The sequence below is a fragment of the Solanum lycopersicum genome, chromosome 6, assembly GCF_036512215.1.
Source record: "Solanum lycopersicum chromosome 6, SLM_r2.1".
Lineage (NCBI taxonomy): Eukaryota > Viridiplantae > Streptophyta > Magnoliopsida > Solanales > Solanaceae > Solanum > Solanum lycopersicum.
Window position 1 is genome coordinate 45489766 of NC_090805.1, and position 71030 is coordinate 45560795.

The window sequence follows — 71030 nt, forward strand, 5'->3', positions numbered from 1 at the left end:
CCTGAGGACCCAACTAATCCTGGCCAATAATTAGGCACAGCAGGCCCACTGATATTTACAGGCGGAGGAGGAAGTGATGAACCCCAAAGGTTAGAACTTGGTAGCAACGGATTTGGAGGCAGATTCAATAAGAAAGGTGCAACAGGGAGCATGGACGGTGCACTGGTACTAACATCTGCTACTTGTACAGCACCAGGAGATGTCATGCCAATGGTTGGTGGTGTTGGATTAGGGAAATGAGTCTGAATAATTAATATTCACAAAGTTAATTAAATTTATATGATGCAACAATAGGATAATCTACCATATTAAAATCAACATACCTGTATTATGGCAGGATCATCAGGAACAACTGCTGTACTTTGAGGGGTTGCTGAAGATATAACCTGCAGATCCTGTGAGAAGAAGGAAAAGAAAAGGAGATAATCCAGAATGAGTCTATATTTACAACAGAAACAATACCCTCAGATGAATGGGTCTAACATTATTTTAGCTGTACTTCATCAGACATACGCTAAAGTCTATACAACATTTCAGGAGAATTCAAATGTAAGACCACTTCTCCAACTGAAAATAGCAATTCCCCTTTTCCCTCCGCATGGCTTCTTCCTTGTTACAAGCATAAAATTGATACTGCTTCAATTAAGGCACCAGGATCCATCTAAACATTCTTAGAATTTGATGCCAACCCTTTAATACCACTCTCTAAACCACTAAATCTGATAACCTAGAAGAGTTCTACATTGTCTAGTATATTGAGGCTTAAAGGGAAACATAAGTTACCCAGTAGCTTAAGCCTTAAACCTAAAAAGAAAAGAGATGTTGAGAACCTCATGTCTCATTTTTTTAAAGAGAGGTACAGAATCTACTGATGAGCAACCATGGATACAAAATAGTAGAAAAGAAATTAACTCCTGTCCCAAAGCAGTGGCATTTAAACTCCTAAATAAAATTCTACAAGCTAACAAAATCTATAAACTCTCGTGCCAACTTTTCCAATAAGAGGAAATAATAACTGCTGCAGTATGAGCTTAGCAGTAAGTAAAAGTAATCTTATTGGTCAGAAAATACTTTATGGGTATTGGCATTCACTTTGAGGTCTCTTTTCAGAGGGGAAAAAAAACTAAAAGTATACCTTGTACATACGAGGATAACAGTAGAACTAATATGTTTTTAGCAGTGGAAGACTCTTATCAAATTAGCCAGCTAGTCTTGGACATAGGCTGAACAAGAACCTACTGGACTGGGCATCCTCTCTGACACTATTTAGTCTGTCGGGATAAGAATTCTCACTATTGAATCTATCGATCCAACCTCATCCTACCCATGGTCGTAGAAGTTTTAAGCAACTAGAAACAGTTGGACGCGAAGATACAAGTAGAATCAGCATGTTTAGTAGTTATTGATATCACATGCACTCTAATGATTAACCTCCAAACTGATTCTGGAAGAGTACAATCTTAAATATATAACAGGAATGACCATGTAAGACACTAATCAAGAAATAGTTCAACTACTCTTGCATGGTCGCTATCTGTAGGTGTCGTGAAGATGCAAGCAGAGTCTGCATGTTACTAGTTGCATGGTCGCTATCTGACGGTGTCGTGAAGATGCAAGCATAGTCTGCATGTTACGTAGTTATTCACTATTATTACATGCACTCTAATGATAAACTGCCAAATTGACTCTGGAGGAGTACAATTTTTTTTAAAAGGTAACAGGAACGGTCATGTAAGACACTGAACAAGTTATAATTCAACTACTCTTGCATGCTAGGTGGTAGCTATCTGTAGATTTCAGGAAAAGGTTATGAACTATGAAGAAAACAAAAATGACGGAATGAAAAGTTAGTTCCTGTCTTACTATGAGCTGGTGGTTGGTTTCTGTCTAACTGTGAGCTGGTGTTACTTTGGCATATGATTTCTATCGTCAATGGACACTCCTCACGAAAGCATGCATGAGAAAATGTACTTCTTCCAGAAAAGTAGAAGGATAGGAGACATGGAAGAAGAATGAATATGAAATAGTCATCTTCAATTATTAGTACACTAAAACCAAGATCCTAGTTGCTTAACCAAACTTCAAAAGCATCTGAAGAGCTGGATGGGAAAAACTAGAGTACTAGCTTTTGACCATATTCGCAAAGACAAACAGGCTAAAGTATTACATAAAAGGTACAGCGGCAAAATTTGTTGGAATAGCCAAAGTAATATTTCTGCATCTCCGCTGCCCCTCTAAAGGACCCTGACCACTTGGTGACTGATGGGGAAAAAAGTTTCTTGAAGTTTTAATTACAATAATCCAGTTCCGATAAAACTACCAAGCACACAAAGTAAGCAGTTAAAGACAGAAATAGATCTTACCTTTATATCACTACCACGGAAGAAAATGTACTCGTATATTTTGTCACTAGGAGATATCTGAGGTCCATCCTTCTTTCGTCCTTCTGACCCATAAGATTTCACTGGACCAGAAACAGATGACTCAGTCACTAAATGTACACGATATGTAGCTAAGAGTTCAAGATAAAACAAGTAAACTATACCGCCAAATATCTAAACATAAAACATTATTATTAATTTAGCCAAACAACTCAATAATACAAAAGGGTAATAAGAGAAAGCCATAAACTTCAGGAACTAGAAAAGTCCATCACATTTGTTATGACACGAGGAGACACTAACCATAGTATTCTCTAGATTATCCATGATAAAAAAGGAAGAGCTTAATCTTAAAATAATTGTTAGAGAAGTAATTATCTGCTTTTGAACAAATTCGTCTTGAAATTCAAATCGAGCCTTTATTATTATTTTTTTTTATATAAAATAAATTCAAGTCTAGCCTTTATTTTTTATAAAAGAATTATTTTGATAACCTTGGTGTCCGGAACAGCATCCTTGCACCTCGGCTAATTCCGCTGGATACCTCCCACCTCCCATCAAGGTAAAACTGTCCAGTAAGGCTAAGACAAATGAGAAGAAAGGTGTTTTTGTCTCTACTGGTATTTGAACCTAAGATATCGTAGTTCTTAACCCACTTCATTGACCACGACGCCACACCTTGGTTGCAATTCAATTCTAGCCTCTATATAAACAGGAAGGTTGAAAAATTGGACTCAAATATGTTTCCTTCTGCGCACTTACTCAAGAGACCAGCCATATTACAATGATAAAAATTTACGAGGATTCAGCATCTACATAATATATGCACCAAAAATAGGATGTATGATTCAGCAACACACTTAGACATCAATTCATACAACAAATCTATCTTTTTTATAAACCATTTCCTCACACGTGGCATGTGCATGCATGGATCACTCAGAACTTCAGGGTGAACAAAAAAATAAGAATTTTCAGATGGTTACACAAGGACCTCAGTTGTTCACATTTTCCATTCAAAGTGTAGCTATCAACTGGTTCGCTTTAAGTTTAAAAAAAAATTGGGTCCTTTTTTCGAATAAATCAGAAGAGTTCATTTATTATTATAAAATCCTTTGCACATTGAAACCCTTACACAATCACAAACCAAAAAACAAAAAACAAAAGGATGCATGTCTTTTCTGTGCTACATTCATGAATTAAACTTTAACAAGCAACGACCTAAACAAGAAACTAATGGATGACACAAACCGGAAACAGCATTACAAAAGATCAAAACAAAAGGAACAACAACAGCAACAACCACATTTATGCATCAGTTCCTAGCAAGTTAAGACGGAAAACAAATGAAACACATCCTCTAACTTCCCTTGTGCTCACTCTCTCCTTCGTCACATTTTCTTTCCCTTTCCAAATTTATTAACCCTAACACATTCCTTCAAAAACTCCTTCAAACAGATCTATATCTATTTCGCCTTTCAAGTATTAAACACCAAACATTAGAAATTAATAACAACATAAACAAGCATGATCACACTGTATAATTCAATTCTCAGTTCATACAACATGCAAACAGTTCCTTTTTCTTTGCTTCATTCATCTACAACTCAGATAACACAAAGCCATACAACAAAACTCTTAACACATTCACAAACTAACAATTACTACATAATAATCAAAAAATAAAAAAACAGAGTGTGAGTGAGTGTGTATACCGTTACGAAGACCGATTGTTGATTCCGCAGCATCAAGATGAAATAGGAATCCTTCATAGCGTATATCAGACTTTGTGATCAAGCAAATAAGACTCCCAATGTAGGAGTCGGCTGCCTTAGAGGCCGCCGTTGCCATTGCGGAATCTGTTTGTGCTGAAACTGAAACCCTAATGAATCAGTGAGAATGAATTTATAGTGACGAGAAACCAAAAAAAAAGGAAAAAAAGATAATGTGAAGGAGGAAGAATCCATAAGAAACCGCTTGATGTCACCTGGCAAAGAGTGGAGGTTGGACGCTTCTTCTTCCTTATGCCCAGTGTTAAAAGAAACAGTAGAGCTAATCACACGAGAATTCTATTTCCTCTTCCCTTTAATACTTTTTTTTTCTGCCTTTTGTCTTTTTCCTAACTTACTTGCTATCTCACTTCGCCTTCTCATTCAATTCTATACCAAAAATATATATTTAGATATTTATTTCTTAAACATTTCATTTAATTATATTCATATTTTATCATAATATCAATTATTGTTTCGTAAAATATTATTCAATTTTATACTAAAAATATATTTTTTTTTCTAGAAATTCATTCAATTTTATACTATAAATACATTTTATCATATTATTGATTATTATTTCTAAAAATATGCAACAGTCCAAATTAAACAAGTAAAAGTAATAAGCTGAGAGTATATATAACTAAGATTATCAGGAAAGTACTAATATTTCTTTTTTAGTAAATTGTAGGTATAACAAATATAAAAAATCATAATAGCATTCTATAACTATAATTTTGCCATTTGCATCTAATTTGTATAAATCACAGCAATTTGTGTAAATTGGGTGTCCGACTATGAAAATTATGCTTGTATATGTATATGTTCTTTGTGTTAGGCTAGAGTTGCGAGCAAGATTAGGAGAGAAGCGAGAGAGTAGAGAGAGGTAAATTGTATACGTAGATCGATTAGATAATTGTATATATGTAACTACTATGTATATGTATCAATGATTGTGTTTATATGTTCGCTTAAAATTTGAATTTGTATACAATTGAGTTGGGTTAAAACGTTTGTATTTACATGTATCAAAAATATCTCTCTCGGTTTAGACAAATACAAATTGTACATTGTATTTATATAAAGCGAGAAAAAAAGACAGAAGAGAATTGGGCAGACGAAGATTTGCATTGATATAATTATAAGTGTATAAGACAGAGAGATATGTATTTATATTTGTATATACAGTCTCTCTCGCTTTATACAAAGAAAAACACAATTTGTACTTTTGTGTTTGTATAAAAGTGAGGGAAGCGAGAGAGAGAATTGAGAGTGGCGGACAAGATTCAAGGGAGAGAGGCGAGAATGGCAATGTGTGCTACAAATTAGAATTAAATGAAGGAAAAATTGTATATGATAGCAAACAATTAATTTAAATTATTAAATTCTATAAACATAGTTAGAATTTAAATTGTACCCTATAGCAAACTATTGTTATTTTTGTCTTTCTCTCTTGTGGAATCTCGCTCACCACTCTCGTTTTGGTGGTAATCTCGCTCGCCTCTCTCACTTTTATACAAATACAAATGTACAAAATGGTTTTGTGTTTGTATAAAGCAAGTGAAAATTGTACATATACATATATTTTCGTTCTTCCCTCTCTCCTCTCCCATATTTCACTCGCCACTCTCCAGATCTCACTCGCCACTCTCCAGATCTCGCTCGTCACTCTCACTAGCCCCTCTCACTTTATACTAACACAAATGTATACATTGTGTTTGTGTTTGTATAACGCTAGAAAAAATTATATATACAAATACAAATGCATATGTTTTCGTCCTATACATTTATGATTATATAAATACAATTTTCTCCTGCTCAGTTTTCTTTTGTTTTTATCATTTTATACGAACACAGACTATATGATTGATCTTTGTATATATATGGCGAATAATATAACTTTTTTTTTTATATATATGTATAGCGAAATATACATTTATGTTGGATATGGAGTGCAATTATGCAAAATAAACCTATAACATACAAATATTATTTTTATGTTTGTTATGTGTGAAAATTACTTTTAAGTGAAACTGTAGTTATAACATTTATTTTGAATTAATAATTTGCTATAATGCACAATTATTATTTCTTAAAGAATTATCAATTCTATATTAAAGATATATTTTCATATTTTATCATAATATTAATTATTATTTTCTTAATTTTATACTCAAAATGGATTTTTCCATTTTATCATAATATTAATATTATTTCTTAAAAACGTGCACAATCCAAGCTGAACAAGTAAAAAGCAAGCCGTGAGAGTACAAACAAGAATTTTAGGGAAGTACGAATATTTCTTTTTTCATATTGCATTTGATATCTATTTGGAAATTTACTTGGTCCAATTACCGCAAGAAACATTTTTGAATGTAAAGTACATATAAAATGTGGTTTCGTTCTTATAGCTAACCAATTATCAATCTTTTATTAAAATTGGGATGAGACTCAATTTTTCACTACATTTGATAATTAAATTCTGACTTTCTAAGTAATACTTGAACGTCTAATGTTTAGTCAAATGCCAAAAATTACAGAATTTAAAACTAGTGTGATTTTGTTTGTGAATAAGTTGCAAAAGTGAAAAGATCATTTAAAATTGACTCAATTTGGAATCAAGTTATATGAAATTCTATTATAAGAAAGATATATAATAATAAGCATGGAATAATTTGGATTTGTTATTGAATGTTCGGATTTTTATTGTAGAATGCATAATAGGTAAAATTATTGAATAATAAAGTAAATCTTTTAGGAACATACTAAGTTCAAAATCAATGAGTAAAAGTGGACAAAGTAAATAAGTTATTTTATTATATAAATGTTTTTTTTTTATGTACATTCCATTTAACTTGATGAATCGAATATATACCTTAAAATTTCACTAAATTAATTAATAATCTCTCTAAGATAATATTTTCTTTGGATTTCAATTTGGACCAATGAAAAAATTATTTATTTGGATAAAATAATAAGATAGTATATTTTTAGTAGATCTCTATACAAATATATTGTCTAATTAATATTATAAATTAATAATTCTTTAAAAGTATAAATATATCTAAGATAATTTAATAAAATATAATTCTACTATATTTTTTTGGCTAAAATTTAAATCTAGTTAGAGCTCATATGCGTCCAAAAGTTGTCACGACTCCAAATCTTTTTGAGTGCATGTTGAATGATCTCTTTTGTACTCATATAATATTTTACGTATCTAATATGTTATTATTGATTTTTTAGAGTCTTTTAAATGAGAAGTCATTTTTGAGTATGGTTTCAAGAAATTTCCTATGTTTATTATAGCGTTTATTTCTTTCAGTATCATACACTGAATATTTTTAGTAAATATACAATGAATGATATTTGATTATTAAAAAACAATGAACATTATATATGATGAATTTATTTTTACTACGAGTCCTTGAATTCTTGAATTTAATTTACAATTAGTCATTTAACAAAAATACATAATACAATGGACCATATATATATATATATATATACACACACATTGTACTTTATATATAATGAATTTGTTTTTTTTATATAAATTCAATAAATATGATACATAATTTAGTAAGATACGATTATTTGATATATTCATAATACTTTATATATAATAAATTTATTCTTGAAGTAAATTCCATAATTATGATACATAAATTATAGTATGATACGATTATTTTGATGTAACTAAAACTATCCTTCATCGTATCTCAAAATATTCTTTAAATTAATAATATTAATTTATCGATTAAATAATATTTCTATAAAATAATAATATTTTATAGTGTCATCTATATTAATTTAGTGAGATTTTACTGTAATTAATAATTTTTTAAGAATTTCAGTACTCCCCCGTTTGTTTGTGTAAAAAGATATGCACAACGTAAGGAAAACAACAAAGGTGTCGATATGTTGATAATAGACTCTAACTATATGGAGTATCACCAAAAATATAATTGTGGCGGAATGACTATAGCATCTTTGATATCAATTATAGATATATGATAGGAAATAGTGGTCTCTTTTAATAAATCTTATGAAATATAAAATCTAGATTAAATGAAATTTCAATACGAATATCGAATATTGATTTGCTAATTTGATTCGGACGAAGAACTAAACTTGTCCCGTTAATGAAGCTATTTTTGTTACATGAAAATTATATTATAGAAGTGCAAATACATAACATGTTGTGTTTTAATTTCTTTCTCATTACCAGTAGTTTGATGAGTGACAATATTTTAACAACATATGTTCATAATAACTTTTAACATGAAATTAAAAAAAGATTCTCATAACTCTTTAACCATCACTTCAATTTACCTTATTTTTAAACAAATGACAACTAGAAGCGAGAAAAATAGTTATTTAAAAGTTATTCAACACGTACCCATAAGATTGCTAGTATTAAACTTAAATTACCATTTGAATTATGACCTCTTAATTATTGAATTGCTCTTTTTAGTAACAAACTAATAAAAAAAAATTAGATCACTGGAGATTAAGAAATTTTACTTTCTTCCTCCATATTCCTCTAAAAAAATTTAGAACAAGACGAAAAAACGATATACACAAGTATATGTAGCATCAATTTAAGTTATGTTACTTGCACAATTGCCTTTCTAGCTACTTTATTTTCCCTATTTGGTCCCAAGTGTTCGATTTTATTGTTTAGTTGACCTACTAGATGTACTGATCGACGGATTTAAGATATTATAGAGAATAATTTAATCAACATGGCTAATTAACATTATATTAAAAATAAATTTTAGTGGCAATTAAATAACAATTAGCACTCTTTGTATATGTCCTCAAAGGCTTTAGCAACATCGGATCTAGTTACACTTAACTAATGCCGATAAAGACTTTAAACACTCTTTATTAATGTGTCGCTTTATTGCCGCTAAAAAATGTTTTTGTTGTATTGAAAAGAGTGTACAGAATAATTTAATCAATTTGATGTTTGTTGATTAACTAAGACATGATTTTCTTCAAATGCTTTATCTACTTCTGGTGAATTTTGATGTATTTTTAGCCTTGGTGTATGTAATTCAACCTTTTTTCGTTGTCGTTATTATTGGGTTTAAGTTGTTATGAATGGAAAGTGGAGTAAATGAGAAAACGAAATAAAAAAAAAGTTCATTTTGCATAAAAACTTTGTCCCTCATTGATTAGAAAGGGGAAAGTCTTTTGTGTTTATGAAAAAGAGATGATTTGATTGATCATCTTTCTCAACCAATTAAATCTCATTGATGTTAATTTCACAAAATACAGTTTTTATAACGAAAATCTAATTATGATTTTTCCATCCACGTCACAAATTCAGTTCAAACAACTCCAAATAATACGAGGGTTACAAAAATTCTTCTAATGACTACATATATAATAAGTGTCCTGATTATTTTAGATCATAACAAGTGGTATAAGATCAAATTCAATAATATAGCCACAAATTGGACGATTCAATGATGGAGTCGAATGCAATGGTTCAATGATGGAGCTAGGTTTAGTAGTTCGATAATCAATGATTGAACCACGTTAAAAATTGGGTGTTCATCCTGATAGGTCTAGTTATAGTTCGTAACCTATTTGATACTTATGAAGATTTTGTTGGAGAAATTGTCATAGAGATTCTCTGTTTCGAAAAATAAATTTTGCAGAGGAAATGCAAATTATTGAAGATTATGCGACAAAGGTAGAGGTTTGTTTGAGCGACAAGGGAGAGATTTGTTTGGTATTAATTACCGTGATTTTTTTTTACTATATATATGTTTCCCTTTTAGGAAAATGTTTAGGATTGACTAGTTCTTTTCTTGTAGGAAAATGTTTAGATCTATATAAAAAGAGGCTTGTTTCTTTTAACTATCAACATTACTATGCAGTCCTAGGGTTTTGAGAGATTCAGTTGGGGGTGATGTTGTTTTTCATTATATTTTGTGCGCTTATATTCATAGTGGATTGCTCATCTCTTTTGTGGAGTAGGTCGATTGACTGAACCACACTAAATCTTTGTGTCTTTTAGTATATTTCTCATCTATCTTCTTACTCGTTGTCTTTCGAGATTTGCTATCCACATTACACCTTTATTTTGATCCTAATAATATGACCCCTACTCAAGTCATTTTAGCTATTCAAGGGGGAAAACAGATATAGAGCACACACAAAACCGCTAGAAATGAATAAAATCATTTGACAATTTAGGAATTGGAATAACATGCTATTTAGTAAGTAACTCAATTAGTAAAACAATCAGTAGGCACAAAAGGTAGTAACACTGATTGTTGAAGTATAACAAACGTCTCATACTGATTGTTAATGAGATAAGTGAACTTCTCATAAGATTTGAATAATCCTTCTCTTTTCAGCTTTTGAGCGACAAGTTCAGACATAAAATCTAATTTTACATGATACCAAAGCAGAACTGGTGTCACCAATGTACACTTACTTTAGGGTGATGTAGAAAAGAAGTCCCTGTTTGACATTATATCAGAGATAGAAAAAGAATGCATGGCCCAATAGTTTAAACACAAGAAAGGAAGTGGTAGTTACCATATTGGACTTGCCACTTGTTTGGTTATTTCCTGATATAGTAGCAAAAACATGGGCTCAAAGCCCATATTCTTTTATTGATAGGGCAGTAGTATTCTTAAATTTGATCTATGGGAACCACAAAGCTTTGGCATACACTGCTAGCTTCTTCTCATAGGTGTTGACTTTTGTAGTTCCATTGCAAGCTGATAAATACAACAACTTTACAATTATTTTAAACCAAACAAAGTAGACTTGCAGTACTCATCCTATGATCTACCAAGGCATATTCCAGAACACTAAAACATTTTTAAAATAAAATAAAGAAGAGAATTATAACTTATATAATCCATGCATTTATTTGATTGATGGGGATAAAAATAATAATTTCTAAGATATTTCATAAAAAAAAATTAATGAGTATTTGGTAATGAGTAATTATTGAATTCCAAGACTATTATATTATGTTGTTTTTAGTACAAATGAAGGGATAGTAAAAGGTGCAATAAAATAATCTCATGAAATATTTCAACATATATATTTCAACATGGTTTGGATGGTTGTTATACATTATTTCATAATGTATCGTATTATATTGCATTGTGTATTATTGTATCGTATTGTATTGTTTTACTGAATACAATGTTTGTAGATAATACATCGTCCTCCATCATTACTTAATGTCACTCATCCATAATTTGAATGAATGATAAACCTACATGAGATTGTAGGGCACGAGGTAGAGTTATACTATGAAAACTAAAAAAGCAGAGCAAATGATGAAATATAATTATTTAATAATAAGTAGAGACAAAATGAGAAGAAAGTATTAAAATAGCAACATACACAAAACGAGTACATTTTTCATTATTACCTAATGATGGATTTAAGTGTTATATTTTAACAGGTGATCTGTCTTATTAATCTTAGTTTTATAGATTGCAAATTTAAATTTACTGTGAATGGTTATTTAAATATTTTAGGTAAATGTAAGTTGAAGAAAAACTTTGTACGTAAACAATAAAGTTGTAGATTGTTTATTATTTAATCCGTATACACTAATTATATATGTATAGCCCAAAACCTCTTTGCTATTATTATATGTAGTAACAGGCTTTTTAGTTCATCAAACCTAATACGCAATAATACTTTACCTAATCAGTATACACTATCGCCCTTCATTTATCAGAGAAGGAGAACTACTTTAAAAAGAGGAAGATATTTACCGTCTTATAGTATTGAAATTTCGTGATTGTTATAATGACGTGTTGTTATATATGTATTTGATTTTTAGATCTTATTTAGCTGTCATAAATAAAAGTATATAAATTTTTTTTCCAAAGTAATGATATATTATACTTACAAAAAGAAGGAAGGTTCATTTTAACCAATTTAACAAATAAACTAAATAGAAAGAGTATTAATGTAAAATAGGCGAATATATTATTAGTCTTTCCTCGTGAGGTTATGTCTATAACTGATAAACATATTTTAGATATTTAAGTTTCAAATTTATAATGCGCATTTATCATATATGTTTTGACGATTTTTATACATAATATATTTCTTATCCAATAATTGAGTAGTTGAGTATGATTATTATTTATAGAGGAGTAATCTTGCTAAGAATGCGCTTTTATAATAAATGTCATTGTTATAAACAGAATGCTGTTGAAGAAAAATAAAATGTGATATCAAAAATTCAAATTAATCAAGATTTAGTATTCGTAACATAGAACGAAAAAAAAAAAAAACACATCATCCTTAATATGCATCATAAGAAAGCAATAGTTCAACTCTGCGATCTGCATGGAAGATGGTCCAGAATCCAATGACGTTATAAGCTGGTCCCCAATAAAACTACCATAACCACATTTCAAAGCACAACTTTTCATTATTTGCCGTAAAATAATTCAAATTGTTGTGAACCTTCACAAAATAAATACACTAACCTATACTCATTAATGCTGTTTATAAACGTTGGCACACTTAGATAGAAAAACCATACAACATATATTAGAAGCAGCAATACTAAATGACTAGTATTATTTATTCATCCCTAGGGTTAAGTTCAAGCTATAAAGGTCGAGAAATTTATAACTTAGATCACTCGTTTGGACTTTTCTAGTAGCTCACAACTTCATCGGATAAGCTTGATATTGTAACGATAATTAATTAACAATTATAATTTAATTGTAACTAAATATGATTTCTTAAAGATAATTACTAGCTAGAGCCTATACCTATTAAAGAACGATAAAATTCCCAGTCGGTGGTTAATGAGATAAGTGGATTCCTTATAAGTTTTTGCTATCTTTTCCATTCGAGCTAAGTTTTGGGGTGTGAGTTAGATGTAATACTCAATTTCACATGGTAGCAGGACCTGTCTCAACATCGGTGTGAGTTAATCGTAAGACCTAATATCACAATGTCAGATAATGACAATTAACTATTTATTAATAAACACATTTATTATCGCTAAAAATGATTTTTGGTAAGCGTTTGATCCTAACATTCTCGACCATAAAAAAAAAAGCTTTTTAAATTTGTTCATATCTCGTTTTCACTACTGACTGGTAGCGCTGCTATTATAGTTCTTAATTACCACTGTGCTTATTACTCATCTATGCCTTTTTAGCCTCGAGCCACATTTCTTATTGTACTTGGCTGCAAGTTTTTGTAGATCCTCTGTCTTTTGTTGTTATTCTACAACTCTTTTTTTTTCTCACTCTGCTTTACTGCTGTAGCAATAAATAAAGCAAAAAAAAAAAAGGACAAATTTATATGCTCTGTGCTCCATTCTCTCCTTATATTTATTATACCAGTTTTTGAGAATCCCAAATTGAATTATTAATTATAATTTTTTTTTAATCAAAATTTGCTACTGCGCTCTTGTGTTTGTTGTTTACCAAAAAAAAATCACATTATGTTACTTCAGCTTGTTCTTGTTGGGGTATATATTGTTATGTACAAAGGTGTAGCAGATGCTTCTATATCTCCAATGGAGAAACATGAAAAAGAGGCATTGTACTCTGCTATTCAAGGTTTTGTTGGAAATGAGTGGAATGGTTCATTTCTTTATCCCGATCCTTGTGGCTGGACAACAATTCAGGTACTAATCTTTTGTTCCCCATGTTCTTTTTACTAATTTTCAAAGCTAAATTAGATTCGATATTTTCAAACTAAAAATTTAAATATTTCAAAACTACATTTACTATATGGATTTGCAAATATTCATCATTTAGGCTTTATCTTGATGTAATTCATTCCTAAAATCAAGTAGTTATATGCATTGAAATCGTTCTTGTATGTTAACTTGACGTAACATAAACTCTAGTCTAAAAACTTTGATCAACTCTATGAACTCTTCTTTTTGCTATAATCCACAGGGAGTATCATGTGATTTCTCCAATGGCTTGTGGCACGTAACAGATTTAACTATTGGAGACCTATATGACAATTCCCTTCGTTGCTCCCAAGCTGCAAAGTTCACAGAACACTTGTTTAAACTCAAGCATCTAAAGAGACTTTTCTTCTCAAATTGCTTCCTCTCAGATCAGCACAAATCAATTCCCATATCAAATTGGGATAGTCTCGCGAACAGCCTTGAATCGTTGGAGTTCCGATCAAATCCTGGTCTTATCGGGACAATTCCCACAAGTTTTGGCTACCTTAAGAATCTTCAATCTTTAGTACTACTGGAAAATGAACTGAAAGGAGAAATACCAGAAGCTTTGGGCAATTTAACTAAGCTAAAGCGCCTCGTTTTGGCAGGCAACAATTTTATTGGTCCTATTCCGACTAGTCTAGGAAGATTGACAAATCTTTTGATACTTGACACAAGCAGGAATTTTCTATCTGGTGCATTACCTGTGACTATTGGTGATTTATCTTCGCTCATAAAGCTCGACTTGAGCAACAATCGATTACATGGAAAATTGCCTCGAGAAATTGGAGGACTAAAGAGTCTGACACTACTTGATCTCAGCCACAATAATTTCTCTGATGGTTTGCCACAGACAATTCAAGAAATGGATTCCTTACAACAACTCGTGTTATCTGACAATCCGATAGGCGATTATGTTACAAGAATTCAATGGAGGAATATGAAAAACTTGGAAATGTTGGATCTTTCAAACATGGGATTGAAAGGGAACATACCAAATTCCATGACAGAAATGAAGAAACTGAGATTCCTCAGCCTCAGTAATAACGTTCTTTCAGGAACTATTCCATCAAAATTCGAGAAAATATCAACGATTAATGCTCTATACTTGGATGGAAATGATTTCACAGGGAAGCTTGAATTTTCACAAAGGTTTTATACAAAACTAAGGAGTCGTTTTCGAGCTTCAGGTAATGTGAAACTCTGTTTGTCCCTCGAGTTAACGTCAACAAGTCATGTTCCAGAAGGAGTAAAACAATGTGAACAAGATAACACAGTAGATAGTAAAGATTCAGATTCCAATTTAAAATACGATCAAAATTCCCAGCATATTATAGTTTCTTTGGGGCATTCAGGACATGTCGTTAGTCGTTTTACATTTTGTTATGTTGCAAGAATAATACTTATGTCTCTTCCATGGGTCGTATTTTTATAAATAAATTTCATGTCTCATTTAACGAGATCGAATTTGTTTATTTCTTGCCTATTTCTAGTACGTATGAATGAGATGGAATTTGTTTTTTGGGCTTTAATAAGGCATATTCAGAATTTCAAGACGAAGAAACTGAAACTTCTCCGGAATCAAGAAACTCAGAGCATTTCTGATGAGCCTATTGTTAGAAACACTTATAATTCATCCAATTACACCCAAATCAAATTCGAAATCCCCACTCTAAACATGCTTTAAATAAATAAAGCAAAAAAGGCTAAGCTTTATCTGCCTCAAATAATTAATGAATCTTTGAGTAATGATAACAAAATGATATCAAAAGAAAACAATATGGATGTAATTTTAATATGATGATTTCTTTAATTTGTTTTAAGTTGTAATCAATGTCACTTACACTAAGATGGACCCTAAAACTTTAACCTTTATTTTTAGGCTTTAAGAAAAGGGAAAGCCAAGATAAACAAAAGAATTAAAAAAGCCTTGAAATTTGGAGAGGGAATGATAGCATATAGCTAAACAACTTTTGTTTGAATTATGGCCAAATCGAGGAAATTTGGTCTTCTTACTTTAATTATTGGTGAGCTGAGAATCTAACGGAAACACCTTCTTTACCATTACAAGATAGGGGTAAAGTGCATGTGCACCACGTTCTTTATACCTAGCTACTTGTGTGATTATCCTAGCCATTAGGTGAATTGTTGTTGTTATGACTTATTTTTCGTCTCTTAGTAGACAGTATTAGATCTAGAGATTTATGATTTATAAATTTTTTCTAGTAAAAGAGAAAGTAAGTGGGCGTTCTGTTAAGAATTTCCACATCATAAATGAGATAAGAATTTTGTCTCCTTATATAAGCTTGAACAATTCTTCTTTCATGAGTTAGCTTTTGGGGTCGAGTAAGATCCAAGATTCATCTTTGCATGGTACCAGACCCAATACATTCCAATTCTTTGTTCACCCATGTTAGACCCCTCCACACTCCAGTTAACGAGATATGGGCGTGTGAGGGGTGTTTAGAATTCTCACATTGGAAAAAGGGTAGAAATTTGAGTTAATATCTCAGATGGTCACTCAACTATGCAATCTTCTCTCAGAAAGTCAATCAATTTTCAATTTTCACTCAAAAGTCACTCAACTATGCGCTTCTTTCTCAGAAAGTCACTCAACTTTGAATTTTAACTCAAAAGTCACTCAACTATCCACTCTTTCCAGAAAGTCACTCAATCTATTAAATTATTTTTTAATTAAAATTTGTTGATATTAATTATTTATATAACAAACCAAAAATTTTAAAAAATAAATTAAACCATTTAGTGATCCACCCACCTAACCCGACCCATTTAAAAAATATGATATGACCCATTTTATTTTGTCTTTAATCCTAATTCAAGGTTTAAAGAGGGAATAATTTAGGATTAAAGAGAAAATAAAATGGGTCATATCATATTTTTTAAATGGGTCGGGTTAAGTGGGTAGATCACTAAATAGTTTAATTTATTTTTAAAAAATTTTGGTTTGTTATATAAATAGTTAATATCAACAAATTTTAATTAAAAAATAATTTAATAGATTGAGTGACTTTCTGAGGAAAGAGCGGATAGTTGAGTGACTTTCTGAGAAAGAAGTGCATAGTTGAGTGACTTTTGAGTGAATTAAAAGTTGAAAGACTTTCTGAGAGAAGAGTGCATAGTTGAGTGACCATCTGAGGAATTAACTCGTAGAAATTTAGTCTGCTTATATGAACTTGGACAATTTTTCCTTAATGGGCTAACTTTTGAGGTTTAGCTAGGCCTAAGATCCATCTTTACACACGTTTGACCATGTTTCTATCTTTAAATGATATTTGAAAATTTGAGTAGAGTAATGTTTGTCTATGAATACAAACTTGAGTTATTTTTGATTTTTTGTGAATAGTTTACGCTTAAAAAAAGTGAAAACATCTATTTTATTTTTTTTCAAATTCTTGAAAATTCGATATTCTGAAGTTTTAGTGTTAAATGTGTTTTTTGGGTATCAAAAAAATGAAAAAAATTCATGATCAAACGCCCCGAAAAATACTGCTGAGTAAGATGTATGTCAGGCAAAGAAATCTTTGGTTGGCGCTGCTTTTGATGGACTTGTGTGATTAAGCTATAATAGTTTAATTTCTTGGGATTTTCATGCTTATATCGATAAAGCGCAGACCAAAATTACGCACCAAAACATGTGACAATTATACACTTTTTAAATGAGATGCCAAAAAAAAGTAGGTGGCAAATCTTTCAAAATTAGAGGAAAGCAGTCAAGAAAAGAACTAAAAAGAAAAGCATTAAGCATTATCTGTTTGGATGTTTTATACATGACCATGGTTCACATCTACACAAGAAAAAAGGTTGCCCCATATTACACTTTTCGCACATATAGCAGATTCAGAATTCGAAGTTTATGACTGACGATATTGATTTTAAATAAATATTGCAATTACAACTTGAGTTTACAACCAAATATTTATACAGAAATTATTGAGTTCACTTGAAACTCATAAATCGACCTCTAGACATATCACACTTTTTTTTTCTTTTCTTATAAGAGCAGTTTTTCGATCTCAACTATACCACCATGTATCTACTAATAACCTCTAAGCGATACAAATATTATCAAGTTGTTCGAAACATTCATCAATTTTTATGGTGTGTAGTGACTAAAAACATGGGGAGATTTGGTTTTGTAACCTAGACAAACTTGTTTTTAGTTTTATGTCTTTTTAACAAATTTTTCATTTTTACACGTAACAGAACTGAAAAGGACATTTTTTTTTTCAATCCCATGATAATTGGTCATAAGAGATCATTTCCACGAAAACAACATTTTCGAGTAATGATGTGCTGCAAAGGACTTGCCACAATCCACAAATTTGGGAAGATAACTTCAAAATTGGTGAATATACAAGTTCATGAAGTTGATATCAACTGAGAATCAAGAATACAAACACAATGAACAAGTGAAACTGCAAGTATAATTTGGTTGTATCAGTAATATATATCTCCCATTTCACCCAAGAAAGAAAAAACTAAAGAAATACATTAACCAGTTTCCATTCTCCTACTGGATTCTCTTCTGAAAACCGAAAACAAAAAAAGTAAACACATAACATGACTATATTAACAAACATACGTCTCACTCAATCTCAGACAAGTTGGAGTCAGCTACATGAATCGAGTCTACTTAACTAGACTCGGAGCAAGTAAATACTAAGTTCAGCAGCTCCATCACAATCAGGATTCATCATGTAAAATGCCTCTGAATCTCTAGACCCCACAACTCTTTCAAATTTAGCCCTCATGTACATCACATCCCCTGAATCACATTCATCGCTCTCATCTTCATTCCGCGGTAAAACACCAACTCCCATAGAGATAGGCTCCACAGCTTTCAGAATCTGCAGTTCCTTTGGACCACATTCCCTTGTTGTTGCAAAACCACATTTCTTCCCATTACAATAAGTCCTCCACAAAGGCTCATCGATGAGCCTAGTTGATTTCTTCTCGTCTGTCTTATCACATTCCAATGCAATCCTAACCAACCCCGATGACATTTCGTGGACTAGTCCACTTATGGGAGTCGCCAGTTCTACCAAGAAGGCTGGTTGTGAATTGGCATCCTTCTGAAATGCAAAATGTACATGCCCGTTTTTGTGCCCGAAAAGTGTACCTACAACTTTGGTTCCCAAGCCTGGTTGGAGATTTCCTCTGTTTTTACCAAGTGATGTTAGTACTGATTTCAGCTTGGCTACTACTGCTTTTCTCCTTGTTGATGCAGATGCTGAAGCTGATGTTTCTGATTCCTGAATTAACTTTGCATCGTCTGTCTTCTCTTCATGGATGGTGTTTAAAGAAGGAGATTTGGTTATTGAGCCTTGTGGGAGTTTCAAAGGAGATATCTTAATGCTATCTGTTTTTCCATCTTTCGTGTTGTTTGTGTTTGATGCGATTTTAAGAGATGCATCTTCTTCAACTACTTCATGTTGTTCTTCTTCATTGCTCACTTTAGTTGTCCAGTTGAACTGTTTCTTAGAGGACAAATCTTGGGAACTCTTTGCCATGATTGTCTTCATTTGAGAAAGTAGGCTGCACCTTTAAAGTGTTGTTTGGCTAGGAAAATGATTTATTTTTCTTTTTTTGGTTTGTTAATTTGTTCTGCTTCTAGTACATATAGTCAGAGTATAAAGAATCTGAAAAAAAAAAAAGTGAAAAACATAAGCTACCCCACAACCTGTCATGGGAATTGGCAGTGACATACAGGAAAAGGACAGGTTTGAGGTAAGGAATTACCCCAAAAACAGAATACTTTCTCTTTTTCAATTTGTTTATCCTTGAAATGAAATTTTCTTAAGAAAGTAAATGTTATATAGAATGTACCAAAACATTATTTAATCTTGTGGTGTAAAACATGTAAACGTTCTCGTAGGATGAACAAATTAAACGAGGGAATAATATTTTGAATTAAAGGAATGTAAGTGAAACAGAGTACAGTGTTATTTCACTTTCTTGAAAAAGAGTGGCTTTGACTGTCTATTTCTTGTCTTCAACCAAAACATAGACGAATAAAGGGAGATGTGGTCACAAAGTAACTGAGAATCAAAGTACACCATTGCTATTTATTACAGTAAACATCTCCCAACATAACATTCTGTATGATGTTTTTTTTTTCTGATAACACTGCAAATTATACCTAGAGGACAAAGATCCAGTGATGATGTTGGGCTTAGCTAAGAAATCACTTAGATTCTCTACTAAAGACACAATTATTTGCAATAAACAACAGAGCCACAAATTAAAAAAAAGTGATTGTGGGCCTAAAGGGTTCAGAGGAGTCATTTTTATGTTCAAATTTCCGGAAAGAGAAAAAAAAAAAAAAGGAATTGCACTAGCAACAAATAGTGGTGATTTGGTGGATCCAAGTAAACAAGGAATGCCCATTTAAGCAACTTAAAATGACCCCTAGAGTTGTAGCTATTGAGCACTAACGGGTCGTATGGAACGATAAGATAAACAAGGATATACCATCTTCTGTACGAGATAGTAATCCCATCATTTTGATATAATAACATATCCAATTGAATCTCATAAGTGGGATTTAGGAAGGGCAAAGTGTACGCAAACCTCATCACTATCTTGTGGAGGTAAAGAGGTTATTTTCGAATGACCCTTGGCTCAATTATAGCAAATTCATATTAATAAAGGAAGCAGTGCAAATAATACAAGAAAGGATCAAGAACAGCAAAACAGTGCTACAACCGGAACATAATAATGGTTATCAAAGGAAAAAACTAGAGTATTAGAGCTAGTAATACTCTTGGAAAACAACACAAACATTCCATTGCTTACTGACCTTCCTTCTACCTTAATACACATCTAAGATTAGGTCCAAACTCCTTTTGAACCAAATACGCGATAAAGTTAATCTCACATCTTATCCCGAAAATTATTATACTTTTCACACAACCAAACGACCATCACAGTCATAATTCTTTCCCACTCGTTCAGTTTGTGACAATTTTTTATTTGGGTGGATGTACAATTTTTTCCTCAGTGATTTCAACTTTCAGCGTTAGAGAGAATTTTTTATTAGGACAAATAATAAAGAGGCACATCCAAAGTGGAGGCTGAGAAGTCGGCCAAACGCGTGAGCTAATGGCCAATTCAGTGACAAAGACGCCTTTTTGACAGAAACTACTGACAAGAAACTTTAGGGGACAATCTGAAGCAAATTCTTAATAATTTACAGAATATATGAACATGCATCTGAGTACAAACTGAACTAGAGCCCTCACAAGCGGACACATGCGCCAGGAGCCTTTTTGTACATAATACAAGAGAGGTCCTGCTCTACTAAAACATACTAAAGATGTTTTTTTCCTACACAACAACGAAAAAGTAAAGTTAGCTATTCAAGGTTTGCTCTGCTTCTGAATCTTGCTGCTTGGGGGGACCTGTAACACCACCATTCATCCTTGCACGCGCCTCAGCAAACATCCTCTGTTGCTCAGCTAATGCTTCTTCTTCAGTCATTTCAGCTCCATTACTGCACTTTCCAGCTCTCACAGTGTCCTATGGTAGAAAAAATACATCATGCGGCAATACAAATGATAAAAACTACTGCACTTTGAAATCACTTCAGATGGTTTAGCTACAGTTGTGGAGTCGAGAGGAGGAGAGACTGACTAGGGGGGGAAACGACAAATGAAAAGAAACCGATAAGACGAAACATTTATGAAAAATAGTAAGAGAAAGTAGCTCAATAGATGAGAGAGCTATTCAACAGTGAAGCTGCAATAACAGGTCATCCGTATGTCAAAACTAACCAAGACAACAGAGAAAAGAGAACTTACCATGGTCTCTAGCTTGTGTTGTTCATATGCAGCATAGACTTCTTCAATATATTCCCCAAAACCAAGAACCTGAGAGATCATCACTTAATATAAGCTGCCACTGGCAAACACAATTCAAGCAAATTATATCAATAATTTAAAATGGAAAGGACACTACATGATTTCAATTCCTGGCCAGTGTTTTTAAGGTTCAAAAAAAATGATTTCTGGATGGTCAGTGATCAAAATAAAATGTAACTATTACACCATAGATTGAAACTGGTTCCATTGGTTTCTGTTGTGAATATAGTCTTCAGACTCAGAGAGAACTTGATTCATACATTAAGCAGACATCAGTTAAGATCATGAATAGTATTTGCATTGGTCATTGATATCACTTCTAGGGCATAAGGAACAGACTCCGAAGTCAAGAAGCAAATAGTTTGTCATCCTTATTCACATAACTTTAGCTTTAGAGGAAAACTAGGTGTGAACTTACCTTTCTCGTCTTGGAATAAAACTGATAAATCACAGAGTAAAAAGTGCCAGCAGGGAATTGGAAAACAAAACTAACTTGAAGCAGATACACATAGAACTATAGAAGCAGAACTACAAGGTCAGGACAAGCACCTGTAAAGCCTTGAGTACATGTTCGGGTGCGATTGTTCGTTTCTCTTCTCTATTACAAACTTCATTGGATTCTGATGAGATAAGATTAATGAACTCTGCACAACATAGAAAAAAGTCACACATACTTGACTAATGAGAAAGAGGGAAACGACTTTATGAAATTAAATTAAATAATAATCTGAAGTTAATGCAAGTACTAATAGAAGCAGATTTATTATATGCTTAACATAATTAAGAGGTGATATCAATCATACATAGAGGAAGAACAGGGAGGAAATAGTTTAACCATGTTAAAGTAACAAAAGACACATCACCAGCCAGAACATCTATGGGAACAACAGTTCAGCACCAAAAATATTTCACCAGGTACTTGCATCCTTGCACTACTGCAAGTTCCAGGTATATTTTGAACCACAACTCATGAAAATTGGGAGAATCACCTATCCTTTTTGCCTCTGCCTGAATTCCATCATTGATCTGTTTGAGTTGTATGTATTATCTTAGAATAAAACACATGATCTGTCAAAAATTAGGACTTCAAATTCCTTTTAAAAGTGTCCACGGTGACCTACTTGATGTCTTAAACCATGCTCAGTCACTACCATGTTCTTCCATCATACTTTTCTTGCTATGTCTGGTCAGACTGGAATTTGAGGAGTAACAGGCCTTTATGGCACAGTTCCCCTTCAATCCATAAACTTCCCATGTGAAACAGATTATACACCAACATATTCCCATTAAAATCAACTGGTCCGTAATTGTAGCCTAGTGATAAATAAAGTGAGAAGGATCATGAGGGCCCAAGTTCAAATCCCAGCGGAGGCAACTAATACTAGGTGATTTCTCCCAATTTTAAGTTGGCCCAGGCATCATCATTACAAAAAAAAATCAGCTTGATAAAAGTTCCCATTAAAATCAGAGAGAAGCAGAGTTGTGGTCATTAACAAACAGTAGTAAACAAGAATCATACTTATTGTGATAAGTAAGCAGAATATCAAGAATAAAACTAGACAAATTAAAATCAACTCACCTACACAACATTCAATCAAAAGATCTTGAGTATCTCGGGCAACACGAACATCTGGGGGCAACATTTCTTTGATAATTTTTGTCATAGTTGCTGATAAGAGATACAATGGTTAGAGCAGCCAAGGAAAAGTAAACCATTAACAAAACTAAGCCATTAATATCAAATTTGCAAAAGTTAAATGAGGTAACCAAAGTTTCAATATCATTGTTCACAAGTGAATCACTTTAACACAATGATAACGATGTTTTCACAATATTAACATACTGATCGTGCCTTTTTTTTTACTCAGCTTATGAGAAAGATCGACTTTACTCTGGCTATCGAAACATAATGCAGCGGGAAATTAAGAAATTTCACACAAACATCCTACTTACCATGTCGAGGTAGAACCAAAACAAAGAGCTTTAAACAACACAAAGAATCAAGCTTTTAGCTAGCAGGAACTGATTTTAGAATCTAAGAGGTTGGGCACAACCCTATTTTCCACTTAAAACTCAACACTGAGACCAAAATGCTACATCTTTTGCTGACCATCCACTAACTACCTTATCCTTTGAATAACTAACGAGTTTAAAGGATCAAAAACCCTAAACTCCACCCTGCAGATGAAGCCACATCAGGATGGTGATAACTTACAAAAGCTCTAATATTTTAGACAGGACAGTCATAAGTTAAGCTAATATAAAACTTTCCTCACCAAATAACATGAGAAACTCGTTCAATTAGGTTCAAAGCAATCCAGGTAACAGTAATCAAATATATATATGCTGGCTACAAATTAATACTTCCATTACTTCAATCACTCACTATGTGTTCATCCACTCAAAAATATGGCAGTTAGGTCAACCAAACATGACAGGAGTAACAAGAGGAACAAAAAAAAGTTGCAACCAGAGAAAACTAAATTTAATCCGTACAAGAACTGCAACAAATAAATCGGATAAAGTAAAACGAAGGAAGATAAGAAGAAACCTTTTGGAAGTGAAGCGTCTTCCTTTGTTTTACCAACGATATCCATAGGTTCCATCTTTTAGCCCTTCAAAACGACAAATCAAAAATCCAGAATCCAAATTCAACAATCACAAACTCATATCAGCATATAAAACGAAAATAAACAAAGATCTACAGCTTCAAAAACTCAAAACTAACAAACCCTTCAAAAAGTCGAAAACGAAAAAGATCTACAGATGCGAAGATCAAATCAACAAATTAAATTTACCTTGCGAAGGGAAAATCGAGAATTGAGAAAACGAGATCTGAATTACTACAAAAAATTAATGGCAATTCAGCCGTGGTCGGAGTGGTTGACGGTGGTTGTTCATGGTGGATATAGAGAAGGGAAGTGGTCTAGGGCAAATTTTTCTGCAAAGCGCGTTGAACAAAGAGATCTCCACGCGCGAGCGATGACGTGTGGCTCAGGAAGCAAGGGGTTGTGAATGGTAATTGAGGTGTGGGTTGCACGTAGAAGTAGTGAAGGTGTGGGAATATGTGAGAAGACATGAAATAATAATATAATATATAGTCCTAGAATTGGTAGGGGATGATGTAATTTTGGTGAATTGCAAATGGAAGCGAAAGGAGTGGAGGGAAGATTACCGATTCTAATGGATCTGCTAAACCGTCCAGAGGGGAATTTGTGCACGAATTTCAAAAAATTGTCAAACATTAATTTCAACTAAATTAAAAATAAGTTGTTTTATACTTTTTTTTAATGAAATAATTATATAATGGCAAATTAATAAATCAAATTAAATGTTATGATCACACTTTGATTTTAATTGTGCTCTATAACAAACTATTTATCACTTTATCAGTCGCTTCTCTCCCTCAAACTCTCGCTCGCCACTCTCCCTCTCTCGCTCTCGCTTTTATACAAACACAAATGTATAAAATGCGTTTGTGTTTGTATAAAACGAGATAAAATTGTATATATACATATATTTTTGTTCCCTTCTTCCAGATTTCGCTTGCCACCCTCGCCTCTCTTGCTTATACAAAAGAAACGAACTGTGTAAATTGTGTTTCTGTTTGTATAAAGTGAGAGAAAATTGTATATACACATGCAAATACATATATCCTCAACCTATACACTTAAAATTATACAATACAAATATTCTCCTGCCAAATTTTTTTTGTCTTTCTCTATTTCTTGCTTTATACATACACAAGTTATACAATTAATCTTTTGTATACAACAACTTTCTTTTGTATATGTATAGCGAATTATACAAAAAAAAAATTTACATGTATAACGAAATATACATATATTTGTTATGAAGTGCAATAATGCAAAATATAGTTATAACATATAAATATAAATTTTATGTTTGATATATGCGAAAGCTACTTAATTTTATTTATTTGAATTAGCTTATAATAACAATGTATCAATTATAATCCCACAAAATAGATCCGAAAAATATAGGTGTATGCAAATTATTTAGTTGGTCAATGCATTGCAATACAATATAGTTGGTCTAACCATGATTCGTAAAAGTTAACTTTAAATTTTTGTGACACCTTAATACAATCCTTAATTTCATTTGTTATTCACTAATGTGGTAAAACACATTCTCGTCAATTTCTTTATCCCCTTGGATAATATATCCAAAATATTTGAAATTATCTTTCTTTTGGAAGACATATGTATTGAGTCTCACCCACATCAACTTTATGTGTTACATCATTGAATTTAGTGGATCGAGTTTGATTATCTCATACTTTTAAACTTATCGATATAAAGTTTTATGATAATACCGAACAAAATTATCCAACACTTCAATTTTGATATATCAATTATGGACATTGATAAGATTCGTCTATTTAACAATCATCTCAGAATGGCATAGCGAGATTAACAGAAAAGGCCTACAATTCTTGATGCAACTCCGTCATAAACCGGAAAGGGCTCTAAATCACCTCTTACCATCATTATTCCGATCTTGACTAGATTGTACATATTTTTTATCATCGTTATGTACGTCACATAAATACATTTAGCCTCCACACATTCTGTAAAATCTTTCTAAACACTTTATCATATGACTTTTTTAGGTTGATAAAAATATGTGTAAGTTTTTATGTGTCTCCATATATTGCTTCATCAATCTCCTCAAACGATAAATAACTTATGCAACTAAGCATCATAGCACGAATCAGAACTGATTCTAAAAAATACCTATGTCCCTTCTTACTCTCATCTCACTCCCCAACTCTCAAACGTTCATATATGGCTTAGTAGCTCGATATCTCCTATAGTTATTGCAATTTAAATGTCACATTTGCTCTTGTATAGTTGTTCATGGTACTCAACCTTCATTCTTAAGACATTTTCGCCATCTCAGTAACGATATTAAATTATCTTGTACCCACTTCATATTTATCCCAGGGATAAGAAACAAGTATTCCCTAGATTAGTGGTAGAGTCAGAATTTTTGATAAGGGAGTTAAAAATTTTAAAAAACAGACACATAAAGTAGTCAAAGGGGATTCAACATCTACAATGTATGTCTAAAAAAAATATTTTAAACATGTATAAATCATATATTTTTTCGCCAAAGGAATGAACCCCTCAATGTAAAGTGACTCCACCACTACCCTAGACTATAAGTGAAATCTCACACATACACCTTAATTAAATTAAGGTCATATTATCTCCTTGAACTCAGTGTTCTTTTTTGTAATTTCGTCCTATTTTTTATTTACGCGACAAACTCTAAATCTCAACATAGTTGAGGGCGTGAGAGATGTTTGAATGTCACGTAAGACGAAAAGATGTACAAAATTATAATAAAGAAATTTGAGTTTGAGAGAATAATAAGATAACCTTAGTTTAATTAAAGTGTATATCTAGAATTTGAATTATAGCATAAAGAAGTACTTATACGATATCTCTTTTGCTTATTTGCATTATTTGAAAATTCCAGCAGAATGTCGTTTGACTTGGTTACTCTTCCATACAAATCGTATGAATATTCTTAATCTTTCGATACAATAATCAGTTTTTGAGTAACACGGTGAAAATTTCAAATGGTCAATAGATTCAATTACGAAGATATGATTGATCTTCATTCAATAATGGGATAATGCACAAGTACCCTCTCAACCTATGTCTGAAATCTCAGAGATACACTTATACTATACTAAGGTTCTATTACCCCTATGAACTTATTTTATAAATAATTTTCTACCCCTTTTCGGCCTACGTGGCAGTATCTTGTGGGTGCAACGCTGGTTGACTTTTTTTTTCAAGCTAGTGCTACTAAATCGAAAAGGGGTAGAAAGTTACTTATAAAATAAGTTTAGGGGGTAATATAACTTTAGTATAGTATGAGTATGTCTCTGGATTTCGAGCATAGGTCGAGGAGATACTTATGCATTTTCTCTTCAATTGTCAACATAAATTCACATTTTGCAAATATAAATACGGACTACTAGTGTATATATTTTTTTAAATCATCGTTTTACATTACATTTTTTTTTTAAAAAATATATCAAAGAAGTAATAAAATATTCATGTAATATGAACTTGATAATATATTTATTAATAACATTGATTATCGACAAACGCCTTAATAAACATAGTACATTATAACTCATATGCAGTTTTTTTTGTATTGAGCTAAAGTTCAATAAAAAATATTATGTTTTTTAAGAATAACTTTGTTACGGTGTATTATACTAATGTTACAAATTTTTGCTTATTTGGTGAAATTATATAAAGAATTAGGCAACAAAATAATTTTCTTAGGAGGATTTTATGTTTATTAACAAAACATATATTTTAAAAATTCAAATTATATGTTCCAACAAAATTTTAATTTTATCTCATAATTTTATATCGTAATTTTTCAATCGGTTAAACTATCCTAAAATTACTTTTTGATATTGAGGGCTAAATCATTAAATTTCATATGATTTCATCTCGATCAAACAATCCTAATATTAAAGAGTTTTATAAATAAATAAATTAGTAATGTAACACAAAGTTGCCGCAGGCTTGTCTATATGATTTTATCTTGGTCAAACTATCCTAAAATTATCTTTTGGTATTGGGGGCTAATTCAACACAAGAGAAACTTTCGCAAATAGCTACTATAAGCTTGATCGTACTTTATATCTATAGTTTGCATATTTATGGATTGTAGCTATAATTTAAGTTAATTTATTTGTATAATTTGTGGATTTGTATAATTCACGATTGCATTTGTATAATTCAGTTATTTTTGTATAAACTCAAAATAACGATTTTATATAATCACAAACATTAGAAGTGTAGATAGTTATATAAATTATATTATACGAATTTTAAATTATACAAAAGTTATACAGATTATATTACACAAATTCTGAATTATAGTGCGCGAATTATATAAAACTAAAAAGCTAAATTATGTAATTATAGCTAAAAATAAGTCATGAATTGTAATTAAGTTTAATTATAGCATATTAAGTAATTAACTAGTGTATATTTACTTATACACATAATTTTCTCTTAAATAAATTATTAATATAATCTAAAGTCGCCACAGCCTCCAGGTTCGTCTACATGATTTCTTGATCAAATTAAACTAAAATTATCTTTTGGTATTAAGTACTTAATTAGTAACGTAATCCAAAATCTCCACAAGTCTATCTAATATAATTTCATATCATGATTTTATCTCGATTAAATTATTTTAAAGTGAACATTTTGTATTGAGGCCTAAATAAGTAAATTAGTAATGTAACCTAAATTTTTTTCTCTATATAATTTCTTATCACAATTTCATCCGGTCAACCTATCCTAAAATTTTATCTTTTGGCCATTGAAAAGGCTAAATAAGTAAATTAATAATGCAAACCTAAAGTCGCCTTAGGTTTTGTCTATATTTAAGCGACTGCGGCTCTCCCAAGAATACACCTTCAATATCAAACGGAGAGGCATTTTTCAGAATATTTTTGTTAGATTTTTCTTTATCTATTTTTATTTACTATATATTACCGATCTTCAAAACTTTTTGTTAGTTTGTGAGATCTGTGTTTATGATTTCTGTGCAATGTTCGCCGGATTATATTTTGCATTTGTGGATATCAGATCTGTGATGATATATGTTTAGACCCACTATCTGTTTGAATTTTATATATTACTGAATTCAGATAAATCTAGCCTCTGGATATCGTTTCGAGTATTTGTTTAGTTGGTTGAAGACACTGGAGGCAGCGGTTCATCGATCCGTTCCCTGGAAGCTGAATATATATATACGCAAAAATACAGCAAAAGGAATCGGTCGATAAACCTCTGCATCCAGTGCTTAACCCCTAAGGATTTTTTTTTCTTTTCAAAATTTTAAAGTATTACTGTCAATTTTTTTTAATTCGTGTTTTTTGTTTGTGAATCTGATGCTTTGTGATGAGGATTACAATCGCTTAATTTGTACTCCTGCTATAAACTCTGCTTCACATTAACTAGCGTAAATTGATCAGATGCCCCTTTAGTTCCTATTGATATGGGATTTTCCATGGTTGTCTTGGTATCAGAGTTTGTATCGAGGTCTGCGTACTCTCTATCCTTGTCCGACACCAATTTCACGGAATATAAATAGTTGTCATGGTAGAATTAGAGTTTTGTTTTTTGATTTCTATTTACTTGTATGTGACTTTGCAATAGTTATCATAATTGTTTGGAGTCCTAAATTTTACACTTTTGGGTACAATAGGTAATAATTTTGGGATATGAAGGATATAATGATAATATTGGTATAAATCGTAAGATTATTGTATTTCATGTTTGTTTACTTGTATTAATTAATATGTTTACCTGAAATTAATTACTCTTTAATTGTAATTAGCCCTTTGAACCTGCGAGTCATTGTAGTCAAGTACCAAAATCACCAGAGAATTTATACACACACTTTTAGGCATCTCCTATTATTCCTTTTGCCAAGCTTACTAGCATAGACAACATTTTCACCTACTCTTTTATCCGAGCATTTATACGACCAATTTGGTTGGTAACAAGTTATCTCAGAATTATTTATTTTGAGGTTAGCTATCCTGATGGGAACAAGTTATCTCAGAATTATTTATTTTGAGGTTAGCTATCCTGACAGGGGCGGATCCACAGGTAAGTTAGGGGTTCGAACCCTCGGTAAAAAATTACACATAAATATATATATTTTGAATAGAAAAATGAGATAGCTCAGTGATAAGCTCCTCTAAAGCTATGTGTGATGTCTTGGCTAGCATTTTAATTTATACTTTTTTAGTTTTATTTTTTTAACTTTTTAGTTTCAGTTCCATTTTTTCATTTTTTAAAAAATAATAAAATATGTCAAAAGTGTGGTTTTAAATTTAAAAGAAATCAAGGGTCATTCCTTGAAAAAAAATTTATTGATTTATTTACGCGTTTATACTTTTATATGAAAATCCTAGTTTTGTTGGAAATTATCATTTTAAACTTTAATTTTTTTTATTTTAACTTTTTATGAGGTGATTCGTAGTCAGATTGAAACAATCAGAATGTCTTACTTTAGCGTCAACAGATAAAGGGTCTTGGTCACTTTCAAGATATAGATGAGTGGAAACACAGATTCAACTTACACACGGACAAAGCATTTATATTGTAGTAAAATACTTCTATCATTTTATATTATTTGATCTTTGTTCGTATTAAATTTTAATTATTATTTTATATTATTTGATCTTTAATCGCGTTAAATTTTAATTATTAATAGTAGTACATATTATACCAATATAATTTGATGTCTGGTCCCATAAGTACATCATGAGCCGTTCATGCCATTGATATTGATAAAGATGTGACAATAATAATCACATTGACATTAAGCAATCAATGATTATATTAATTGAATATAGCATATAGTGACAAAATAGTGGCCATCTAATTAACACTTTAGATAATGGCTTACAGATGCTGAGTTACCAGTAGCCATATAGTGACAAAATTGTCCATCTAAACAATGATTCTGCTATCTTTTTTTTTTAATTATTAATAGTTCGATATAATGATATTTTTAAATAATTTTTTTTTGTCTTTTATCAAGCCCCACGTCTTATTCAAAAGTGAAATATTTTGATATAATGACATTTTAATTTTTTTTTTAAAGTTAGGATTCAGAATTTCATGGTGAATTCGGACTTCCACCTTATAATGTCTGATTAATTCGTATAGAAAAATTGTTAGTTGCACTTGTTTAGTCATTGTTTAACACATACAAAATTTAATTAAACATGGGAGAATCTTCAGTGATTATGAAAATGCTGATTGTTAGCATAATAGCTTTATAAATCAAATCGAATATTAAAATAAAACCCTTCATAGTATCAAGTGATCAAGTATATGGTCTTATCTGTATATATTTCTCAACAAAAATGATCTTTGAATTTGAATGAACCAATTGCTTCTTCATTAAATCCGTCTCGAGTCATGATTTTCTTATCTTAAAATAATAATAATTACGGATAAATAAAATTTATTTAGGTCATGTGCTCAAGCCTCATTTGTTAACTTTGATAACTTTCGAGTGAAGGACCAAACACATGCACTATTTTCGAATATTACATCCGAACTATCATCTCGATTAATATTAATACATCAAAATCTAATATAACAATCCAGTGCACGAAATATTTATTGTTTGAGAGAAGACTTGATATCAGTACAAAAGTGGTGATTGTATAAAATTACTAAAATTTTACACGTCAACACAAATAGGAATTTACAGATGGTCCTTCTCACAAACAAAAATGCAGCATTAATATCGCAGTTAGATTAGCCTTAAACCAAATAATTAAGCTCCTTGAAAAATAAAATTATGCGTATGGCCCGTATCCCTTTGATCTGTTATTCCTCAAAGCACAGCAGCCAATTGAGTAAATAATAATTATAAAAACAAATACACAAAAGTTTAATATTGCCATTTTGTTCCAATTTTTCTGAATTGTTTCGAGGAATGATGCTTTGCATGAACGACAGTTGAAACAGAGCTCATTTTGTGCATTGTTCCAAGTTTTGCAGTCACTGTCTGGCACTGCTGGCCCTGTTTTAGGCATCGTCCAGAATGTTGCGTTTTTGAACTCAAAGCCGCAGTAAGTAGGTGGTTTGCAACAACTCGACTACACCCAAAATTAAAAACAATTAGTGATAATAAAACAGAACCTGTCCAATTTGAACGGGTTGAGTTATGACTTATTTGTTGAATATATAGAGTGACACATCAAATAATTGAGTCAAAAGAGACTGAATTCACTCAAATGTCCCTCTCTTAGGTCCTATGTAATGAACTCAATTTGAATGTAACAATAACCAAATTCTCAACTATTATAACAAAGACTAGAATCCGATTACAAATTCAGAAACTAAATGCAACAACTCAATTAATTAAAGCCCAAACAAAAATATAGAAATATTGAACATAAGAACCAGGAATCAATAGACGCTACAAGAGAAATAAGAAATTTAGACTCTAGGAAGAGACAAGAAGAACAAACAACTTCTTTTACTCATTTACCCTTTTAACCAAATGCTAAATGGGCCGATTTTAGCCTTATAGACAAATCTAAGCTAGCGTTTGGCCATAGATTTCCAAATATTCTTGGCAAATATTATTTGAGTGAAAATTTGGGTGAAATTTCACCATGTGTTTGGCCATAAAATTTGGAAAATATATTTCACCTTTTTAGAAAAATATGATTTATACACACAAGTTTTAAAAACTATCAAAACTAACTAAAAGTTTGTATTACAAGTCAATTGAATGTTGGTTACAACAATAACAAATAATGTCCATGACACTGAAGCAATGTGGTAATTTGGAGTGAGTGCAACAAGAATTATTTCATACATCGTGAAGTAGATAAAGTACATGACTTTGTTACCTAAAACCAATTTTTAATAATTTTCATCAACAATCATATCATTATTTAATATTCACTAAATATTTCATCACTATTTTGGTGTTCACGTAAAAAATGATGTAATACAACGCAAGCAAATACTAGAGAGAGTGTTTTTATAAAAGATAAAAGATTGGGGTAAAATTTTAATTTTTAAAATATCCCAAATAATGATATTTGGCCCAAATACTAGAAAAAACTAGTATTTGGAAATTTGGGATATTTGCCAAAAATATTTGTCAAATAATGACAAATTGTATGGACAAACATTATTTGCCAAATTTTTCCCAAATATTATTTGGAAAATTTATGGCCAAACGGCCCTAATGTTTTCACATCTGTAAAATTTTAGACTATGCATTTTCAATCTGTTTAGAAGAGAGAACTACTCTTTTGGACCGTGATCTAAAAAGTTCATAAATTATAAATACGAAATGCGACGAAAGTGAAAAAATTGAAACCTGAGCAGCTGGGAGGTTATATTTGTAGAAATCAGCAGGTTTGCCTCGAGGAATCATTTGACAATATCTGAAAGTTGCCATACAACTCTTAATATCATCCCAATTTTGATCATTCACAACATGTTTCTCCAACCAATTTCCCCAATCTCCAAATTTAGCATCATTTCCACCTTTACCAGACAATGCTTTAGCAACACTTTTATTCGTCACCAAAATAGTGAAAATCGATAAGCAAATCATACCAACGATGAACATAAACAGAAAAAACAAATAAATCCACAGAAAAAACGAAGCTCTGCAACAAGATCCAATTAATCCCATTAATGAAAGCACAAGAAGTGAAGCCCCAAATATAAGCAAAGGCATATATAATGATTTTTGACAAAGGCTTTTAGCTTCATCAGCTTTAAACCAAAGTCCAAATCCTAAAGCCATCATTGCAACCATAAAGGTTAATACGTTAACAAGTGAAATAACGAAATTGCTAACACGAACCATTTTTTTTTTCAATTTTTTTATTTTTGAAAAAAAAATGATAATAATGTGAATTAATATGGAATGATCGGATTTCTCAGGAATCGACCTAAGAAATCTGATCAATTTTTTGTTCTTTGTTACGTAGTGTTTATTTTTCATTTTGTGTATTGTTCGGTAGCTATGGAGGAGAGTGAAATAAATGCGCAGAAAAAGGTGGAAAATGAAAGAAAATCTTGTATGGTTGAAAATGTTTTTATTTTTTACTGTTTCATTAATAAAAAAGAGAGTGCGGTTAAATTTAAAGCTGGTGCATACCTGGGTGGTTTATGAATTATGTTAACTTTAAAGAAAATTCACTATATGTATATAAATATGATTTTTTAACTAATAAATGTCTGATTAAGTTGACTTTGGAAGAAAGTTATTTGAGGTTGTGATTTGTGAAATTTGTGTTTACTTTCCCTCAAATTGAGCAATTAAGATCGACCCAAACCCCTTACCTCGACTTTGACTCTAACTTTTAACTATGACCCCAATTTAAAACTTGGCTCTCAGACCCGAGAACTCACCCTCAACCCAATGTGGGACCCAAGTCGGAGTCAACTCGTGGTCATGGCTCAACAAGTATCCAATTTTGGGTCGAAATCAAGTTCAAGATTAGGACAAGTTGGTATCGTATCCTGAATATGGCTTGAGTTAGTGTTTCGTTCTAGGTTAGGGTTAGGCAACGGCTGAGAACAAAATTAAGAGTTGGGATAAAAAATTGTGTCTCGGGTAGATGTTTGGGATCGTTTGGTTTGAATTCAAAGTTATGATGAGATAATATTTTATTGAGTGTTCGGTTTGTTATATTTAAAATAAAACTTTTAAGAACAATTTATTTGTTTATAAAAATGCTCTTCCTAACTATAAAAAGTGAGTACTTATTTTATCTCAACATATGTTATTCCAAGATTACTATACCACTCCTCTACTAATTATAAATTCTGTAACAAATTATGTCAAATTATCAACCAAACAACAAATTAAATAATTTAATTCCAAAACTATTTGACGTTATTCTTCGCCCCTTAGCGTCGAGATATGTATTTATATAATTTTTCGAGCTTTTAGGACAATCGAGGCAAATAAGTAAAGAAGACAAAAGTTTGGACTGAAACTCCATTTATACGCATACATATTTATGTGTATAGACTATATGTTAAAACTGATAATAAAGAAAACTTGTTTCGAGACAGAGGTGAAAAGAGTGAGATCTAGAGAAGGAGCTGTAGAAGAAAATGGGATGCTCGATCTCAGGGTTGAATGGGTTATACGACGCCGTTAATGGCGGAGGTGATGTTTGGATCAATGAGAACCGGTTCAAGATCATTCGGCAGCTCGGTGAAGGTGGTTTTGCCTATGTCTTCCTTGTTAAAGAAGTCCTTTCTGATCCTTCTAACCCTGGAATTTCCAAGAAATTCAAAGACCCTTCTCACATCTCAGGTACTCAATCCATTGGCTGTTCTATTTATCTAATTTCTTATGATCTCATAATTGTGTGAATATTGGGTTTCTTTCTCTTTTACACATTTTGTTTAGTTGTAGTTATGGGTAAGTTCAATATCATATATTGGAGCACAGGGAACTTTTTTAAATACTGAATCTTTGATGCAGAAGCTGAAAATAAATGATTTTCGCAAAAATTATGAGGGATATTGAACTCCAAAATGTATTTATTCCCTGAGAAATTGGTTGTTTAACTTCTAAAGCTCACTGCAGGTGCTTGAAATCTGTGTTGTGCGGACTCTCCAAAACAGCTGCTGCACCCATGTTGTTTTGGAGGTTCCAACACACACTCATCGACTTTTTTGGAGAGTCCGAGCAACTTAGCTTGAAATACACCATACTTAATAATCAGAAAGTAAAATAACACGAGAAAACGAGAACGTTTGCAGCTTATTTCCTTTATTTTTGTATTTCCTTGTCTCTGGGTGGATGATTTGTAATTACTCAAATGAGTTAGAAAAGGAAAGTTCAGGAATACTTTTTGATGAGTCAGTAAGGCATGTTTTGTTTCCTTATGAGCCTGATTCAATCCGATCATTAATTTGTTCTTTTTGGTTAATAGTGCAAGGTGTAAGCTTTGTCTTGTTGTGTGTAGTTTTCATGTTCTCTTATTCTAAATAAATTATTCAAAGTTTGTCATGTTCCCATGGACTTGGTGATTGCATGATGTTCAAAATTCATTGTCTGAATGTGCAGATGACGGAACTTATGCCATGAAAAAAGTTCTTATTCAGAATAGTGAACAGCTGGAGATGGTGAGGGAGGAGATTCGTGTTTCATCTCTATTTAGTCATCCCAACCTGCTTCCTCTTCTTGATCATGCTATCATTTCGGTCAAGGTAATTGCTGCAAGCGCATTACGTTTGTGTTGATTAGCTTATGGAATGAAAGCGTTGCACTTCTCTCTAATTTCTATGATTATATGTTAGCTATTGGGCTTCCAACAATTAGGTTTTGGAAGTATTAAGCTGAGATTGCACTATCATGCATAGCAGGTGACACATATCACAATTGTTTATCCTTGGTACTGAATCCTATCACAAGAAATTGATACAAAAAGGGGTTATTGGTTCATGGGCGAAGCAATGCACTTCAAAGAAGTGTGCACTTGTTATAATACACAAAATGATCCTAATGAGAGGCGATTTCATTGAATGTCAACTTTGAATTGGATTAATATCAATATTATTGTAAAATGGATGTTAAGATTAGTTCTTTAAATTGCGATTTGATTATTATAATACTAAATTTATAATTATTTGGTAACTTTTTGGAGGTGGCCAGCATTCCATAGTGCTGAAGAAGACAATAGTACTAATTCTCAAAAATAAAGTAATTCTAATCGTTTGGTATATTTTTAATTTTCCGTGACATGTGCTTCAGTTAAAGGAAGCTTGTGGTTCATTTCTAGCCCCATGGACTTTGTTGCTTCTCTGCACTATTTTTGCTTTTAAGAACACTGGGAACATGAAGTAGCTTGGACATCAACGCTAGTTGCCAAAAGAAGTGTTCTCGTGTAGTTCGTTTCTTTTGTCAAAACTGAAAAGTGTAGGAGGGAGGCTATGACTTGAGGAATCCTACATGTTTAGAAGTATTCTCCAACCACTTTATGTTTCTTGGTCATGTACTTATTTTTGACAAGCGTTCATTGGTCATTTACTGAAATACATGCTATTCTTTTCTTTTTTTTGAAACTGGTAATAGAAATACATGCTATTAGTGTTAAATGTGTGAGTATGCTGCTTTGTGTCTTTTAAGTTGCTTTCTCAATACTATATCTTACGCCTTTGGATGTTATCTACTTAATTTATTTGGATAGGTTGCACAAGATCAGTCTTTGAAGCATGAAGCTTATTTGTTATTTCCAGTTCATTTGGATGGGACATTACTGGATAATGCCAAGACGATGAATGCCAAGAAGGAGTTCTTTTCTACTTCAGATGTTCTTCAAATATTTCGCCAGGTGAACAAGAATTAGTGTTCAGAAAATTTGTGCGTTTTCACGGTTTTCTGGGGATAAAAAGGGGAAGGCCAAATACAACTGTGATGTCAATAAATATTTGTTTTTTTAGAACTTGAAAGAAAAGTCTGCTTGCAGCTTTGTGCAGGACTCAAACATATGCATAGCTTGGATCCTTCTTATGCACATAATGATGTCAAACCTGGTAATGTCCTTTTAACCCACAGAAAAGGACAGCCACCACTGGCAATATTAATGGATTTTGGAAGTGCACGTCCTGCAAGAAGGCAAATTCGCTCTCGTTCAGAGGCCCTTCAATTGCAGGTATATCGAGGTGGTTCTTTTATTATGTAGACGTATGTTATGTTCTTCTCTGTTTTTCTTTGATATGCAAATTGCGATTAAGTTGTAACTTGTAACGGGTATATCGTTCATAATTGGCTTCCATTTCTGATATTGTATACATAACCCATTTTGTTGCATTTTCTCTGCTTTCAATTTCGGGTGTTGGTTATGTAGGAATGGGCAGCTGAGCATGTGTCAGCACCTTTCCGAGCACCTGAATTATGGGATTGCCCAAGCCAATGTGACGTTGATGAAAGGACTGATATCTGGTCACTAGGTTGCACTTTATATGCAATAATGTAAGACTTCTGTATACTCTTCTTCAGTTAGTTGTAGCTTTTTCTGTGCAACAGAAAATAAAATTTATTTTTTTGTTTACATAGCTGTTAGTTGCATCAAGACTGTCCAATAGTTTTAGGTTTGATATGAATAAGATTGGTAGGCCTACTCATCTCCACCATGGAATTTCCTGCACTGGACATTCATCTTGTGAATTAAGTGTTTAGGTGCTTGTACTGACGCAAGGTATGGCCTTGTGGTGAGATTCCCACTGTAATAGATGATTTGTTTAATTCCCTGTGCCTAAGCCTTAGTGGATAGAATTACCCGGTACCTGTGCTATGTGGTACTTGGTGGAATAGTTAATGTACATGCAAGTTGGCTTGGACAACACCATCATAAAAACTTATCAGCCCATTTTTTTTTATTGATCTAATTTTTTCAATTCAAAGAAATTGAATTTCTCTTGATCAATGTATGTACTGTTTGGAGGGGAACCTTGGAGTAATGGTAAAGTTGTCCTCGTGTGACCTATAGATCACAAGTTTGAGCTGTGAAATTAGACTGTCTATTACTTCCCCTTGAGTACGGCCCTTCCTCGGACCCTGTGTGAACGTGAGATGCTTTCGTGCACTGGGCTGCCCTTTTTGAATGTATGAACTGTTTGCATGATTTTGAAATTGGTTTTGATGTGGTCACTTACGATAAAAAGTAATCAAATCTTGCATCTATCTTCAGGTATGGGGTATCTCCTTTTGAGTATGCACTTGGAGAATCTGGTGGGAGTTTGCAGCTGGCTATTGTTAATGCACAAATAAAGTGGCCAACTAAGCCTAAGTCTCCATATCCAGAGGGCCTACATCAGTTTGTGACATGGATGCTTCAGCCTCAAGCAACAGTTCGACCTCGGATAGATGATATCCTAATCCATGTCGACAAATTGATCTCGAAGTTTTCACATTAAAAGGATAGAGGAGACACATTGGGTTAGTCTACACATGTGTCTTTCATAGCCTGTTACGTATATATACCATATGTTACTGTTCCTTCTTCACCTTTTTCCAGTCGAAATGTGATTGAAGAAGCAATAGTTCTCTGTTGTTTAGTGATAGAAGAAGGAATATATATGTGATGAGAGGTTTATTTGGGGAGTTCTCTGTTAGTTACATAGTCTGATTGCTGTTGATAGTTTATTTATCCAGCCTTCTTTTCCTATCTTGTAATAACTTGTTTTCGTAGAAAAAAACACAAAAAATTCCATACTTCAAACTTTTAACTGTAATTTGATCCTTATTAATTTTGTATTCTCAATTTCTGCATTAATTAAACGTGAGAATGCAATAATTAGATTCTTTCTCCATCTAATTAAACATGGCCAATAAAATCCCATTTCTTTTCTAAAGTGAAATCTATTAGGCACACCGCTTGAATTTTTAATACAACACTTAATGGATAAGTTAACGAAAGTATAAAGGAAAAGAATATAATTACTGTGTTTAATTAATTGGTTTAATATTCCCCCTAAGTAATCTATACTAAAAAGTTCACACAGAAAACGTTATGGGAAATATATGATTCTCATCAGTCCAGTTAAAATATTCTCACGTTAACAATATTAGTACGTCCTTCGGGATGACTTAGTTGGTTTGAAGGGTGGTTATTTATACGGATGACCCAGGATCGATCACCCTCAATGCCACCTGGGTCGAGCCTGTCGCATAGGTCTTGCCTAATGCGGTTATATCTTTTGTGTGATTTGCAGGTTATTATACATGTGGCAGAGGCAGAGGTTGTAGCGGCGAGTTATCCTGCTTTTCCTAAAAAAATAATATTAGTATATTGTTTAAAAAACTTTTAAAAAGAAAAATTCTTAACGCACCAAGTTTATTATTATGCCTAGTTGGATGGTATGATTCTTTTTCTTTTTTCTTTTTCAATACATATAACAATTTCATGCCTACTTTCGATGGTACGATTCTTTTATATATATAACAAATTTCACAATATTCAATCGTCTATAAAAACATATCATCAATGAGCCAATTTTCATCATAAATCAAACAAACACAAGAAGAAAAAAAAATGCAACCAGGTGCAAAGTGGGAGGCAGTGAAGTATATGAAAACTAATTCAGCTGAATTATGGAAATGGAATTCCCCAATTCCATACTTATATTGTGCTGTTGGGTTCATTTGCGCTGCCGTTGCTTTCGCCATTTTCTATCGATTTCAAAATCGAGAAAATTCAATTTCAATTTCAGATCAATCAGAGTCCGTAATACCGCAAGAAAAGAAAATATATGATGATCAAATAATATGTCCATTAGATCCAGAGCCTAAAATAGTACTAGTCTTTGTTGGTAATGATAAATTACCTTTGTATATTGCAAAACCTACATATACTTTTTCTTCAAATGCTTCCCAACAAGTTTAGTTAATTAAGCTTTTATTTTTTGTAACACATTTTCTGCTAGCTATATATATATATATATATTATATATTGCAACAGATCCGTGTTTATTCAATTTGATTTCTTTTTATAGTCAAATACGTTTATATAATATTTTATATTTTCTCTGGAGGTTGTTAGATTTAAACTCATGACATAAAATCATCTCATTTAAAAGCTTAAACGGTATTCAACTTCCTTTTATGGTAATGAAGAATTGCAATACAAATTGCATTTGACAATATTAGAGGAGAGAAAGTTAAAAAGAAAAAGGCAGAGACTTTGTTAGATCTCTAAATCACATAAAGCTGTTCATATAACTATTTTAAGTTACATGGGAGGAACTATAATTATATAAGGCCCCATCAGATGGTCAGTGGACTATAATTAAATACTAAATATTTTACGTCAAATTGATTTAACTCATGTAAATCAAATAATTTTAATAAAATCAAAATATGTATTGATATAAACACCTGATGTATACGAACTACAAGCTTTTATCGTAAAATTATATATATATACCTACCATTACAATGTGAAAAACGATAGATTTGTCATATCTAAGTTTGACTTGAACTCTTTAAAAACATTATCTTATTGTTTATTCCCTCCCCTTTTTTTATCCTTCAGAACCACACCACATTTAAAATACAAAGTGCAAAAAAGTGATGGACTAACAGGGGCAAAATCACCTTATAGTTAGGGTGTTCGAACTCTATTTGGTAGAAAATTATGTCATTATAAATTTTTAGATATATATTCGATATCGAACCATCTTTAATTACTTCGTGTATTTATTATTTTAAATTTTGAACCACTTTATTGAAATCTTGGCTCCGCTACTAGATTGGAATCTTTCCAGCCTTGGAATATTTGTCTTATAGCCAAAAAGAATTTGTAGGACAATTTTTACTTAAATCACATGGAGCCCAAAAGAAGTTCAATTTAAGATATGATCACCCAAAATGACAAGAAACAAGAATAATACATGCATGGGCCTTAGTTGTCTGGCAATTTAATTTAATTTCCTTATTAATTATAAAACCATTTTCTAGGATTTACAAGTGAGGAACAACTATAAAGGGGTTTTATGATGTCCCATTCTTCACTTTTTATTTTTTGTTATCTGAATTTTTAGTTCCTTTTGTTACTTCTCTTTAATATGAAGAAAAATGACATCCCAAAAAAAGCCAAAAAAGTAGGTCTTCCTACTTATATAACATTAATAGCAACAAAAGATTCATAGCATTAAAGGTACTAATAATATCTTTGGACTTTAGATCTAACTAATTTGCCAGATCCATCAACTAAAATTGCCATTTGCTAATATCACAATTGGAAAAAAAACTATTACTAGTAACATGTAATACTTGTTTATAAAAGGAAAAAGGTTTCAAAAATCATAATTGTGATGCATCGAACAAATCATAATTTTCATTTTTATTTGTCAAAAATCATGTATTGAATAAAAATCACAGTTTCATTTAATTCTAATATGTAGCAAACACCTTTTCATTCCATCTCTCCCAGAAATCGCGTACGCCACTCTGTTATTCTCTCTTGCCTCTCTCACTTTTTACAAAAAACATATATATATAAATTGTGTTTGTTCAAGCGAGAGAAAACTGTATATATAAATATAAATACATATTTTTTTCGTCTTATACACTTATTATTATACAATACGAGTTTTCCCCTGCCAAATTATATGTTGTCTCTCTCTTTCTAGCTTTATATAAACATAAATTATACTAAAAAGAAACACAATGTACTGTATATATCGAAATATACATATTAATAGTTATATCAAACATAAAATTTGATATGGACCGCAATTATGCAAACTATAGCTATGACATACAAATATGATTTTTATGTTTGTTAAACCTGAAATTTACTCAATATACTATTCTCTATATCATTTTCAAGACCTAATAATAAACATTAATTAATAAGGATGTTGTGGTAAAATATCTATATCTAAATATTTTTTTATTAGGTGTATCGAGTCAAACAAAATCAAGTAGAAATAAACAGAGGGAGTAACTGAATAAGCTAGTGTTTGACTATAGATTTTGACTTATTTTTCAATACCGGTTAGATCATAAATTTGGATCAAGTTTCAAAATGTTTCAAGTTGACTAGCTTTCGGAACTTTCACTTACAACACTTCAAATTTTGATTAAAAGAACGTATGTTCAAATACAACTTAACGTTTCCAAAATATAAAATAACTTCAAAAATTTAAATTTTTACATATTTCAAATTTAAAATCTATAGCTATATCGGAATTAGAAATCGAATAAACGAGAGAAATATAGAGAAAGAAGTTAATTAATCAGCAAGGGGTAAGTTTTATTGGATGCTTACGTCAAGTCATAGATGTATAATTTTATGTTTTAGCACTTAACTTTGGTTAATTAACATATATTTTTTTCTATCTCACCAGATTATTTAACCAAAATAAATTTACATAGTTTGGTGTAAAACATCTAATGGTGGGTGGTTGGATGTGGTGCTTCTCCTTCTGATTTGCTGCACACAAAGGCAAAATCAAGATTGATTGAGTCAATCAATTCTCAATACTGAATGATTGTCCCACAAGAGAAAAAAGAAGTTAATTATTCTATTATGTGTTAAAATAATAATAGTTTATTATTTACTTGACATAAAAATTTAAAAGTAGAGTAAATAAATTAAATCATCCTTATTAAATATTAGTAATATTTAAATTGAATAAATATTATTAAAAGAAAATTCCGATTGGAGTAAAGCTCCATTTTCATTTACTCGCATGAACTTTGTTTTATTATTTGACATAACATTAAAAATCACTAAGTTAAAAATAAGTGAGGCTTGGAGATGATTATATTATATACTTTCTTGCATTTTAATTTATTTGAACACATAATTTAAAAAATAAATAGAGATTATTAAATTTTATAATCTTAAATTTAATATGTATATAATGCTTTAAATCGTTTGGTATTAAACTTTCCATCTAAAATGTTTGAACTTTGAAAAACTTATTAAATATATATAAAAAAAAAAAGACATTTAAATTGAAATGAATGAAGCAACGTAGATAATAATACAATATACATTATTCTCAGTAGCATAGCATATAGGCTGTGCACCTCCTCTGTATTTTGCATTCAAAGTAAACAGCTTCTTATTAATGAGTCATGTTCAGTAGTCGAAATAATTAGTAAAGATTTTATATCTTCTCTTCAGACCAGCCCCAATTCTGTCCTTTCACATTTAAAGGTACATTTTGTGCAATTTGCCTTTTAAAACAATATTCATATGAGAAACTTACTCACTTTAATTAATTTGAATCCACTTTTCGTAATCCACGAAAGTAGAAGACACTCCAATCAAGAGTCCGTTTGGATGAGCTTAATAAAAGTAGCTTTAAAAAAATACTTTTAAAAGTGCTAAAATTTATTTTTAAAATAAGCAGTTATGCGTTTGGATAAAAGTGTTAAAGTTGTTATGCCAAAGGAAAAATGGAAGAAAGAGATGTTACGGTTATATGAGTAATTTGAAGATTGTATAAAAATATTAAGAGCAAACAGATAAAAATGTGGTCAACTTAAAACAGCTTATAAGCTAAAAAAAAAAAAACATTCCTACACCAGCTTTTAACTTTTGGCTTAAAATAAGTTTTTTTTAAACTTAAAATAAGTTATTTTGAGTATTGTCAAACAGTTAAATAAGTCAAAAACCAGCTTTTAAATCAGTTTGACCAGCTTTTAAGCTGAGCCAAACAGGCTCTAAGAGTTTTTTTTATTTTTCATTTGTTTAAACTCGATATATAACAGATAAATATATTTTTTTTTAACTTAAACTTCAATTAGTATATGTGTCATCTAATTTCTATTGTGCACAAATAGACATTTTTGTTTGGTTAAGTGTATAAAAATAATATACAATGAGTATATTATTAATGCAAACATTAGTAATACATGTATTAATTATACATGTACTAGTTATGCTTAGATTATTTCTTATCCGTTGTTTGATTAGGTGTATTAGCATAAAAATATTTATTCACAAAAAGTATCCTTCAAAAATTATGGTGAAAAAGATGTAAAAGTACATTTTGTCTTTCACCATATTAATGCATGTATTAAATTCCTTATAGTATTAATATCTAAAAATTCATGATATTAGTAATACACTCTTCAATATACAATAGAATGTATACATGTGCGTCAAATAACTAATTACTAGTACATATAGTTAATACATGCATTATTCTTGCTAATATACTCTACCAAACGACCTCTTAAATTGCATAAAATTGAACAAATAAATATGTGAATCCTACTAATGAATGTCTTACATGGCCAATTTCCTGATATCCTATGTGCATTTTATCACGTACCACACACGGGCATCTATTTGTTAAAAAACTAATTTACTTATGCAAATTCAACATTGAAAAAGACACAGAAGTAGAACCAAGTAACATGACATATTTATGCATTACGCTTTTTTTACTTCCCGGCATTGCACCATTCTCATAACTCGAACCCAAAATGTTGATTAAAAATAGAAAGGGTCTTATTTATTCCACCACCGTTTTTTTCGTAAAAACATGCTTCTCTATGAATATCTTTGACAGCTTCTACCTGTCCCTGTATGTGATGTAAAGTCAGGTTCAATAATGGCTATATGTACATGTTGTCCAGTCCAGGTGTTAAAAGAGAGAACAAAAATTAAATACAGGGGTTTTGCCGTTGCTTTCAAAAAAATATAATAAATCTGCCACGTTCTTCTTATTTCTGTGGTGAATAGCTGTCTTTGTATTACAAAAAAAAAAAACTTTTTCAACTCTTTATCTTTTAGGTCATCTAATCGTTTTTGCACTTACTCTGTTTCTTGCACTTGCTCTGTTTCCATGGATTCTAATTCCCAATTCTTTGGAGAAGAATGTAACAGCAGTGAATCTGGATGGACAATGTACATTGGTTCTCCTTCAACTGGTGATGAAAATATTGGGGATTTTGATGAATTAGAAGAGAGTAATTATAACAAAGAAGGTCGTGTTAATGAAGACGATGAAGATTGTGAGACTGATGATTCAATGGCTTCGGATGCATCTTCAGGACCGATTAGTAATTTTTCAAGGAATGCAAAGAGTGGTGGTGTAGATACTATGGTTAATTTCAAGAATCAAAAGGAAAAGGGGAAGGAAAAAAATTGCAGCTTTATTAGCAACAAAGCAGCTAAAAGTTCAATGAACAATGGTTACAAAAATGGTGATCAAGATAAGGTAAAAGAGCCTATCGTTGCTGCAAAAGGAATTAAAGGTGCATCCAATGATGGTGGTAATAAGGTTAGGAAAACTATTTGTATGGGCAAAGGGAAGTAGAAATTTTAGTAAATTTAGCTAGCGTTTGACTATAAATTTTTTTTTATAGAACTACGAATGAAACTTGAGTTTTAAATATTTTTGAGTTCCCAAAAAATTGATTCACACTACTGAGAAAATTGACTTCCACTCACGAAACTTTTTCCAAGTAAATTTCAAAATTTACAACTTCAAGGATTCAGATTTTAAATTTTAACTTTAAAATTTATAGTCAAACGGAAGCACAAAATCTCATGTACTTTAGATAGTATTAGTACTCTTATGTGTCTTTCTTTTTTCTTTATTTGTTAGTGCATGGAAAACTTATTCAGGATGTTTTGTAGTAGAAACAATTAAATCCACTCTTTTTAATACACAAAGTATTTTGAATATTCTATTTAGTTCCACTTGAAAATGTGCATTAACATTGTCATTCACACATTGTGCCATGTTCTTCGTGTTATTTGTAAAACCGCTTATCTCAAAATGGTTACTCAACTTTGAATAATTAACTTAGAAAGTTTCATAGATAAAAGTCATTCAATTTTACTATGATATTTCACTTAGAATGTCACACAACTATTTATACTATTTCACAAGAGAAAGTCATTTAATCAATTACTACTTTACATTTTTTTTAGAAAAACTATAATTAAATAATTAGAGCGGTTCAATAAGATAATTAAAATAGATATTTTATTATTTTTTAAAAAATAGTTTAAGATAAATTTTTTTAAAAAATTGTTTAAATTGATTGAGTAACTTTCTAATTGAAATATAAATAGTTTAGTGACTTTTTAAGTGAAATATCAATAGTTAATGATTTTTTAGTTATGAATTTTTGAGATTTTCTAATTATTCAACTCAAAGTTAAATGACTTTTGTAGTAAACAATTGAAAATTAAGTAACCATTTGAGATATCAACTCGAATATTGACATAGGCTGATATGTAAAAGAGGATTCAGAAAAAAGAGAACCATCACTCAAAGTGATTAAATATGCGTTAAGACATGAATTTGATATTATTGAGTTGGCAGATGTTAATTTGAAATCGAAATTTTATTTTAACGTGCTATCTAAGTACAAAAGTTATACTCTTTCTCATAAACACGAGTCAATTTCATTTAATCAAAAGAATCACAATATTAGAATATATATATTCTGTAATTATGAACTTATAAGGGACAAATAATAATTTTATCTTAAAAGTATATAATTTGTGTCCAATTAATTCAATTCAAAATTTTAAACAAAAAATACTATTCCAATATAAGTTGCACTTAATTTTAAAAGAAAATGTATACTGCTAGTTTACTCTTGGGAAGGGAAAAGTTGATGCATTAACAAGACTTATGGTTGTTGAACCTTTGCTCAATAATATTCCTTAATATCGAAGCATTATATTGACCCAATTTTAATCACTTTATTTATCTTTTAACTACTTATCCACTTTTAAATTAACATAATTATTAAAAAAATAATTAATGATATAATGAATTTATCACTTTACTTTTATTAATTATGAAATAAATGAATAAAAAGAATTAAGATTTTTAAATTATTTTTTTTAAGAAAAAATTATAAATGTATAATGAGTAAAACTTTTTTTTTATCCTTTATTGATTTATCATAATAATAAATAAGTAATTACAAATTAGAGATCACTAAAAAAAGTGAGCAACTAATTAGAAATAGTACTCTAACACGTTTTTTAAATTCTTAGTAGTCCAACAGACAAGATCTTTGAAAGGTCTTCTTACTAAAGTATAAAGGATTACGTTAAAATCTAGTCAACGACGCATGCAAAAATAGAGAAAAATAAAGGATGACAAATTAAATATTTCATACTATAATTGTAAATTTAATTATTATTATAATATTAAAGAAAAATGTATGAGTATCCCCTAATGTATGATCGAAATCTCAGAGACATACTTATACTATACTAAGGTTCTATTATCCCCTAAATTTATTTTATAAGTAATTTTTACTCCTTTAAGATTTACGTGGTACTAGTTTGAGAAAAAAAATCAATCAGCGTTGGATCTACAAGGTAGTGCAACATAGGCCAAAAAAGGGTAGAAAATTATTAATAAAATAAATTTATAAAGGTAATAAGACCTTAGTATAGTATAAATGTATCTCTGAAATTTTGAGTATAGATTAAGGGATACTTATGCATTATTCCTAATATTAATTTAAAGTTAAATAAAAATATATTAATTTAAATTATGAATTCACTATTCAAATAAAAAGAGAAATACAAAAGAAGGAAATCAATTAATACACATTGCTATATTGCATGTGAAATATTGAATGTAAAAGTAAATTCTAAGGCTTTGTCTCAATTCAAGTTACAGCAAAATGCATGCTCCCAACCTGTCAACAGACTGGACAATAAGGATAAGACACATAGTATTAACTTCCTCATCCGTAAACAAAGTTAAATAATGTTAGGGTAAAATAAGAACAAAGATACATACTTATATTCAATCTATTTTTTAAAGTATTGAATGAATAAAAATAAACTACGGAAACAGTTTTTCACAAAATATATTTAAACGGTTTATTTTTATTTTTTCTAGTTCTTTTCAAGCTAATAACCGGCCTGAAACTAAAATTAAATTGGAGGTTTTTTGAAGTTTTAATTTTTTTGTATTTAAAGTTTATTCTTCTCATTTTCTAAGATGCAAAAAATTGTTAGTATATTTAAAGTTACTTTTGAGATGCAAAATTATTTCCTTTTTCTATAAATAATAGTTTATGTATCTCATTTTTCGTCTGATTTTAACTTGACATAAAATTTTAAAAAATATATATTTTTTTAATTTTTATGATCTTAAGCTAAATTGTTATATTTATATTTTTATTTTATTTTTATCTTGTGAGATGGAAAATTAAACTTAAAATTTGACCAAAAAAATATCGTAATATATTTTTTAATGTTTTGAAACGAACTATAAAAGTAAGACAAATAAATAGAAAGATACAATAATATTTTTAAAAAACGAAATTTAATAATTCTATTATATTGGAAGATGAGATCCCAATTTTTGAGGCTTAAGACGAATATCTTAATTTTAAAAGAATTAAGACATCCGAATTTTATCTAGACATGCAATATCTAAACTAAAAAACTAATTCTATCACTCAAAAGTGTTTTTGGTCACTTGATATATTGCTTAAAAGCTACTTTGATTCAGATGGTTTAGATTTGTGCCTAATTCATATCTCAAAAAATTAGTTTAAAATGATGGATGTTCAAACTTTATAAGAAACTCAAATTTGCATTCATTCATCTATGTAAATTCAATTTAAAATATACAGTATTATTTATTTATATATATAATCTTGTAAATGTTCTTTATAGATAATAACACAGCGACATGTATATAGGGGTGTGTAAAAATTGAACCGATTAATAAATCGAATTGATAAAAGTGTTATTGGTATATTGTTATTGGGTTAATGACTTTTTAATGGTTTTAAAGAAATATTATTGGGTTATCGGTTCAGTATTGATTTTTAATATTGAATTATCGATATTAAGATTAGTGTTTTACTATTTTACTTGTACGTAAATATTACATATTAATCTCAATACATTACTAGTTACTATCTTTGTCCTTTAGCCTTCAATTCACACATCAAAAGTGACTTTGAGTTCATAATTTCACGCTATAAAGAATGGTAAAATTTAAAATAAAAATCTTATTCCTTCTAATTTTTTTTTATGTTACTTTTGTATAGTTCTTTTCATATTGTTATTATTGTATCTATTTTATGATCATTAAAGTTACATTATTGTATCTCGCATCGAGTTTATTAGAATAATTATATAGTTATTTTATAAGTATTTTTTTATTGGTTAAACCAAAAATTAAATCGTTAAAAATCAAAATCGATAAATTGAAAATCAATTAAAAAGAACTTATTAATTTGGTCTTTTAATATTTAATAAATTTAAAAATAAAAAATGAATAAATTAATTTGATAATATATAAAATTGAATCGAACTGTCTATTTGTTTATTCACAATTGGCTACACTTTTAATTAAATGCATATTATTAAGCTGGCAAAAGTGTTTGACATTCATTGTTGCTCATTCACATGAATGCTTCATTTGATACCAGTAGGACAAAAAGGAAGTTTATAATTGAAGGGTGTGTTTGGATATAATGAGGAAAATGCTTTTTAGAATATATATTTAAATATTTTTTGTATTTGTTTGGTAGATACATATTTAAATTAGGGAAAAGGTTCAAATATGTCATCGAATTTTCAAAAAAGACTCATTTATGTCATCCGTTAAAAGTTTGGCTCATCCATGCCACTACCGTTTAAAAAAAGGCCCATTCATGCCATTTTTTTTAACGATGGTTTTACAAAACCACTTTTTACACGTGTCAGATTAAAATTCGTCCACGTTATTTTTTATTTATAATAAAAAATCAAAAATTTGAAAAATTATTAAATAAAAAACCCACCCAAATTAAAAAATCGCTGCCAAGAAAGTGATTTATGTGAATTTCTTTTCTTTTTTCTTTTTAAATCTTGGCAGCTACTTTAGTTAACAAATTTTAATTAAATTATCGCTGCCAATTTTTTTAAGTAAATCATATTAAATGTTGATGAAGTTTTTTTTAAAAATAATTCAACGATTTTTTACAAAAATTGTCACTGATTTTTTATAAAAAAAAAAAATTCCACCAAGTTGCGATCTTTAATTTTAAAAAATCAAGAAAGTAACAGCCAAGAAAAAAAATTCTTAATATACATGTGCTGCAATTGCAGTGATTTTAAATAAAAAAAACACTTAAAATTATAATGCGATTTTTATTTTGATCAAAATATAAAAAATCACCAATATTTAATATGACTTTTTTAAAAAAATAATTGGCGACGATATTTTTATAAAGAAAAATTTTCTAGAAGCAGATTTTTTTATTTAAAAGAAAAAACTTTTTTTTGTAAAAATGTTGATTTTGATTATTTTGGTAAAAAAATCACCTACATTAAATAACTTTTTTTAAAAATAATTAGTAGCTAAATATGTCATCGAACTTTAAAATCTTTATTTATGCCAAATATAATAAAAATAATTTAAAATATAATAATTTGGGTGTACATATAGGGTTTTTTATTTAATAATTTTTCAGATTTTTGATTTTTTATTATAAATAAAAATGACGTGGACGAATTTTAATCTGACACGTGTAAAAAGTGGTTTTGTAAAACCACCTTTAAAAAAAAAGGCATGAATGAGCCTTTTTTAAACGGTACTGGCATGGATGAGCCAAACTTTTAACGGATGGCATAAATGAGCCTTTTTTGAAAGTTCGATGGCATATTTGAGCCTTTTCCCTTTAAAATATTACCTTGAGAAAAACCAATTTCTTAATAATGAAAAAAATATTTCATACGAAAATAAGTTTTAGAAATAATTTTCAAGTTTATTGTCTCTTTTCGAACGTCCTTATTGCCTATTTGTTGACCATTCTACCCCTGACCCCCACTCTTCACCCTATTCACTATCATATATATATATATATATATATATAGCTTTTAGCGATAAAAAATATGTATATTAGCAAAAAATGTTACACTCGAAGCGATATTTAAAAAAAAATTTGTCAGAACCAAATCGCTCTGTCAGGAACGAATTTACCTTTTTGGTTAAACAAAAAATGATATGTCCTTTTAAAATTTTTGACAATTTTTTTTACCCTTTTAACTCCGGACATCACCTTTAGAACCAACACAACAATAAGGCTTCTTGTACAATGGGTGCTAACAAGCTTTTATAACAATTATCCAGAATTTTCTATATGTGTATATAAAGTTTTCGACGGGATTCAGCACCCGAATCTCTTTATGTGGGTTCACCCCTACCTGAAGAAAACAAAGTGTTTTTCCCTCATATTCTGTACATGTAATTATTTATGCTAAATACATAAAAAGATAACTATACATTTGATACACAAAATTATGATAAATCTATATTTAAAAATAGATAAAAATTTGGGTGCGGAGCATAAATTCAGTAATATCGTCGAATATGATGAACTATAGTGTTTTATGTAAAATCTCAAGATTGACTTTAGATGTTAATTCAAAAATAAGAGATTATTTTAGACTTTTTATCTAATTCTTACAAAAATAAATACATAGTAAAGAAATAAAAATTACCGTACATTTTGTTTTGTTGGAATACAACTTGTTTTTAGAGTTTAATTTTAACTTTCTCCTATCTGTGACAAATTTTATTGTTTCGGTTACACCCCCGATTAATTGGTTATTTCTTTTCTGCGCCCTCCCAATTTTCAGTCCTCTGCTTTCCGCTTCAGCTCCCCAAACTCGCCGGCGAATACATCGGAATTATACCTTCCTTACAGTTCTCTTTTGTCTCTACTGTACATCCATGAGCCATTATTCAGTCGGAACACTAAGCTTTAGTCTATCTGTAGTGTTTGATGTAAATTGATGCAGCTCGAGATGACTAAAACTGGCATTTCAATGGTTTCTCCATCTTCTGAATCTGTTTATGTCCTCCGCCGCCCGACGTTCAGCCTTTTCCGCTTCTAGAAGATCAGGTTCCTCTGCTTACCCCAGGAAGGCGTTATTATTAAAACTATGTCGTATCGCTGTGGGTAATTTACTCTTTCCGTATTTGCTTACTGTAGTTGTTTAACTTAACATAGAGAATTTGAGGAAAGTGATTAGGGAGTGTTTGGAGGTTGCGGATTAGGGTAGAATGTTAAATAGTAATCGAGCATTCCCTTGCTTGATAGGCTTAGTGGTCACAGTTGGACCTTTCTCCTCAGTGGTAGTATTAGCTCTATTCTAGTAATTTCTTGTTCTGCCATTCGGCTATTACGGTTCGATCATTGTATTATTTTGTTGTTGTTACTGTATTTCTCCTGCTTGTTGTGTAATGCTTCCCGTTTTGCATTATTTCTTTGTTGTTATTACAAGCATATGTGTATCCCCTTTTACAAAGTATTTGGCATGCTTTATTTAAGCTTAGGGTGTATTGCAAGTAGCCTATCTACCTCTATGAGGTACAGTAAGGTGTGTGTACACTCAACCTGTCCTTGCCTCACTTGTGCGATTTTACTATGTATGTTGTTGTTGTTTGATCGCCGTGAAGAGTTTAATCGGCAGTGTCATGCTCTTAGTATGATCTAGTTTGGTGTTACTTTTACGAGATTGTCTTGCTACTACTTCATTCGGGGTTGTGAAATTAAATTACAGTTAAAACCAAAGTCTGCTTGAGAAATAGAGCAGCTATTAAATAGTATTACTTTTACTTATCAGAAAAATTCCTTCTTTATTATGGAGTCAAATTTTTCGGTACTTGAATATCAGTCTAGTAGTTTAGATCATAAACTACCTGCTCAGACAGAATCTTAACTTTGATAAGCTTAATCAGGAACTAAGAAAGTCTTCAGGAGAGTTATGCATGGCCTCTTAGGTATTCTTTGTGAATTTTTCGGAGTGGTGCAGGAAGAAAACTTTAGCACATTGTTGGCATCACGTGCCACACTCAGACGTAAACAAGTTCTGTTATAGTTAGTAATTCTGCATCTATTGGAAGTGAAATCTTTTGGATCAGTCTACGCAGCAAAATGTTAGTTGATATCCAAATTATATGTGGAAATTTAAGATTTGGGTTACAGCCTAAGTTGCGCGGACTCTTTGCTTTTGAGGCTGCACTCATGTTGGATTCTTCAAGAATACACTACTTTTGGAGAATCTAACACACACACGTTAGACATTTTTGAAGACTCCGAGCAACATAGGTTATAGCTACCCCAAAATCTAAATGATGATGTAAACTTCCTAATCATTTGGGGTTAAATTGCTTGGTGAACCCCCAAAGTAGATTTGCTCAAGACCCAATCACAATTATTTGGTATTTTAGAAATTGCACCGGGGTTGGAGAGGAGAGCTGTGCGTGGATGGAATTTGGGGAAGTGCCTCTTGTAGCAAAGTTGGGAAGCACAATCATATTTCCTCTGGTTTACAATAGAAACAATAAATATAGTCTCCATCAAAAATAATAAATATTGTGTAGAACCATTTCATTTGTCTAACATTTACCTATTTGCTCCATTGGTGTCCTTTATAACTTTTTTATGGAGCTCTTCAACTATCATTATTATACACTATGCCTCATTCAAAGTAATTATGAGCTGGCTTTGAGGCTTTAGGTTCTCAACCACTTGGAAAACTTTGGTTTAAGCTTGTAAGCTAGAATAAACCCAACAAATTTTTCTTGGCTAGTGGATGGTGGCCTCAAGTTTTCATTATGACTGTTAGAATGTGCTTTCAGCCAGAAGTCTAATCCATTGCTCGCTGATTGATGAACTCCTATGATCAGGTCTAACAAGGAAATAAAGGTTTTGACAAGGAATAATGTGATACTGCTCCAATTTTGGAATAGTTACAAAATTTTAAGTACTCTATCAACCTTAGGTTCTTCTACTAACCATAAACTTAAACCTATGTTTGGCGGGAAAACAAAAATCAGCAAGTTGATTGGGCTACTAGCTATAACCAGATTACTTTACTTGATGCTTGTTTATGCAATCTTGTACAAGTTGTTCTATCTACTGGAATTTACTCGTTTGTATGACAATATTTAATAAGTCGCCATTAATGTATCATCATGTAAGTGTTTTTGTTTTATCATCATTATTCATTAGTTGGATTTTGTCGGTCCTAGAAATAATTTAAAAAAAATTATTATTTCTGTGCTGGCAGCTATATCCTTCTTTACTTACTGTAGATAGTTTTTTTTTATGGCTGTGGTGTCTGGGACAACTTTTGTGCACCTCGACTAATTCTGTTGGTACCTCCCCCCTCCCACCAACAACATGTACCAGGTAACTCTATCCACTAAGGCTAGAATCACCTAGTGTTTATTGTCTCCGTTGGGAATGAAATTGAATCTAAGACCTCAGGGTTCTTAACCACTTTATTGACCACTAGGCCACACCCTTGGGTGCTACTGAAGATAGTATGTCATCATTTATAGTTGAATAGTTGATGAAATCCATGATCTTAAGATTGCTTCTTTAAACAGTTTAACAATGGTCCTTCCTGCTCTATCCTATAAAAGTAGAAGATAGTACTATCGGAAATGGGAATGATGAGATTGATGTGTAGGCATAAGAGGAGGGATAGGATTAGAAACAACAATATTTGGGACAAGGTATGAATGACCTCTGTTGTGGAAAAGATGAAAGCGAGATGGTTTGGCCATATGTAAAGGAGATGCATATATGCTCTAGTGATAAGTTCTAATAGAAACCAGTTGTTAGTTTGTAGTGTCAAACTGAAAATTAATCCCATGATGAACATAAACATTCACTTTTGTTGCCACATAATAGCAACACAAACAATGTAGTAGACTCGTCAAATATGTACTAGAAAACTTTATCAATACATGTTGATTCTCATTCAAGAAAAGGTAGCGTTAGGTGATAAATTCATTATTATTGGAAGTCTACAAACAAATCCAAAGTGTCAAACCACAATATTAATCATGGACTTTCTAATGCCCCTTTGTGTACATAAAAATGCTATTATCAATCTGCAGTGCAAAAAGACACAGGAAACCTCAATTCAAGAAAAGAAATTTGGATATACAAATGTAGCAACAAAAAGATACAACAAAAAAATAGAAGAAAATAAGATCTCCATTCAATCAGAAAAGTAAGAGCTTCTTAAACACAAATAATAAAAGACCAAAAAGGAAATCAATTTCTAATTGAAAGTTTAGCATTAACCTTGGTACCTTATAAGAGTACGACGATACGAACATTGAAGTGAAACTTAGTGTCTTAACCTTCATGGATATAAGCAAGTCGAGTTATATTAGTAAATTTCAACCTATAGAAATCATGAAGATAACTTGCAAAAAAATATCATTGTCGGAGCATTTAGAACAACACACATGAGCTTTCTTGTGAATTTTGATTATTGGAGCTAACTTAGCAGTTTTTAGCCTTTCCATCTGAATCAAAACAAAATATTCCTTCTCACTTAGCCCACCGAAAGCCCAGTCCAGAAAAATTGAGACCTTGGGCTACCATAGTATATACGGTATAGCTAGTAGCCCAAAGTCTCTATTTTTCTGGATTGGACTTTTGATGGGCTAAGTGAGAAGAAATATTTTGTATGGTTTCAGGTGAAAAGGTTTAGCTAGCTTCATTAGTCAAAATTCACTAGAAAACCTATATTTGTTGTTCCAAATAGGAAAAATAGGAAAAAAAGTTATCATTCTCAAAAAAGAAAAAGTTCAAACATTGATATTCTTTGTATGTAATTTTCATGATTTCTATAAGTTGGAATTTACTAATATAACCCGACTTGTTTATATCTATTGGTATATATACGTATAACAAGAGTTAAGACACTAGGTTTCACTTCTGTGTTCATATCGCCGAACTCTTGTAAGGTACCTAGATTAATGCTAAAACTTTCAATTCGAAATTTATATCCTTTTTGGTCTTTATTGTGTGTGAGAAGTTCCATTTTTCTGATTGAATGAGTATCTTGTTGTTCTCTATCTTTTTGTTGCTATATTTGTAATTCCGGATTTATTTTCTCTAGTCGAGGGTTTGTTATTATTTATGTGATTTCGTATTTATTTTCTTGAGTTATGGGGGTAAGGACTGTGTACACCCCACCCTTTAAGGGATCACTCTAGGTATGTTGTGATCTCAAATTAGAATTGTGGACTTGTCATCGTTGTGTAGGTTTCCATGTGTTTTATCCCTTTCTGAATACTTCTTTTAGGTCTTTGCCAGGTTTTTTAAGTTAAAGCCTTATGATGTTAATTTTATCACGTATAATAAGAGCCTATTTACAATTCTGGTTTAAAAATATAACATTTTGAACTAATTTCTTCCCCTCTTCCAGTGGGTTGTATTGTTGTAAGCTAATAAGAATGTTGTTAAGAAATGAGATCTTAAATATAAATTAAGATTCTAATTCTTTCCGAAAAGAAAGAATCAATGGTACTACTGATTACACGCAGTTAATTAGAGAATCTTGTGACAGCAATTTCCCTGTTAGGAACATGAAGGTGTATTCAAGTAATAGAGACATTAATTAATTACTTTTTATCGTGCAAATTTTTCTTCAATGGGCCCTATGAGTAGATATAAAATTGATATCGTCTCTCTTAACAAAAAGAAATTTTTGGTACGCATTTATCACCTTTCAATAGTTTCTTATTATGTTACAAATCATTAATATCATGTCACAACACTCCTCTTAAGTTATTCTAGTGCTACCCTTCTACATGTCTAATTGTATTATAAGTTCGACAAAGGTCCTAACTATTTTTATCTCATCATGTAGCCACATGGATAAGGAGCATATTGAGTAGTTCAAGAGGTATGAAATTGAGGTTTCAATAGTGTTCTATTGCGTTACAAGTCTTTAATATCGTGTGCTATAACACTCACCTTAACTTATTCTAATTTTAGTTTCTACATGCCTAATTGTCTTATGAACGCAACAAAAGTCCCAACTATTTTTCGTCTCATCATGTAGCCATTCGGAGAAGAATCATATGGATAAGTTGGAGAGGTATGAAATTGAGGGTTTCAATAATTTTCTGTTACATTACAATTCTTTAATATTCTGCCACGACACTCATTTTAAGTAGTTCTAATGCAGGTCTTTTACATGTCATAACCATATTATAAACTCACTTGAGGTCCTATTGTTTATTTTTTCATCATTTAGCGACATGAAGAAGAAAGATATTGAGAAGTTCAAGAAATATGAGATTGAGGGCAACAAGTATTTGATTCCCACATGCTTCTCAGACAAGACTATATCTGGAGGTAAATAATTCTTTAGAAGACGATAAGGGTGTCTTTTATAGATAATATTAAAATAGACGGCCGAAGGGTCTATATCTCTGTAGATGTGCACTACGGATTGATAATTGCATTTGTTTGTCAATCCCCAGAGTGGTCAAGGGATATTAGAAACTACATGCTAATATTGTGGTTAGACACTCTGAATTTGTTTGCAGGCTTCCAACAATAATGAATTAATCACCGAAGGCTTGTATGGTAAACCTCTCTTCTTAATTGAGAATCAACATTTATCTATAAAGTCATAGTTTTTCCTACTGGTTTGATGATTCTACTACCTTCTTTGTGTTGCTATTATGTGCTTCAAAAGTGACTGTTTAAGTTTGTCATGGGTATAATGTTCAGTTTGGCGTTAATAGGCTAACAATCAGTTTCTGTTAGAATACTCGGTCCTGAATTTCCTTAACTAAAAGCAGCAGTAATTCATAAATGATTGAATTTGCTGTCAATTGTTTACAGGAAACATATTTGATGTAAAAACGACTAAAGATGGAGAAACCTCAAAAGTGAGCAGGTATATCTGAAAATATGCATGTTTATAATATAGCCCATATCTTTTGAAGGAGATTTTGGGAACTTGTCTCCATGTTGACCTATAGGCCACGAGTTTGAGCTGTAAAGGCAGCCGTTGATGCTCGTGTTTGAGTAGGGCTGCCTGAATATGTGGCCCTTCTTTGGACCCTGCCAGAGCTTCATGCACCACCTGCCGTTCTTAAATGTGGCACATTTTGTGTTCTTGCTGTCCTGTTCTTATGTTTTGGTTTCCGCCTCAGGTTTCCTGGTCACCAGTCCTATGCAAACTTTAATGATGGAAGCAGTAGCGCGTCAACACCAAATTCTACGAGTGAAACTCCATCAAATGTTCGTAAGAGGAAGTACTTTCCGATGAGATTCTCATATTTATTTTAGAATTTCATCCCTTTAATTGTGGTGTCCTCTTAATCGGTATTAAAGACATTTTTATTACTGTATAATAAGTACAAATCTAGTCAAACAGGGCTATAAATATAATACACCATTCCACTACAGTAATTGAATTGAGTTGCAGTATTCAAACAACTCCACCAAAATTTGAAATTTTAAAGTCATTCAAAAGGTTTATTGATTTTATGTTTCATAGTTCATGCTTCAACCTCTATCCTTCATCAAATACTAGTTTATTTAGCCATTGTTAAACTAATCAATTTTGTGCCGAAGTAATAGTACATTTGTGGCCCCTTTTTCCCTTTTCTTTTCATCGTGACTTTGACAAAAAATAAACAATCGAATAAGAGCGCTTGGATTGACTTAAAAATTGATAGATTCAAACACGACTAAAGAGAGTTGCTCAATAGGAAACACTCCACATTCAACTCTAGAATTGTGATCAAATATGTGTTTTCTTTTTTGTTAAAAAATAAAACACACACACTGTTATATTGTTATAAAGTAGAGCAATGAGTCATTTGATTGACTATTTTCTTTTCAATTTGTTTTGTTTCATGTGGCTATGTCTAAAAAAAGGCAAACAAGTCTTCTCTTTTTCGAAAACCTAGAAATTGTTTACAGCCCCACCCAGTCTACGGGGGCCAAGACCCAAAACTGGAAGACATCCCAAGTAGAATCTCAAAACTCTCACTATAGTAAGCTTCATTTTCCGTACAATCCAGAGTACACTTCAGCCAAAAATAACAATTTTCGCCATCAAATATTATTGTCACGTCTTTTAGTCTTCAACTAAGTACACATATAATACATGACAACTCGCTCAAATTTTTACAATGACATGACAATAATTTAAATAATTCCACCAAGTTCGAGTCTATAAAAGAACATTCAAAATCAATCGTTATATATAATACTAATAATAAAAAAAAAAAGAAAAAGTGGAAGACCAAGCCCTCGTGTTGTGGACTTGTTTGTTAGTAAATCCTAAAAACTTATATTATCAATTAGTAGCATGATTTATAAAATTGAGTGAATCTAGGCAATTTTACCACTTGCCCATGTTCTTCTCCTTCTCCCTCCTTTTACCAATATCATTGACCCGCTCAAAATTACCTGATTGAAATAAACTGAGTTAATAAATTAACAGCTTAATAATTAATCAAATTTAAACAAATTAAATAGATTATAATTTTACTAGCTAATTTTGTCGTCCGTCTGTGTACACTATTAATTGAATGAATGTATAGACATTAAACTTGTTTTGCTTTTACGTAAACTAAGGTTGTATGCATGACAGAAGATATGATGGAAAACAGTTGTACCTGCCATTCCACTCACTTTAATTTTTAATTTTACCAAATTAAATAAATACATTGTGGGATTTCCAAATTAAATGCTTTAGTTATCTGAAAATATAATTATCAAATGTAATTGAAGAATATGAAAAGAGAGTCAAGTTTATTTAATGGTAATGTTGAAAATTTTAATCAAACTTAAATGTTATATTAATTAGGTTCATTTGACTTTAAGTTATCCTATTTGTACTATGGAATAAGTAAGTACATATGACTTTTTATGATATGATCAATCTGAACAAAATTCATAGTGGAATATATATATATGTGGGAATGCATTTAATTAATTATTGAGTCTATACTGTTTCTTGGCACCAATAAATAAAAATAGTCTTGTTAATGTTTTGTTTTACATAAGTTTTCTATAGTAATTAATGTACCTTATGTTTATCTCCAATTTTTTAATCTAAAAAAAAAAAAGAAGGGTGAGTGTTGTTGTGAACCCAAGATTTGACTAAGTTTTTGACCCTACTATTTTTCTATAAATATAATCCTAGTAATTCTTTCAATGTGCTTCCCCTTCCTTTTTGAAAACAAAAGATTAAAGAGGTGAAAAATGTTGTCCTTAAAAGTTATGGTTGTTCTTGTTTTTATTTTATTATCCATAAAAGATACTACTATTGCTCATACTACTACTCATGACCAAGGTATACATTACACTTTTAATAATATATTTTCCCTTAGCTTCTATATATATGTGTGTGTATGAAATTTCTATACATTTAAATTTAAAATGTTCCTTTCTTGAGAAATCTCATGAATAATATATAGTCCAATAATTATTTATACACTATGATTCTGCAGTTAAAGAAAAGATTGTAATTGTTGATGAAGCTGGAAATGACATTGATCACAAGGTAGGAAGGAACCATCTTATAATATCATGACCTTGTTGTTTTTCTCTTTTAAAATTTACTATAATTTGTCGCTTTACTTTTCAACAGTGTCAAAATTAGAAATTTCATTATGTATATGTATAAAACAAAAAATATATATGTTTTTTTTGACATATATAGTTTGTTTATAATAAATAGTATATTGTTTAGTGTGAAAGGTCTACTAAAAATAGAACTCTCTGTCTCATAAAAATATGAATGAGATACGTGTACATAGTATATATCCTACTGTTCTCAGATTGATATGTTATTATATATAGTATAATATTTTTGGACAAAAAATGTTAGACTGACTACCTTTTTCGTGTCATTTATTTTTTCTAAATTAGAGTTTGGAAAAACTTAATTTAGGGATTGTATAAATTGCAGGAAGTTTATGGCAGAGTCAAAGGGAATAGAGCAAGTTTAATGGATTTCAATGCTGCTGATTATCATGTAGCAACAACACATCCTCCAAGGAATAACTAACCTTAATTATACACAAACTCTTCAAACTATATATTAATTACAAATATAAGACATACATACATATATATGTATATATATGTGTGTGTGTTTTTGTGATAAAAGAATTATATACTTGTATGCATCTAATGGAAAAATCTAGCAAAGGTCTAAAAGAATTTACATATTTTCAAGTGCTAGAGTATATATATATACACTAACAATTGCAGTTACATAAATTTCTTTTTTGGGGTCCTTTAATTTCTCATTGTACTATATCTCATCAAGGATGTGTTTTCAAATGTGACTCGAAATTTTTGTCTATTATTTACGGATCAATGATGAAAATATTCAACCACTTGAGCAAATTTTACTTGTCGTTATAGTTCGTATTCGTTAACCTTTTCTTATGCTACAAATACCAACTCTTATCCGGATTAAAAGTTTGGAACAAATAACTCTCTAAGTGATGATATAGCAAAGGATGTGCAATTATTTTAAAATAATCACATGAAAGGTTGAAAATTGGTTAAAAGAATAACTAAATAATAGAGGATATATAACTTTTTCGGAAAAAGTCTTTCCAAAAATAAATAGAATTATGTATAGTTGTTGTGTCACTGTTAATATGTACAACTCTTAGCATAAATGTGGATTTGCTTTTGCCTTTTATTTCAAATGCAGCCATACTACTCATTTCGTCTCGAAATAATTATCATATTTCACTTCTTCAGAGTTGATATAATTTGCTTTAGAGCTAAATTGGATTAGAATAACTTAATATTTCAAAATTAAAATGAAAATATTTAAAAATCATATGAAAAGTACTATAAATTGCAATTCTTCAATTTTAGTATAATATATATCTTTTAAATATTAGTCAAAATTTACATGATTTGGCTTTCATGACAAGTATTATTATTATATATTTCCTTAAAATATTGGTCACAATTTATATGGAAAAATTATATATAATAGCAAACTAATAATCTAAAATAAATGGAGTAGCTAGGGTTTGATTTAATTGTGTTCCATAGCAAACGTTTGCGAAAAATTGCCAGACACCTCTCTCCTAAATATCTCGCTTGTCACTCTCCTCCAGTCTCTCGCTCGCTTTCTCATTTTTATACAAACACAAGTGTATAAAAATTGTTTCTAATTGTATAAAGCAGAAAAAATTGTATAAATACATATATTTTTGTTCCCCTCTTCCAGATCTCGCTCGCCACTCTCCCAAATCTCGCTCGCCACCCTCGCCTTTCTCACTTATACAAACAGAAGTGAAATGTATAAATTGTGTTTTGTTTGTATAAAGCATGAGAAAATTGTATATACACATGCAAGTACATATATTTTCATCATATACACTTATAATTATACAATAAAAATATTCCCCTGCCTAGTTTCTTTTGCCTTTCTCTCTTTCTCGTTTTATACAATTTTCAAATTGTATTTAATTTCTCTCTTTCTCGTTTTATACAATTCGATTCAATTGTATATTCCTTGTCAAGTCTCTTTTGTCTTTCTCTCTTTATCATTTTATATAAATTCAAATTGTATATAATCGTTCTATACACTTATAATAATACAATTGGTTTTGTACACTTCGGTTTTATACAGTTCTCTGCTCAAATGTCTTTCTCTTTCTTGTTTTATATATTTCGTTTTATACAATTTTCTTCAACTATATATGTATAACGAAATATACAGTTTCTATATTTGCTTTGGAGCGCAATTATACAAACTTTGCTATAGCATACAAATATAAATTTTTTATTTGTTATATGTGAAAGTTGCCCTTTATATTTTGGGCTTGGGCCTCTTGTGCATGTTTAGTTAGATTTGAGTCCACGGGCCCAAAGTTTTGCTCCATCAAGTGAAAAGATCATTTTATCTGTTTTCTTGTTAATGGTGAAAAAAACAACCAACGACGGGAACAATTCCGGCGATTCCAATACTCCGGCTAGCTAGAATTCTTGGATATGGCGTCTGACGAGGAAGATATCGGGGTTCCGGAAATGCATCCAAACAAACGTGTCAAAACCCTAACCCTGAGTTCACCTGAATCATCCCCGTCCTCATCTGACAAAGGCAAATCGAAGCTTGAACTTTCGAATTTAGAGACGGAACAGGATTGCTGTGGAATTTGCTTGACTGAAACTGGACATGGAACCACAATTATCAGAGGTGTTATCGATTGTTGCAACCATTACTTCTGCTTTGTATGTATCATAGAGTGGTCTAAAGTTGAGTCCAGATGCCCCATGTGTAAACGCCGGTTCTCCATCATCCGCCGCCCTGCTAGACCTCCCATTTTCCCTTCCGAACGCGTTGTCAATGTTCCTGTCCGCGATCAGGTTTTCTACTCTTGACTTTTGTCTTGAATTTCAGTTGGATTTGATGAATGTTGATTGCTGTTTGCTCTTTTTTTGAGATTCTTTTACATGATTGAAGATTTCCCAATTCTGCAAATAGTGACAAGTCCTGTGAGTTCAAGTTTATATACTCATTTATGTAGTAAAACCATTTAGATTCATGTCAACTTATGTTTAAATTAAACAAAAATTTGTCTCAGTAATGCTGATGATTATAGTCAACAGAGGAGGATTCGGGATTTGGAAGCTTCACGTAGATTTGAACAGTAACATTTATGTTTAAATTAAACTAATCTGTCTCAATAATGCTGATGATCATTGTCTGACATAAGAGGATTCATGATTTTGGAAGCTTTGGGTGCCACATAACTTTGAACAGTAACATCTATGTTTAAATTAAACTATAATCTGTCTCAGAAATGCTGATAATTATTGTTAACATAAGGGGATTCAGGATTTTGGAAGCTTCGGGTGCCACGTAGCTTTGAACAGTAACATCTCTGTTTAACTTAAACAAAAGTCTGTCTCAGTATTGCTGTTGATTATTGTCGACATAAGTTGATTCAGGATTTTGGAAGCTTCAGGTGCCACGTGGCTTTGAACAGTAACATCTATGTTTAAATTAAACTAAACTCTGTCTCAGTAATGGTGATGATTATTGTCGACATAAGAGGATTCAGGATTTTGGAAGCTTCGGGTGCCACGTGGCTTTGAACAGTAACATATGTAGCATAATATTCACAAAGGAAGACTATACGTAATATTTATTAGCAAACTGTTACACAAAATTTAGACTTGTATAGTTGGTTTAGTCAAGGTTTTAGTTAGAAGAGGTCTAGTTTCTGTTCTTCTTATTCCTTATCCACATTTAATTTAATAACTTCGCTACAAAAGGATGTCCGCCTGATAAAAAAAATTAAAGTAAATTCACCCAACAGGGTTCGAACTTGCATCCCCGAAGTGGTAATCTTGAACTTTAACCACCGGCACCATGAGGCTCATTGTTTCTTTGGGCCTCATGGTTAATATTTATACATTTCCTTATATATAGAATCTCAACCGAAACGTTTGGCACCCCCTCCATTCTTCAAAGATCCTCTACTGATAGTCGACAGGTGAATTATATCTAAAGATAAAAAGGAAACAATAGGCATTGATGAAAAGCTTATGTTCATTTTAGTTATATTATGTAATTTAGTAATTTGATGAAAAGCTTATGTTCATTTGCTGTATAAAAGCTATTAACTTGGTCTATTGTGATTTCATCCTGCATTTACACCTTTATATATTGTAAGTTATCAAACTGGTTTTACACATTAGGATTCATAATAAATTCTGACCAATTTATCTTTAGCCAGTAGTCTATGAGAAACAGTGACTCACTCCTATTAGTGATCTGCTATCTTTAGTGCATTGATGAAGAAGTTATGAAGTTCTCACTGCACTCTGAATAATATTTTTTTTACTAGAGTCATCTTAATTCTTCAAAGGTTAGGATTGGAAGACCATTCTTGTTGTTTCCACTTTTTGTGTTTCATACTTCTTCTTACAAGTTTTACACCACGTGCATTGCATGTGTATGCCGAGTCATATAAAATAATATCAATAGTCAATACAAATCGTTGTATGATGACTTGTTTGTGGGGTCAAGATATTTGGACATTCTCTAATTAACATGTAATTTTTATGTGTTTTTACTTAATTTGATTTTATGACCTCCACCTTTATTAACAGGGTGGTTATAAAATTAGCTTGCTTCATTAAGAAAAAACATATCTCAACAAAAAGTCATGATCAAAAGATTTTCCTTTTTATGGCACACGCTAAAATGAGCAAGATTAAGCTCTTCAAACTTAAAAATTTTGTAATTTTTGAAATGAAGAACCAATATGTAATCGTAGTCAATAAGAAATACTAAGAAGTGTCGCACACGCTAAAAAGATTTATGCATCAAAGTGTTGGCAGTTTCTAGTCATCTTTTACAGGTGCATGAATCAATAAAGTTAGTTCATTAATTTTAAGGTATGCCAATAAATTACCCATGTAATGGCAAATTTCTGTTTTTATTATATTTGTCAGCAATAAACATACTATATGCTAGGATATTCTTTCCAAAGTATCAGATGATATGTAATAAAACTAAAGCTTAAAATTAAAATTAGAAGGAATAAAAATAATAGCAATTGTATATGGTGTCTGGGCCCAACTCAACCCCAAAAGTTCGCTCATGAGGGGAGGTTTATCCAAGTTCATATAAGGAGATCAATTTCCCATCCCTCTACCGATGTGGGACTTCTTAATACTCCTCCGCACACCCAGACCCCAACTGGTTTGAACAATCATGAATGGGGACCCGACATCGGTGAACAACAAAAATTGAGATGGGTTCGACTCTGAAATTATGTAAAGATATAAGACCTAGGCTTAAGTTAACCCCCAAAAGCTAGCTCATGAGAGAAGGTTTGTTCAAGCCCACATAAGGAAAACAATATTACATCCCTCTACCGATGTGGTACTTCTTAACAGTGATATTCAGAAATGTATCAACGTGGTGCAACCCAAAATTTATGATGATAAAGAAACGGGTTGGAACAAAGAAAGGTTGGACGAAATATGAACCCGATCCCACCTGAAGACTATACCAGTATGTATGATGCTTACAATGGTACCATAGGTCTATGTATTAGCTTCTGGACTAGCATGCATATGATACTGTTGCCAAATAACTCAAAAATTTTAAACTTATCAAACACAAGACAAGAAACCAGCAAATACTAAAATGGAATCACCGTAGCTTGTACGTAAACCTCTAGAATAATAGTTAGCTCTATCTTAGAAACTTTTTTCATTGAAGCAAATTTCTATGTGCAAATAAAGTTACTATTCAACCAATTAATAGCAATTCCTTACACCCTCGGGTTCAACCTTCTCCAACATATGCATGTGCTTCTGGTAGGCATATGTAAATTCCTATTTAACTGATAAATCAAATTGAAAAAGTATTATTATTGATTTGTTGATATTGGTTGTTGGTTTAACGGTTCATAATTCTATAAATCTATCGATTAGGTTAACTGTTCTTTGAATTTTCTTAATGATTTAACTTGTAACACAATAAGATCTATCAAATTTAATTGGTAGTCGAAATACTGATTCTTTCTTGTGAAGACACTTTCTCCTTCTCATTTCATCAACTCACAACACTTTTTTTCCCATGATCAATACATTTAGTAAATATTTAAAAAAAACAAAGAAGAGGTTACTGCCTCACTTTGAAATAAGTTTATCGGTAAAACTATTAACTGAACTGTAACAACTGTTTGATTAACTTGACCCGATAATCCATTTCTTATTGGTTCAATTATCGTTTTAGCATATTTACATACTGATAACATTCAAAATTGAAATTGAACCAACCAAAGAGTCCTAGATTTTAGTGATAAGTCAGTCAAAACAACTAAACAGGCGATTATGCTAGACAAGTAGACATGATTCAAGTCAAATTAGATGTAAACAGTACTTGATTGAACACTAAATAGATGTTATATAAATAGCCTCACATTCAAAGATTCTGAAGATCTGTTGGTTCTTGTATAAAAAGCAATCAACCAAGAAAAAGAGGAGATCAAGGGACACTGATATATGTATCAATGTATTTGCTAGAAGTTAAGTGTATACGTGATATGCCTTAATTTAAGATAAGAAACCTTTTTTTATGTTTACCTTTAAAGAAATTGGCAAGATAATAATAATTATAATTCTCTGTACCCAAAGATAAACCAGATGATCATAAACGGTGGCAAATCTTTGTAACAGCTGTATATGTTTATTTGTATGAAATAGAATATTTAGGTTTATAGTAAGGGCGTTTCTGTGATTTAACTTTTAAGTTGGGGGCTTCCTGCGTTCAATATAATATAGATATAGATATAGTTGTATATTTTAAAGATTTACATGGTTTATGGTAGGGTAGAGTAGGTATAATCTCTTGACCATCTCTCGTGCATTACTAATGAAAGTGCTTATGCAGGTTTATCATTGCCATGGAAATGCAACAACTGGACCACGGGATCTGTATGCAGAAGTCCAATGTAACGTGTGCCATAGCACGGCTGATGACGTTCTCCTGCTGTTGTGCGACCTTTGTGACACTGCTTATCATACTTATTGTGTTGGCCTTGGTGCTACTGTTCCTGAGGGTGATTGGTTTTGTGCAGACTGCGCCCTTCTGAAGGCTGAACAGGCCCAGAGTGACATCAAAACTGATTGCTGTACCCAAACTAGTTTCGGTGAACCCCAATCAGCAGAATCAACAAGACAAGTATCTATATATGATATTGTACGAGAGTCTCGTGTTGATGGCGTCGAGAGCACTCCAACTGGTGCTTTGGATGCTTCCGACAGTTCATCTCGTATTGAATCTAGAAGGCAAAGTACTTCTCGAAGCAGCTCAATTAGGTTAGGTTCTGTAGGAAATAATGGTGTTGCAGGACGCACCACTAAGTTCAATGCCAGAACCCTGGGGCATTGCCGCAATGTCCATGATAGGATACGCATATTGCGTGAACATTGGAATGGTTTTCGAAGTGGATCCTTGAGGTTTCCTTCTAGCAAAGTGACTAATGCTAGTAGTGCTAAACTAAAACCAGTGCGTGGTAGCAATTCTGCTGAACGGCCTTTAGTATGTTGCTCGAGTCAACCAAGGACTTCTCAGCCTTCCAATCAAAATAGACCTGACAGTAAAGGGCCAACAGAGGTGAAGAAGGCGTGGAAAATGATGAATATGGCTAAGGCAATAGAACAAAATAGTGTCGGGAACAAAAGTTCTGTTCAGGCCTCAAAACATTCAGTTCAGAAGAATACTAGCTACAAAGAAGCAAGTGAATCGAGCTCAACGTCTATCAAAATGAAGATCGAACAGCATCGGCCTCCGTATATTCAAAATGTTGGTCCAGGTAGTCATTCCGAGAATGATGTTTGTAAGTTGGACATTGGATCAAAAGGTGCTTCAGGTGTATATAAAGGCTCTTCAATGTCATGCAGACCATTATATAGTGAACTTGTATCTTCGAGGGAGTCTCAGAATTCACTTCAGCCATATGTTTGTGATGCGAACAATGGACTACCATGGAAGAATAAGTCGTGTGCTGGGGCCACACATTTGAGTTCTTCTATCAGGTTGACATCAATTTCTACTACTGTAGGTCATGAGAAAGAGATCAGTTCTTCCTCGAATAGCATTGTGAATCCTCAGGAGAAACTGAAGGTCGAAAAGAGTGTAACTAAGAGAAGGGTTGAGGTGAAATCTGATGCTAAGACTGAGATCCAATCTCTTGTGAAGCTCAACCTAAAAATCTTGTGCGGGGATAAAAAGCTCGGTACGTCTTTTACTTTGTCCTGTAGTTTGCTAATGCATGTATCACTTCATTGCATTTAAATGATAAACAACTGTTGTAGCATGATGCATCTGGTCTGAGTTGGTTATTCTTTCTTCTATAGTTCTACTTGTATAACTACATATCTAAAGCAAATGGCACTATATACAAATTTGACAATGTATTCATACGCCTATAATACGTCAATCGTCGATAGCACCTTGGTACACGGAATCATCAGTCTTTTAATCTGTATGACCAAAATGTTACAGTATGATATCCAATTCTTGACTCTCCGTATGGTTTTAATCGACTTTCCTGTGTGCAGAAGTTGACACATTTAAGCAAGTTGCAAGAGTAGCTACTCATTCCATCTTAGCTGCTTGTGGTCTGGAGCACAAAACACATGGTATTTCTTCCCTTCCAGAATGTGTGTGTGTCCACAGCGAGGAAGATAAGGAACTCAGCAGATCTACTTTAATGCCTAAATCGTGCCGAGAATGTTTCTTCTTATTTGTGAAGAATGTGGTGAATACTGTACTGTTAGACAAGAGATGAGAGGATTGTTTGTTTGCAGCATCATTAGATATTTGCCTATACTTCTTTATAGGTCGGAATTATACCATAGATAAATTAGTTCAGCTGTTCAGGGGATATTTAGCATTTTAGTGGGCTATTCTGTGTTCTGTAGACATGTTGTAAAACATAATACCTGTTATGTTTGGTAAATGACAAACTGTTATTTTGATAATTATGAATCTTATTTTGTATATATATTATATATGAAGTTCTCTCTTTTAAACTTGTCACTTCACATATTCATTTTGCTGCAACATAATAAATCCAAGGATTCAAGGTTGAGCAAACTTGAAATATTTCTTGTTCAGTTTTGTTCGTCAGTGACCACCACATCATCGAGATACACACTTTTCAAGTCATTCCAAATGACAAATACGTGATATGCTATAATATCTACCCTCTCTACTATTTTGATTTTACGTCAAGATTCAATCGAACCCTTTCGATAATTAAGTTGACTAATTTTTTAAAATATATTTAGATTAGATCAACTCAATATTATTCAAATTTTGATATTCAAAAATTATACAAAAAAAATACTATTATATATAATTTTTCTCGTGTTCAAATGATAAAGAAAATATATTTTAAAATTCACATAGCTAGAATATTGAAAGAACGAAAAACGTCGTGTAAATTAAATTACGAGGAGTATCAATAAAATATATAATTGATTCTTGTCATTTTGGAGCGACGCTTCACGAAATCGGTTACCGTTATTTCTAACGGAACGTCTACCGTTATTTCTAACGGAACGTCTGATAAACGGCGTGTCCGTGAAGATGGTCCCCACTGGCACACGAGACGGCAAGGATAGTGGGAGGTTAACGGCAGGGAATGGGCGCACGTGAGGGGGTGGTCTCTTTCACAGGTCACGTGCGTTACGCAGCCTCCCACGTCATCCCTCTAATCTGGGCCTCTTGTTTTGGGCCCCTCCACCTACAAGTCCCCATCATCTCACCATATTTTCTGCATCACAAATCACTATCTCAATCCCAAACTATACATATCTACATATGTATTTTTAAATTTTATATAAAATTTAAATTTAATTAATCATTTTAAAATTTTTATAAATACTTATA

General features: G+C 31.4%; 9 protein-coding genes and 1 long non-coding RNA gene across 35 annotated transcripts in view; 6 read left to right on the forward strand and 4 right to left on the reverse strand.

Moving 5' to 3' along the window:
• LOC101266037 (protein decapping 5-like) overlaps positions 1-4509 on the reverse strand; it is an 8957-nt gene extending 4448 nt beyond the window's left edge. For 3 of the 6 annotated variants that reach the window (XR_011221809.1, XM_010324305.4, XM_004241573.5), the window contains exons 1-5: positions 4369-4509; positions 4097-4255; positions 2364-2464; positions 324-395; positions 1-242 (exon numbers count right to left, since the gene is read on the reverse strand). The exon at positions 1-242 is cut by the window's left edge and continues 667 nt beyond it. Coding sequence is in view for 5 of the 6 variants with exons in the window: in XM_010324305.4 (XP_010322607.1) it covers positions 1-242; positions 324-395; positions 2364-2464; positions 4097-4232 (551 nt within the window). In the remaining variant the exon portion in view is untranslated. Of the gene's footprint in view, positions 243-323; positions 396-2363; positions 2465-4096; positions 4264-4368 lie in introns of all 6 variants that reach the window. The other 3 variants (XM_069299391.1, XM_010324303.4, XM_010324304.4) reach the window with 2 other exon arrangements.
• Positions 4510-13322: 8813 nt separating this feature from the next.
• On the forward strand, positions 13323-15316 carry LOC101262430 (piriformospora indica-insensitive protein 2-like). The gene is made up of 2 exons (XM_010324302.4): positions 13323-13802; positions 14080-15316. Exons 1-2 carry the CDS (start codon positions 13617-13619, stop codon positions 15289-15291), a joined length of 1398 nt encoding a protein of 465 aa, XP_010322604.1. The 5' UTR covers positions 13323-13616; the 3' UTR covers positions 15292-15316.
• Positions 15317-18304: 2988 nt separating this feature from the next.
• LOC101265740 (protein MIZU-KUSSEI 1) lies at positions 18305-20287 on the reverse strand. The gene has a single exon (XM_004241572.5). It carries the CDS (start codon positions 19397-19399, stop codon positions 18515-18517), a length of 885 nt encoding a protein of 294 aa, XP_004241620.2. The 5' UTR covers positions 19400-20287; the 3' UTR covers positions 18305-18514.
• Positions 20288-21032: 745 nt separating this feature from the next.
• LOC101265446 (protein Dr1 homolog) lies at positions 21033-24986 on the reverse strand. Its single transcript, XM_004241571.5, has 6 exons — positions 24535-24986; positions 24288-24351; positions 23316-23405; positions 22286-22380; positions 21677-21745; positions 21033-21395 (listed from the first exon to the last, which is right to left on the reverse strand). The coding sequence occupies exons 2-6, from the start codon at positions 24340-24342 to the stop codon at positions 21228-21230; spliced, it is 477 nt and encodes a 158-aa protein (XP_004241619.1). The 5' UTR covers positions 24343-24351; positions 24535-24986; the 3' UTR covers positions 21033-21227.
• A 6986-nt stretch (positions 24987-31972) lies between these two features.
• On the reverse strand, positions 31973-34350 carry LOC101265140 (tetraspanin-8-like). The gene is made up of 2 exons (XM_004241570.5): positions 33674-34350; positions 31973-32432 (listed from the first exon to the last, which is right to left on the reverse strand). The coding sequence occupies exons 1-2, from the start codon at positions 34307-34309 to the stop codon at positions 32130-32132; spliced, it is 939 nt and encodes a 312-aa protein (XP_004241618.2). The 5' UTR covers positions 34310-34350; the 3' UTR covers positions 31973-32129.
• Positions 34351-35102: 752 nt separating this feature from the next.
• Positions 35103-39593, forward strand: LOC101264833 (uncharacterized). The gene is made up of 6 exons (XM_004241569.5): positions 35103-35635; positions 36395-36537; positions 37518-37661; positions 37797-37982; positions 38178-38302; positions 39021-39593. Exons 1-6 carry the CDS (start codon positions 35431-35433, stop codon positions 39244-39246), a joined length of 1029 nt encoding a protein of 342 aa, XP_004241617.1. The 5' UTR covers positions 35103-35430; the 3' UTR covers positions 39247-39593.
• A 6046-nt stretch (positions 39594-45639) lies between these two features.
• LOC104648040 (protein SOB FIVE-LIKE 4-like) lies at positions 45640-46113 on the forward strand. The gene has a single exon (XM_010324300.4). The coding sequence runs from the start codon at positions 45640-45642 to the stop codon at positions 46111-46113; it is 474 nt and encodes a 157-aa protein (XP_010322602.1).
• Positions 46114-52284: 6171 nt separating this feature from the next.
• On the forward strand, positions 52285-59109 carry LOC101262126 (uncharacterized). Of its 21 annotated transcripts, none has more exons than XR_011221810.1 (7): positions 52285-52744; positions 57468-57503; positions 57596-57698; positions 57789-57958; positions 58153-58192; positions 58454-58508; positions 58768-59109. XR_011221810.1 is itself a non-coding variant. In XM_010324286.4 (6 exons), the coding sequence occupies exons 3-6, from the start codon at positions 57682-57684 to the stop codon at positions 58901-58903; spliced, it is 378 nt and encodes a 125-aa protein (XP_010322588.1). In that variant the 5' UTR covers positions 52285-52744; positions 57468-57503; positions 57596-57681; the 3' UTR covers positions 58904-59109. The 21 variants fall into 21 exon arrangements, 19 of the variants coding, with proteins under 19 accessions (XP_010322588.1, XP_019070100.1, XP_010322591.1 ...); XR_011221811.1 differs by having other exon boundaries at positions 57858-57958; XM_010324286.4 differs by lacking the exon at positions 58153-58192.
• A 1675-nt stretch (positions 59110-60784) lies between these two features.
• LOC138349061 (uncharacterized) lies at positions 60785-61971 on the forward strand. The gene is made up of 3 exons (XR_011221588.1): positions 60785-60923; positions 61081-61133; positions 61542-61971. It is a non-coding gene; the product is annotated as an uncharacterized lncRNA (long non-coding RNA).
• Positions 61972-63446: 1475 nt separating this feature from the next.
• LOC101264529 (uncharacterized) lies at positions 63447-70168 on the forward strand. The gene is made up of 3 exons (XM_004241568.5): positions 63447-63973; positions 68022-69369; positions 69695-70168. Exons 1-3 carry the CDS (start codon positions 63599-63601, stop codon positions 69922-69924), a joined length of 1953 nt encoding a protein of 650 aa, XP_004241616.1. The 5' UTR covers positions 63447-63598; the 3' UTR covers positions 69925-70168.
• The last annotated feature ends 862 nt before the right edge of the window (positions 70169-71030 follow it).

What these genes read in the sequence shown, in the direction of transcription:
- LOC101264833 (XM_004241569.5), top strand. Translation starts at nt 35,431, where the DNA reads ATGGGATGCTCGATCTCAGGGTTGAATGGGTTATACGACGCCGTTAAT. An exon ending in AGACCCTTCTCACATCTCAG is followed by an intron (nt 35,636 to 36,394) that starts GTACTCAATCCA and finishes CTGAATGTGCAG; the next exon opens with ATGACGGAACTTATGCCATG. An exon ending in TGCACTTTATATGCAATAAT is followed by an intron (nt 38,303 to 39,020) that starts GTAAGACTTCTG and finishes ATCTATCTTCAG; the next exon opens with GTATGGGGTATCTCCTTTTG.
- LOC101265140 (XM_004241570.5), bottom strand. Translation starts at nt 34,309, where the DNA reads ATGAAAAATAAACACTACGTAACAAAGAACAAAAAATTGATCAGATTT. An exon ending in ATAACCTCCCAGCTGCTCAG is followed by an intron (nt 32,433 to 33,673) that starts GTTTCAATTTTT and finishes TTTTGGGTGTAG; the next exon opens with TCGAGTTGTTGCAAACCACC.
- LOC101264529 (XM_004241568.5), top strand. Translation starts at nt 63,599, where the DNA reads ATGGCGTCTGACGAGGAAGATATCGGGGTTCCGGAAATGCATCCAAAC. An exon ending in ATGTTCCTGTCCGCGATCAG is followed by an intron (nt 63,974 to 68,021) that starts GTTTTCTACTCT and finishes GTGCTTATGCAG; the next exon opens with GTTTATCATTGCCATGGAAA. An exon ending in GTGCGGGGATAAAAAGCTCG is followed by an intron (nt 69,370 to 69,694) that starts GTACGTCTTTTA and finishes TCCTGTGTGCAG; the next exon opens with AAGTTGACACATTTAAGCAA.
- LOC101262126 (XM_010324286.4), top strand. An exon ending in AGACAAGACTATATCTGGAG is followed by an intron (nt 57,959 to 58,453) that starts GTAAATAATTCT and finishes AATTGTTTACAG; the next exon opens with GAAACATATTTGATGTAAAA. An exon ending in GAAACCTCAAAAGTGAGCAG is followed by an intron (nt 58,509 to 58,767) that starts GTATATCTGAAA and finishes TTTCCGCCTCAG; the next exon opens with GTTTCCTGGTCACCAGTCCT.
- LOC104648040 (XM_010324300.4), top strand. Translation starts at nt 45,640, where the DNA reads ATGGATTCTAATTCCCAATTCTTTGGAGAAGAATGTAACAGCAGTGAA.
- LOC101262430 (XM_010324302.4), top strand. Translation starts at nt 13,617, where the DNA reads ATGTTACTTCAGCTTGTTCTTGTTGGGGTATATATTGTTATGTACAAA. An exon ending in GTGGCTGGACAACAATTCAG is followed by an intron (nt 13,803 to 14,079) that starts GTACTAATCTTT and finishes TATAATCCACAG; the next exon opens with GGAGTATCATGTGATTTCTC.
- LOC101265740 (XM_004241572.5), bottom strand. Translation starts at nt 19,399, where the DNA reads ATGAAGACAATCATGGCAAAGAGTTCCCAAGATTTGTCCTCTAAGAAA.
- LOC101265446 (XM_004241571.5), bottom strand. Translation starts at nt 24,342, where the DNA reads ATGGAACCTATGGATATCGTTGGTAAAACAAAGGAAGACGCTTCACTT. An exon ending in AGACGCTTCACTTCCAAAAG is followed by an intron (nt 23,406 to 24,287) that starts GTTTCTTCTTAT and finishes ATCTCTTATCAG; the next exon opens with CAACTATGACAAAAATTATC. An exon ending in AACACAAGCTAGAGACCATG is followed by an intron (nt 21,396 to 21,676) that starts GTAAGTTCTCTT and finishes TTTCTACCATAG; the next exon opens with GACACTGTGAGAGCTGGAAA.